General features: G+C 39.9%; 2 protein-coding genes and 1 pseudogene across 2 annotated transcripts; all 3 read left to right on the top strand.

The window, feature by feature from the left end:
- Positions 1–2,205: 2,205 nt before the first annotated feature.
- On the top strand, positions 2,206–3,945 carry LOC129777054 (suppressor of fused homolog). Its single transcript, XM_055783107.1, has 3 exons — positions 2,206–2,240; positions 2,314–2,490; positions 2,546–3,945. Exons 2-3 carry the CDS (start codon positions 2,348–2,350, stop codon positions 3,759–3,761), a joined length of 1,359 nt encoding a protein of 452 aa, XP_055639082.1. The 5' UTR covers positions 2,206–2,240; positions 2,314–2,347; the 3' UTR covers positions 3,762–3,945.
- Positions 3,946–26,242: 22,297 nt separating this feature from the next.
- Positions 26,243–34,787, top strand: LOC129779158 (histone-lysine N-methyltransferase SETMAR-like; annotated as a pseudogene).
- An 82-nt stretch (positions 34,788–34,869) lies between these two features.
- On the top strand, positions 34,870–47,605 carry LOC129774240 (uncharacterized). Its single transcript, XM_055777948.1, has 4 exons — positions 34,870–34,924; positions 46,837–46,905; positions 46,976–47,189; positions 47,269–47,605. The coding sequence occupies exons 1-4, from the start codon at positions 34,870–34,872 to the stop codon at positions 47,603–47,605; spliced, it is 675 nt and encodes a 224-aa protein (XP_055633923.1).
- Positions 47,606–72,089: the final 24,484 nt, after the last annotated feature.

The following is a 72,089-nucleotide window of genomic DNA, read 5'->3' as shown; positions in this document are numbered from 1 at the left end:
ATCGTACTGAAGATGTGTTCCAGTAGCCTCTCGCTACCGTTGAGTATTTTGTTCCGTCGCTCCATCCTGAGTGGGACTTTCCCAACTGCTTGGAAAAATTCTTTTGTTTTCCCTGTCTTCAAAAAAGGCTCTAGGAACGATGTAACTAATTATAGAGGAATCGCGTGCCTTTGTGCCATCTCCAAGCTATTCGAAATCATCGTATTGGATTTTATCACCCATGCTTGCAACAATTACATCGTCGAGGAACAACATGGTTTCGTGTCTAAACGGTCGACTTCCACGAATCTTCTTCTGTACACATCATACATCGCTCGTTCACTTGAGCTGCGGCAGCAAATCGATGCGGTATATACCGATTTCTCCGCAGCATTCGACAAAATCAACCACAACATCGCTGTAGCTAAGCTTCAACCACTTGGTTTATTGGTCCTTCCTTATTCTGGCTACGGTCTTATATCACTGATCGTATTATGTCGGTGAAAATTGGAGACACTATATCTTCTCCTTTTCGTGTAACGTCTGGTGTTCCGCAAGGGAGCCACCTCGGCCCATATATTTTTCTGCTATATCTTAATGACCTTACTTTTCGTCTGAAGTGCTTGAAGCTCTCCCTCGCCGATGACTTCAAGTTGTTTTTCCGTGTGAATTCCACTGGAGATGCGGAGTTTCTGCAAGAGCAGCTGAATATTTTTGCTGGATGGTGCGCAACGAATAGAATGATTTTAAATCCATCCAAATGTTCGGTTATTTCGTTTTCTCTAAAGCGCACATTGATGAGCTTTGAATATAGACTGCACGGTGAAATTTTGAGACGTGTGGACATTATCAAAGACCTTGGAGTTATGTTCGACTCTAAACTTACCTTTTGTGATCATATAGCTTACATTACTTCTAAAGCATCCAAAGTCCTCGGCTTTATTTTCCGTGTCACGAAGCAATTCACAGATGTACTTTGTTTCAAGGCCCTATATTGTGCATTGGTTCGATCCGCTAATAAAGAATATGCTGCGTTGTATGGTCACCATATTACCAAAATAGTGTACAGCGTCGATTTGAGTCGATTCAGCGAAAATTTGTTCGATTTTCCTTGCGTAATCTGCCATGAGGATCGCTGTAGTCTCATAGGATTGGATTCATTGGGCTCTCGAAGGAATGTTACCAAAGCGCTTTTTGTATCTGATATTATTTTATCAAATATCGATTGCCCGAATTGCTATACATAATTAATTTTAACATTAGTCGTCGCAATTTGCGTACCCGTAACCAGTATGTGTCGTGTGTTCAATCTTTGTAGTTCGTCTTTTGATTATCACCTTTCCCGTTCGTCCCTCAAAGCGCTCTATTCTGCTGTTCTTAAGTAGTTATAATTGTTATAGGTTTAATATTTAGTTTTATAGTTTTATTATTTAATAATTAATTCTCGGTCATTAGGGCAAACATGTTAAGCCTGTTGATGTTTGGTTTGTAAAATAAAATAAAAATAAAATAGACTGTGATATTATCGAAACGTCAGAAAAATGCGCAATCTAAAGTGCGCTAAACATACAGACTCACCGTCACCGTCCCGTCAACTATTCTCTTGGACTTATTTTGCCGACGTCAAAGTTGCCCGTGATTGTGTATGTGAATGCTACCATACGATTCCCATGGAAGAATATTTGACATTTCATTCCTTCACGATGACTTCACGGCGACGGGATGGTGTATGTGTATCGCACTTAAAGCGATCAGTATGTTATAGCCAGGGGTTAGACATGAATTGAATATAGGCTACCCAAAATCAAAACCAATATGGCGTCATTTGTTTGCCAACATATCATTTGCGAGGATTGAAATCGTTGAAATCACGGAGATAGTAAAAATAAAGAAAAATGCGCTGCTTTATTTCTAACTACATATTTTGGTTTCACATGGAGGTGTTCACATTTAACATGGAGTTTAAAGTTAGCCACTATTCGGCTATATAACCGGACCGAGTTGTAAAGAACAGTAATTGACAGAACCAAAATGCCAGTGAACCGCAACAATATTGGGTACATTGGAAATATGAGGGGTTTGACGTTTTAGTCATACCCCTGGTTATAGCACGCGAATAGCCTTGCTTCCGTCCAATTCATCGCATCGCGTTTACTGTCCTCGGCCTGAACTTACACCCTGTATTTGACAAAATCATCTGACATCCCTAGGTGTACTGTCAAAACAAAAAGCTTGGCTTCTCCGTTGTTTACGTTTCGTCGGTTGTTCAATTCTCCATCTTAAAGAAGAAGCCTTCTCATAATTAGAACTCTATTTTGTTTGTTGTGTTTTCAGTGAAACGAAATTGCTGTGATTTCGGGTCAACATCATGTCGTCGATCAGAAACGATGAGGATGATCTACTAAAACGGCGAATGGTACCACGAGGACTGCAGAAGCTTATAGAACAATGTCTAAAAATTTATCCCGACCAGACCAATCCGCTTCAAGTTACAACCGTGCTCAAATATTGGTTAGTTTGTGAAGTTTTTTTATTGAACCTATACATGTAAAAACTACTTTATTAGGCTCGGCGGACAGGATCCGTTGGATTACATCAGTATGTATAACAATCCTGGAGATCCAGATCAAAATATTCCACCGCATTGGCATTACATTAGTTTCGGTCTCTCGGATTTACATGGCGATGGGAGGGTACATTTACCCGACACAATTGGTGGAATGGAACCGCGCTCTGGAATGGGATTCGAGTTAACGTTCCGATTAGTGAAATCAGCGGAAAATGCAGAAGAAAGGCCACCAACCTGGCCAGCAAATCTGCTGCAAGCTTTGGCTAAATATGTGTTCCAATCGGGAAATAGGCTCTGCTTCGGGGATAATATCCCCTGGCGCAGGCCATTAGATGGTAAATCATCTAGCATACAGCATATGTTGATTGCTGAGGATCCGCAAATGTCCCGAACTGAGACTCCTTTTGGTTGGGTTGATTTTCTCCAAATCGTGGGTGTTACTAACGAGGAACTAGAGCAAGCTTCGCGTTGGAATGGAAAGGGTCTTCTAAATTTACTCCAGAATGATGTGATTACTGGAGGTTCATGGCTAATTACTGATATGACCAGATCGAAGAGTGTGTTTGAGCTATTCCCCGAGACTCTTCGACAGTTGGAGTGTGACCTGGAGAGAGAAGGTTCCGATCTTGCCGGCGTTAACGCGGATTTCACGTTTAAAGAGCTGCCCAAAATGGTAACCGTGAAAAAAGAAGTTTTCGATACAGAGGATGAAATATCCAAAAGTATTTCCTCGTGCAACATCGAAATAAAGAAAGAATTCAACGATGGACTGGAACATTCCGGATCATCCGACATGGTCAATCCATTTCATCATTCACAGATTCCTTCTCGAGTATCACCACTCAATGGGATTGAGCTTACGTTGGCACCATATGCTGCAAAGTTTCTTATTCTTGCCATCAAAGATAGAATACGACACGGTCGACATTTCACATTCAAAGCGCAGAATATGGCCGTTACTTTCGTAGCAGAATCGGTTACCGGTGCCATTGTAAACAAGGATGCACCCTACGGCGTTTTGGGGTATTGGGTCCAAATCCTAATCCGAAACTCGCTTATTCCCAAGATGCTGGATGCATTAATCGATCTGAACAAAAGCTCGGATAATTTGAAGATACCTTTGGTTTACGAATGGCCCGAGTACAATCTTAAATTCATCATCGATAATCCACCGCCGGAGCTGCTCAATCAACAGGGACCTATCTTAGCCTAAGATGCCTCGAGTAACTGCGAACTGCTATAGATCAATTAGGTTAGTTACAGTAGGGATAATGTTCTTCCGATTCTATAGTATTTTATAAAATAAGTTTTTGGAATAGTAGGATCTTTACTTTTAATGTGCCTTGAATCGAAACAAATTTTAAAATATATTTTGATAGTATATTGTTTAAAACTCATTTGCTGTTTTTCATAAGATTTCGGTCACGCGTCTTAAAATATGCATGTTCTTTTTTTGTTAGTAGGAAAAGCCTAACCAACATAGAAGCCGTTATTTTGGATTCTGAAGCCCGAATATGTTTGCTTCGATATTAACAAAAAAGGTGGTCCATTTGATCATTAATGTTTCGGCGTCAACATTCTTCAACTTGAGGATTTTCGTAGCCTAACCGGTTGGGTCTCCGCTACTAAGGGTGCTCATACACTGTTTGACCGAAGCCAAATATTTGACTCTTTTTGACAGATAAAATTTGGTCACCGTGTACTGATCAAATATTTTCTACACAAAACACGACAAGCAAATATTCAATTATTGGATGCATAGAATATTTTTTCAGTCTGTTCTTCGAACCTATCGGTACATGGTTAGGTTACCTTGAATATTTCAGTTGATATTTTCCATGTTCGGTGTTTGATATTGTTTACTACTGTTGAAAATTGAAGAGTGGCAAACTAGTGTTTGTACAAATATCAAATCAAACCTTATCTGTCAAAAAATATCAAATATTTGACCTCCGGGCAAACAGTGTACGGCCACCTTAAGCGAACGATTGTGAGCTCAGGCTCCACAATCGACTATCTTTGTGTGTTATTCTAGAGGAAACTGAACGTCTTAGTTCGAGACTTTCGTGCAGAATACCAAAATTCGAGCTGGACTACGTACGTAGAGGGTTCAAAAGTCTTGTGAATTGGTCAGAGCCGTAGAACAAACTACTCCCATTGACAGTTGGAACAGTAATGAAAAATTTATTGAGCTAACATTTACATAAGGCTACTCCGTTATTTGCTTCACATCTACACCTACTGTGATTATATTGTCGCAACGTATCAACAAAAAGTTTCCAAACCGAGAAACAAAATACGGTCGAAAAAACCGTGCCCGGAAGTTGTACGACCAGAAGATAACGAAACCACACTGCTGCGTCATGGATGACGAAACATATGTGGATGTAGACTTCAATCAGATTTCATGAAACTTGTATGTGACTGCCAAGAATAAGTTGGATGTTCCTGAGAGCCACCGGATACAGAAGATGTCGAAGTTTACCAAGAAGTTCTTAATTTGGTAAGCGATTTGTACTTGCGGGAAATGAAGTTCAACTTTCGTCACCGTAAGCACCATAAATGGACAGGTGTATTTGGAAGAGTGTTTCCAAAAGCGGCTTCTCTCTCTTCTGAAGGCTCAAGACGGTTCGACGACCTTCTGTCCAGATTTGGCATCACGCCACTACACGAAGGACGTGCCAGAGTGGTAAAAAGCGAATGATGTCGATCTGAACCCCCAAAACACTCCGGAACTGCGCCCAATAGAAAAATCTTGGGCCATTATGAAGGGACACCTATTAAAACGACCTAAAGTGGTGAAGAATATGGAAGAAATGAAGCAAGCATGGGTTAATATGCAAAAAGCTGTCGATTCTGAGGTCGTGCAGAACCTTATGGCTGAGGTTAAGGCCAAGGTTCGCCCATTCGGATATGAAGGCGAAATAAATTAAATGAATGCTGTCGAAACTAAATTTAATTGCTACTTTTTACTCCCTGAAAATTTGGTGATAATCGGATAAAAACTCGAATTTATAGAATGAATTTTGTGCGTGCGGATTTTAAACGATACACCCTTAAGGCGAAGGTGGAAGTAAGCCTTTGTAGTAGTATAAGTAAAACCAAAACCACGTGTAAAAATGGGGAAATAGTGTTTATGAGAGAAGAGCAATTTGTTTCGTTTGTTTTGATCTTTGTATGTAAATAGATCAATTCACTTATCAGACTGTGTGGCGCTTCACTGACACGAGTCTTAGAATACATTTGAGAAAAAATAACAATTCAATACTGAAGTAAAATGTATGAACGATGTGTTCCGATGAACAATTGCAAATATAAATATATATAGAAGGTGTATTTGCATATGAAGTAAAATTATGATTATACGCGAGCGTGACATGAACAAATTTAAAACACATGCGAATTGGTGCTCATTCCCCCCTCATTCAAGTCTGGACAGCGCAAGCAATCAGTCGTTTACTTTCGCGTTCCCGTAATCGTGATCGAGTGCTGTAAGCTGTTATTAACCTTACTCGCCCTGGTGTTTTTATTATCACGCGTTTACCGTGGTCTTGTGGACATTGTGTTCAACCTCGCAATCAGCGAGTGGAGAAGCCGCAACAAGGCCTGCCAAAGTGGCTGGCTTTCATTTCTCGCCAATTCATCGCCATCGCAAATTGGAGTCGGACACGGTGGTCAGTCGCACGCACACAATATCAGTGTGGAAGAACGCGCTTAGTGGTGTGATACACCATTTCATTTGTGCCGAGCGCCCAACACGCGATCAGCCGATCGCTAAGTTCAATTGTACTGGTGCATCTCGTGTGAATCGCTGTGAGTGAGAACGTGAGAACGAGCACCGGACTGAAAAGTGCACAATCGCAGCGGCGTCTGCAATCATCCGATCGAGCAGCAGCCGTTACCGCAATCATCGCACTGGTGTGCGTTAGCAAGTAGTTTTATTATTTTTTGTTTTTCTTTGTTTTTTTTTATTAGGTTATAGGAATCATTCAAACTATTGCAATTATCAGTCACATAAATGATGGATGAAGGTGGGGGGTCTTTTAATATGGAGATCTCCTTCGATGACTCCTTTTCCGTTGCACAAAAATGTGCCGGAAAATCGCTTAAGCGCGTTCCGTGTGATACAGAAGAGTCGTCGATTAAAAAGCCCCCCTCTAAGAAATCCACAAACCTCGCCACTCATCCCCCGAACCCACCCGTTTTAACTCAACCATCGACCTCGCATTCCTCATCTGTTGCTCCTGATCCCTCTCAACCATCCACCTCATCTCCCCCCTCTACCGTCCCCGTTCCCGCCCAAACCTCGTCCTCGTCTTCTTCTTCTGTTTTGTCCTCTCCCCGTGTCAAGGTTTATCCAGAGGATGCACCTGGAACTGGTCCATGGGTTGTTTTCTTCCGGCCCAAACCCAACGGGAAATCGCTGAACGTCATTCAGATTATGAAAGATCTGACAAAAAATTATTCCTCCGTGGTCGAAATGAGAAAGGTTAGACCGAACAAACTGCGTGTTGTCGTGGCTGATCGGAAGCAAGCTAACGAGATTGTTGTCGACAATAGATTCATCCTAAAATATCGCGCCTATGTGCCCTGCCATAACGTAGAAATTTCGGGGGTGATTACAGAAACGGGTCTGACGAGCGAATTTATAAAAAAGGGAGATGGCAGATTTAAAAAGCTTCCTCGGTCGATAGTTAAAATTTTGGACTGCCAACAGTTAGGAAAAGTGTCCCAGGAAGAGGGAAAAACAAAATTCACGCCGTCCGACTCGTTTCGAGTAACTTTTGCTGGTTCCGCCCTCCCTGACTACGTTATGGTAGACAAATTGAGGCTACCACTGCGACTCTTCGTGCCAAAGCCCATGACTTGCAACAAATGCAAGTCAGTTGGTCACACAGCAGATTATTGTGCCAACAAGGAGCGCTGTGCCACTTGCGGAGAGCAACATGTGGGGAAATCCTGCAGTGCGACTGAGCATAAGTGTCCATATTGCGGAGGATCCCCACACGTGCTCTCAGCTTGTGAAACTTACAAGAGTCGCTGGGAGAAGCAGAAGCGCTCTTTAAAGGAACGCTCGAAACGTACTTTTGCGGAAATTTTAAAGGGCGCTTCTCTACTGGCTCAACAACAACAACCAATCTCAACACACAATACCTTTTCCGCGTTGCCAGTTGATGAAATGGAAGCGGACACAGCTAGCGAGGGCACACCGTTTATTTTCAAAGGGAATCCCCGGCGCAAAAATGTGACCACTCCTAAAGTTCAAGAACAAGTCCCCACGGTTATATCCTCTGTTAGCTTGCCTAAAAAATCGAGTGCAGCGGACAAGCAAAATCAGGTTCCTCCTGGCTTCCGTGGGAATATTTCATCTTCGAACGACCCAGCACTCGAAGGGACATCGAAAACCCCAACTGTCCCTATTTTTCCGTCCAGTTCAACTTCCCAATCGGGATTTATAAAGTTGTCTGACCTTTTGGATCAAATCTTCAAGTGTTTTAATGTTTCCGACTCCATCAGAACCATTGTCATCTCAATGCTTCCAGTATTAAAGACAATTTTGCAACAATTGATGCAAACATGGCCCCTCCTTGCAATGATTATCTCTCTTGATGTCTAATTCAAATAGAGAGGTCGGAGATATCACTGTTTTACAGTGGAATTGTCGTAGTCTTATCCCTAAATTGGATACATTCAAATTTTTAATTCATAACTTCAATTGTGATGTTTTTGCTCTGTCCGAAACTTGGCTTTCTTCGCGAGATGATATCTCTTTCCACGATTTTAATATTATACGCTTGGACCGTGATGATAGATACGGAGGGGTACTATTGGGGATCAATAAGTGCCACTCATTTTTTAGAATTGACCTTCCAACTATTGGAGGGATCGAAGCTGTTGCTTGTCATGCAAACATCAGAGGCAAAGACCTCTGTATTGTCAGCTTGTATTGGCCTCCGAGAGCTGCGGTTAGCCGCAAACAACTTGATGACATGTGCTCACTCCTTCCTGAGCCACGATTGATCTTGGGAGACTTCAACTCTCACGGAACTGCCTGGGGGGAACAGTACGACGACAATCGTTCATTGTTGATATATGAACTTTGTAACAGCTTCAATATGACCATTTTGAACACTGGGGAAACAACACGTGTACCTAAACCTCCTGCTAACCCTAGTGCTCTTGACCTCTCGCTTTGCTCGAATTCACTATCGTTAAATTGCAAGTGGAATGTAATCCAGAACCCCAACGGTAGTGATCACTTGCCAATCAAAATTTCCATCACCATTGGGTCGAATTCTTCTGAATCTATAAACATGGCATATGACCTCACAAGACACATTGACTGGAAAAAATATGCGGACGCGATTGCTCTAGCCATCAATTCCAGAGATGGTTTACCTCCATTGGAGGAGTATAACTTCCTTTCTCGTTTGATATATGACAGCGCGGTTCGCGCTCAAACGAAACCCATCCCAGGTTCCACCATTCGCCGAAGGCCTCCCAATCCATGGTGGGATAGCCAATGTTCCAAGCTTTATGTAGAAAAATCGAATGCATTTAAAGCTTTTCGGAAACGTGGAACCCCTGAAAATTTTCAAATGTATTTAGCCCTTGAGAATCAGTTCAAAAATTTGATCAAAGGGAAAAAACGTGCTTATTGGCGAAATTTCGTGGGAGGTTTGTCACGAGAAACGTCAATGAAAAAATTATGGAAAGTGGCTCGAAACATGCGAAATCGCTCATCAACGAATGAAAGCGAAGAATATTCACATCGATGGATTTTTAATTTTGCACGGAAGGTTTGTCCTGATTCCGCTCCTGTGCAAAAAATTGTTCAAGACATACCACAAGATAGGTGCGATCTTGATTCCGAGTTTTCGATGGTAGAATTCTCTCTTGCTCTCCTTTCTTGTAACAATTCGGCTCCAGGATCGGATAGAATTAAGTTCAACTTGTTGAAAAACCTCCCTGGTGTGGCGAAACATCGCTTGTTGAATTTATTCAATCGGTTTCTGGAACATAATATTGTTCCAGATGATTGGAGACAAGTACGAGTTATAGCTATTCAAAAACCCGGAAAACCCGCGTCCGACTTCAATTCGTACCGCCCAATAGCAATGCTGTCTTGTATACGGAAATTGTTGGAGAAAATGATCTTGTTTCGCCTTGATCGATGGGTTGAAACGAATGGCCTACTCTCAGATACACAATATGGGTTCCGCAGGGGCAAGGGGACGAATGATTGTCTTGCGTTGCTTTCTTCAGAAATTCAAATGGCTTACGCCGAAAAAAAAACAAATGGCTTCAGTATTCTTGGACATAAAGGGGGCGTTTGATTCAGTTTCAATAGAGGTCCTGTCAGACAAATTACACTCTCGGGGTCTGCCGCCTCTATTGAATAATATGTTATATAACTTGCTTTGTGAGAAACATTTTAATTTTTCTCATGGAGATTCGGCAGTGAGTCGGATCTCTTACATGGGCCTCCCTCAGGGCTCATGTTTAAGCCCCCTTTTGTACAACTTCTATGTAAGCGACATCGACAATTGCCTTACACAAAATTGCAACCTAAGACAACTTGCAGATGATGGAGTGGTGTCTGTCGTAGGATCAAACGAATTCGACCTGCAAGGACCCTTACAAGCTACTTTGAACAATTTTTCAACCTGGGCCATTGGGCTAGGGATCGAATTCTCCACGGAGAAAACAGAGATGGTGGTTTTTTCTAGGAAGCATAGACCAGCAAAACCAAAGTTTCAACTTTTGGGTAAACCGATCACTCATGCTATGTCATTCAAGTATCTTGGGGTCTGGTTCGACTCCAAATGTACTTGGGGGGCCCATATTAGGTATCTGAGTAAAAAATGTCAACAAAGAATAAACTTTCTCCGTACAATTACCGGCACCTGGTGGGGAGCCCATCCTGAAGATCTTATAATGTTGTATCGAACAACTATTCTCTCAGTGATGGAGTATGGCAGTTTCTGTTTTCAATCAGCTGCCAAAACACACCTCATTAAACTCGAGCGAATTCAGTATCTTTGTCTCCGTATTGCGTTGGGATGTATGCCCTCAACGCATACCATGAGTCTCGAGGTTTTGGCAGGCCTACTCCCACTAAAAGATCGCTTCAATTTATTATCTCTTCGGTTCCTCATCCGGTGTAAGGTTATGAACCCATTGGTGATCGGAAATTTTGAGCAGCTTATCGAGCTAAATTTTCATTCAGGATTCATGAGCTCATATCATGAATTCATCTCCATGCAGGTTGATCCTTCTTCGTATACTCCCAACCGTGTTTGTTTTCCTGACTACATCAATTCCTCTGTACATTTTGATCTGTTCATGAAGGAGAAAATCCATGAAATTCCAGATTATCTTCGATCGAGGATCGCTCCTACGATCTTCAAAGCAAAGTATGGGCGTGTCAATTGTGATAATATGTACTTTACTGATGGGTCCTCTATGAATGAGTCCATAGGATTTGGAGTGTTCAACGTATTTTTTAGCACCTCACACAGTCTTCAGTATCCTTGCTCAGTATATATTGCTGAATTGGCAGCAATACACTGGGCGCTGGACAGCGTCGCCTCACGACCTGTTGAACACTATTACATTGTAACGGATAGTCTTAGCTCTGTCGAAGCTATCCGTTCAGTGAGGCCGGAAAAGCACTCGCCGTACTTCCTTGAGAGAATACGAGAAATTTTGAGTGCTTTATCCAGACGCTGTTATGTCATTACCTTTGTCTGGGTCCCTTCACATTGCTCCATTTCGGGTAATGAGAGGGCTGACTCATTAGCAAAGGTAGGTGCAATTGAAGGCGATATTTATCAGCGTCAAATCGCCTTCAATGAATTTTATTCTTTAGTTCGTAAAAATACCATCGCTAACTGGCAACGCAAGTGGAACGAAGATGAATTGGGCCGGTGGTTCCACTCGATTATCCCTAAGGTTAGCCTCAAACCATGGTTCAAAAGTCTGAACTTGAGTCGGGACTTTATTCGGACCTTCTCCCGACTCATGTCCAATCACTGTTCTTTAGATGCGCTGCTTTTTCGTTTCAAGCTTGCCGACAGCAATCTCTGCGTTTGTGGCCATGGTTACCACGACATCGAACACGTTGTTTGGTCGTGCGAGCTATATTTTGTCGCCAGATCGAATTTAGAAAACTCCCTTCGGGCTCGAGGAAGGCAGCCCAATGTGCCGGTGAGAGATGTGTTGGCTCGGTTAGACCTTGATTACATGTCCCAAATATATGTTTTCCTTAAAGATATCGATCTTCGAGTGTGATTGTTCTTACATCCTTTCCCCCCCATTTTCTCCTCCTTTTCGTCCTTCGCGAGCTATCGGTTCCCTAACATTAGAATAAGTTAAATTGTTAATACATATTAGATGTGAGGATAGTTTAAGAATTCAGTGTGATGTGTGAGTATGAATGTGAAAGTGAGTGTGAGCGTGAGTGTGAACATGGTTACAATCTCCTTACATCCCATCCTTTTCCTAAAGAAAATGTGTCACCCTTCTAAACTCGAGTCGACCGCGAGTAATCGGTTTCCTATTTCATTAACCGTAGAATTAAGAAAACATGTTAATAGTAAAAGTATAGTTGAGAGTTTGGCTTCTTTAAACCTATGTAACTGAGCCTGTACAAATAAACGAATTATAAAAAAAAAAAAAAATTGGTGCTCTTTTGGTAGCAACAAGTTATTCCGCACAATAACTCGATGTTGATAATTCCTTAATATTTTCGTTCGTTGATCGTATTGTTTTCACTTATTCACGTTGGAAAGCCTTAACACTTCTCTTCGTTGGCCGAGTCATTTTGATTGAATGTAATTCTTTTCCGTTTACTATTTTTGAAAGCATAGGCAGCAGTGTTCCGAGCTTTGCAATACAATTTTCTTAACCAATGTTAAAGTTGTTAAAACTTACATTATAGACCCATTAAACGTAAAAATAATAATTGTATTGATATCAACACAGTTTTATTTTATTAATTTTCATGACATGAAACGCTATGACTCAGAAATAACATTTTTTGAATGGTTTCTATAGCTGTTTGATGATGTTGTCTGGCATCAGTGTGGAAAAAGTAACGATGTTTTCACCAGTACAAACAAAACCATTGCGGAAAATAGAAAAATGAAAAGTTTACATTCAGAGCACTAGCTCGAGGTTTACGACGTTTTCCACTATACATTGCGGCGGCAGATGAAAATTTAATATTTGGTGAGTAATCGATTAGATTTTGGTTAATATTACTTGGTGGGAAGTGTGTGCAAACGATCATTTTCTTCACACTGTTTCGCAAAATTATCGATTTTCGAGCGAGGGGTAAGGGAGGAAGATGAAAGAAATGAGCGCCATTGTGGCTAGCTTCCATCTTCACCTTAATTGACCTTTAATAAAATTTACCAGATGGGATAAAAAATTCGAGCGGTTGTGTCCGAGACACGACCGCTTAGGACGTAGGACTACGCAATCTTTCTTTTCTTTGTTGGTTTATCATTTCGGATATTATTTGCGAATACGTCGAAATTTCATAAATAACTCTTTAGTAAAAAGTCCCGGGGACCTGAAAAGGTTTAATGGCTTGTGTGGTTTCGTAGAATCATTTCGAAAAGCAACGATTCTTTCTTGCCTTTGCGAGAACAATACACTAATTGGTCATATGTCGCAATTTGTTTCTTTATATCAATGCACATATTGCACTGAGTATTTAACGAGAGGCATCTTCCGTGCATCGCCATTCAACAAGCATCAAACACGCGTTTAACATATGCACACAGTTGCAGCAATAAAAATGAAAGATCGCAAGAATGACCGTTTATGAAAAATCGTTTCTCGACTCTCGATCAAAACCACCAACAAAGCTAGATGCTTGTTGCATCAGAACAGATCCGATGCGCAGGAGAGCAAATACGAATGACAACTTATCGTATCGTTATCGTAAGTATCGAAGGAGTGCTATTCACATGTACAGGAAATGAACAAGTTCTAAGTTTCGCTCAACGAAAACAAGCAACACACACAAAGCCAAACACTGATGGTTAGAACTTCTAACCAAGCCGAGAAGCGACCTATAATCATATGCACTACCTATATCCCCCTTCATTGTTTCTATTCTAGCGGCTAAGTTACCCGTTTTTGACAGCTCTGTTCTGGAAAGCACACGAATGGACAGAAAAAAGTATGGGGAAATGGGGATGCTTCCAATTTTCATCAATTTAATCCATATACAGACTATGGGATTGGAATGTATAGCATATAAAACAAATCTTAGAAAGTTTCCGATTCGATTGGTATGTAAATCGTTAAAATCCGTTCGCAGCAAAAATAGTTGTTTACGATAACTTTATTTCATAAAAAACGTGACCTGTTTTTTGATTTGGCACCCTTAAGGGGAACGGGGAAGGCGGTCTGGAAAATCGAATTTTTTTTTCATTTTTGGGAAGTTTATGTCCTCAGAAATGTTGTCCTAAAAGGATTTCTCGATATTTCATATAATAAATAAAATTAAAAATTGCGTCATCATTCGTTCATCATTTGCGGAGAGCAGTGAATGGGAAAAGAGCTTAAACGAGAGAGTTTTTGTTTCATACTGGAGCGGTGTTGCTAGTAAAACTATGCGGTCTATATGAATATATATATTTCAAGGGAAAGCAGCGTTAAAAATGAAAAATATAATCTCACTACCCTTCCCTAAGCCTCTATTGAGCTAAATAATCATATAGTTTGCACTCCCTGAGACTTGAGAATCAGGATCTGCTACATTAGTTGGATATGAATCATTCACTTTGCGTAGTCCGCATGATCCTGCTGTTTTATGATGCATGGAGAGGTACGATATGTATATGTTAGAGGCAAAGAAGAAAATAAACTTTCTGCACCGAAAGCGTACATGAAGGTTTTGCTTGCGTGCTGGTGTTTCATGAAGTGCGAATCGATGCAGAGTTGTCTCGGGGGAAATGATTTCTGTAAGATCATATTTGAAGTAACGAAAGCGATTCTTTCAGTGAATTAATCATTTGGCAAACACTGCGCTTTAGATATTGTCCTAAAGTTTCCAAATATTCATTGGAATTCGTTCTGCGACACCCCGTTGCTTCAGAACCGATACCACCTGCAAGGTACCGATTTTCAGACAGCATCTACGGATCTAGCTGTCAACAGAGTAAAAATCATAATTTGTGCACTAGAAAAATGGAAGATACATCTTCAAATATATCTTAAACAATAACCAATATACCCAAACACTTCAATTTATTCCTAACATCCATTCCTTAACAGATCGGAAAGATGTTTGCATCAATTGATAGGAAATATTTCTACGCGTCTATCACAATGAATAAAATATTATTTTTCATGAGACGAACAATTGAATAATTGTAAAATGTCAAGCGTTATCCAAACGCCCTAATTGCCAAGTTTTCATTGGCCCGGTTTACGGTTTCATTAACACAGGCTTGAAAATCGATGTACCTGTGGAACGCTCTGCAAGTATACATGCAACATGGGGGTATTTTCGTTCCTACCGAGCTGTCTTTCCCTAACACGGATATCAAAATGTGCCTGGGGGAATCCGATTTGTCAAAACATGCAAGTCAGGAGTATTTTCTCCCAGTGAGCGGTGTTTCTCTAACACGGACTTAAAAAATAATGTGCCTGGGGGAATCCGCTTTGCAAATACATCGTTGTGCAGACCGGAATATGTTTCCCTAAAACGTACTTTTAAACTGAGAAGTCTGGGAAAATCGTCATTTCAGATACTAGAGGCGAATGAACTTTCGCGGTTCGAGAACTACGTAAACATGAAATGTGCAATGATTTCAGAGGGGAATGTAAAATACAATGATCGTTTGACAATTCTTCCGTTCCCACATTTTGGTAGTCCTAGGCATCATATCAAATGAAAAAGGACGTTTATCAAATTTATTTGTAACGTAGAACATAATCTATTACAAAAATTTCGATGCGTTCTGAAATAATATTCGAAGTGTAGTAAACAAGTGGATTGCATAATATAATTGCGTAGTTCTACGTCGAAAATATGCGGCCGTATCCTAGATACAACCCCTTACAATTTTTTATAATATAAAGTTGACGTTAATAACTATTTTTGCTGCGAATGGATTGCGACGATTTACAAACCAAACGAATCGGTTTTACAATCTGCCTCTTGATTAGTTTTTCCAAAGCATTAGATAATCCACACAGAATACTTAAAGGACGCAAATTATCAATTGCGCTGATGTGGTTTTCCTTACGAGGTGGTTACCTCATGAGTAAGAATGAGTTGGAATTCAAATTAAGCTCCGCACCCTTCACGGGCTGCACTCCGATCTCTCACACCGACGCAATACGATATCGCTATCGCCTTTGTTGAGCAACATATATCGCTAGCAGAACGAAATGTTGGTTGAAAGGCAACTATATCGTCCATAATTTGGCAAGTTTCGTTTATTAAGCAGATTGTTTGCATAATGCCAGGTGTTTTTATAGCTTTGATATGCGAAGTACAACAAAATATGTTGCCTGTTGCATATTACGTAATGATGCTTGCTAGTTGCTTATTGCTCCGGTGTGCGAGCCGCCTAAAGCTAAACGTACAAAGCGCAATGCTCAATGCTAAATGCTCTCCGCTCAACGGTCAACGCGCATAAACTGGCACCCACACAGGACAAAAACAAAGGGTCGGTTTAGGACCATCATGACTTTTTTTTTTCAATTAATGGCATGCCGTGTACTACAGGTAACAGTAAAATTCAATTAATATAGCTTATTTTGATGAGCAGACCATAAGCAATCGAAATTGCCTAGTTTTGTAATTTTTTGACATCTACAAGAACATTTAACTCGTTTTCCGTACAGGTTAAAAATCTATCTTCCATAGCATTGAAAACACAAACATCCAGAGAACAGTCGTATTCTTAATCCTCGGAAATAGCAGAATTTTCAATGAAATGTTGCTTAATTGTAAAATATGTTTCTCAAATCACATACACCGATACTGGGAGCCTTCAAAATATCATCATATCATAGCGAAAATAGCGAAAATTTGTTTGTTCTTATGAAGGTGAGAGAGTGGAAATGACACACACGAATATCACTTTTATCCATTTTTTCCGACATTATTTCACAAATATCCACTGCACACCTTCATATTTTACGCATATTCAGCAGGAACTCCACGTAAAGATCTGTTTTTAATTGATAAGAAATTTGCAAAAAAAAAGCATTTTCACATGGATGTGGAAGACAAATGAAAGTGAACACAAATATTGACGTCACAATGTGAAAAGTAGCTATGGCAGCGCATGCTATCACGTCTACTACGCTCGCAAATTCTGCCATCTGCTCCACCTAATAATCCTGCTCATGGGGTAGCGCCATTCCCGAGATGCAAGGGGTGGTCGATTCGGGCCATCGGTCTGATTTGGGCAATCTTCCCCTATATCTTTTTTTAATGAAAAAAAAAACTCCAGAAAATATTTTTTTCTTCAGCTTCATTCAGTTTAAATAAAATAAAATTTTAAACTATTTTTATTAAATATATATTAAAAAATGGTCAATTTTACAAGTTTAAGTATAATAAAATAAAACTCAGCCTCCTCAAACCAAAACTATTGATTCTCGGTTTGTGAGACCTATGCGCGGGTATAGGAGGGTTAACAACCACGATAAGAAAGAATTAAGATAGATCAAATGTAAGGTAATTGACAAATGCTTGAAATGTTGTATTCCGAAGAATAGAATGAACTTACCGGGTCATGAACGCTAAACATTAACGCAAACAAAACTTCTAAACATTCAACCCAAAAAAGAACTCTAGATGTCGGCCGCAATAATACCCTAAATATAATAATAATAATATGCTGCCCAGTCCACCAAATAGAAAACGGGCTGTTTTACAGGAAGCCAACGGAATGTTTTTGATCTACTTTTCACCGATCCGTAAAATATTTCCATCCCGTTAATACGGCTCGGTGTATTTCTGCGCGCCTCTATTTTGGCTTTTTTTCTGTTATTGAATCCAGTTTTACATTAATGCGGTAGCGGAAGTTCTGGTAATGGTTGCCTTTTTGTACTCACATCCATACAGAGCGGAAACTGCGCCACTCGTTGTTGGTGGCGGTGGATATTGAAAAATGGTAACGGCAAACTTTTACTCCGCTCTATTCTTACCACCCCGGGAATGAAGGGGGGATGTGTAATAATCGCAAAAATATGTTATAATAATATTTTCATTTTTCATGTGGCCACCCAAAGTTCTGAACCGTTCTAGCTTTTGTTCATTATGCTTTATTTTAATTGTTTTAGGATATTTGCGCCGGGCTATGGAATGCTTTGTATGTGGGATTTTCTTTTCTCTGTTCCCTTTTCCCTAGTTGGATAGTATAGGTAATCGAGGTAGCAATATTGTGAGACTTAGGTGTTCTGATGTTCTAGTTATTCCTGACAAGAGCGATATGTCTATTGAGCAATTCCATTACAAATTTACCGGCCGTTTCATCAAATACAGACTCTCTGATTACTTTAAAACTTTGTACATATCGTGGTAGTTACCTAGAATTACAATTTTCATTATCATGTAACTCATTTAAATTGCGATTAGTTTTTCAGAATGGCATACGAAAAATCATTGATTTTTTTTTCAAAAAAATTTTGGCTGGAAAACCAGCTGCATTTCATCCCACAGTGCGGTTTCATTGCTGAATATGATTTATGACATTAAATGAGCTAAATCACAATAATTCGAACAGCCCTTGAAATTCAAAGATGACAAAATACTTTAATAATGGTACCATCCGAATTCCACGTGCACCCTCCACTGGCAACTGGTACGATCCCGCCAATGCTGCCGAAGCAGCCTGCCACCCTAATACAGATTGTTGAATGCTGTTATGGCTTTCATTTGAGCAGCACTCGCCCTTGTAAACACCCGATGCTGAAGAGGGATGAGAATCAGAAACATATTGTTGTCATCTTTTCCCGTACCAGTGTTCATCTCTTACCCCATCCCAGTATACTGTTTTGCGACTGGTTTATTTAAGATTTATTTGACGTCTTCGGGGCAGGGGGAGGACTATTTGCTTTCAAATTATTCTCGGTTATTTTATTAGCTTTTATTTGATTTTTGCTATCGGGGTTGTTAAAACATTGGTATGAATGTCCGGAGAAGAGCGTACCATTGAAATTTTCATACAAACTATAAAACGTTGTGCTTTTTTTTTGGACACGTTGTCGTATTACTCTCTCTCTCAGAGATGCAATTAAGTTCAATTTCTTATCGATGTTTGTTTGCATCCCTTCTCAATGTTACTAGAAAAAATCCTACAATAGTACAAGAAACTGACGGTCGGAGTGATTTATGTCTGTTAATAAGAAATAAATGTAGAGCAATTGTCTCTTTCTTATTTGGAATTTGTTCTTCCTCCTTCTTCCGGGTTTCAACGCCGTCGTATTGAAACAATCCAAGCTTTATTTTTCCTGGAATCGTTCCGCCACGAGTCACTTGAGAAGCACTTGACGCTTACATTGCCTTCGCTGCTGCTGCTGTAGGGGTTGCGAACGACGGACGGTGCTCTGTGATTTGACCGTGATGATGTGGTAGGATATTGCGACTCTCTGAATCCAGTGAACGGGGAGGGAACGATGGTAGATTTGTATCGCAGCATGTCTAATGAAATTCGTCCTGGGTTAGAGAGATTCGATGTGGGATTCCTATGACATGTTATGCAATATTGAAATGATAAACTTTCGTGGGAACCAATTTTTGTTATTGATTACTTTAGATCAGTTCTAGTGAAAATCGGAAATATTTGTCAAAAATGTCGTATTGAAATCGTTGAGCAAAAATTTCGACTCAAATACCGTTACGGTTCGTTAACGAAACCAAAACAAAATAAAGAAATTTATTTGGAATGAGGATTGAATCTGTAAGTTTAAATAAAAATACACAAATATTTACCACTTTTGTCATCCATGCCTACCTGTGAGACGAAGCATGCTGTCAATAGAAAAAAAAACAAGGAACTAACTGTAAAACTAACAAAAGCTGTACTAAACCTTGTCAACTGGTCAGCCAATTTCCGGCCCAGAGAATAAAAAAGAAAGAGGTACAGGAAAGCTAGAGAGGGGAAGTACTGTGAGAAGAGAGATGAAAGGAAATAGAGCCTTGGAAAGAGAAAAGGAAAGTCGTAAAGGAGCTTCTTAGCTACCGGACCATCGAAGATAACCCAACGAAAATTTAAAACGGAATCGATCCTTTTAAAGAAGTTTTTTTTGTAAATGATCTGTGCGAGAGACAATAAGGGTGGTAAACATCGCATTTCTGGAAACTGCAACAGCCGGGCGAAGATCTGATTTATTGAGATTAAATATACATTGTTCATTGTTGAGAAACAATTAGTGAACAATTGAGAACACAGAGATGTCATCATTCCACCAATCAACTATTCACAATTCGTGGTTGCCCTATTATTTTTGCATACCAAGGAGCACAAAGTCCCGAAGAAATCTTCGATTTGGATATTCAGGAACGATTTTTTTTGCGTAATGCGATAACGCTTTATCCGGCCAAAAGACGTATTGTCCATCTGCAAAAAAAAGCGGTATCAAGATATTCTTCAAACATTCGTTCTGGTACACATCTTGTTTGATAGCCAAATCAGAGGGCTTGAACCATGGAACAGTATCGATCGTTTTTGGGAATGTGCGCCTTCGAAAGAGGGAAGTAACTTTCGTCGTCCAATACAAAACATCTTCCGGAATATATTTTTATCAATCAGCGGCATTGGGATTCTAGCGTCGAAATCTGTTTCTCAGTGTACTTCGGGGCTCTTGACCTTTTTCGACACTTTATTCTGACACTTTTCAATGTTTTGCAGGTGAGAAAAGTAGATCTTGTTGTTGAAGGCACGTGAAAGTCCATTTGCGTTAATATTTTTGGCTGGTCTTCCACTACCTTGCCTGCGAGTAGTTGTTGGGGAGCTTAGGATATTTTTTTTTTATCCCTTTTGTTTAATTTAGGCTCATTAGCATTTTAGCTGTAACAGAGCCGAATTTGAATCGTGTACATGTCACATATTTATCATATCTATAATTAGCACATTACACAGTTGCCATTTTTCGGCGTTAGAGTATTCCCTTCTATACCATTGCAAATGGTACAAATTTACACAGTAGCCATTTAGGCGTAAGAGTTTTCTATCCTGTTCTTCCATTATCCAGTTAAGACTGGACAGCGGAGACAGTCGTTGATCCATTGTTGAGTTATTTATAGAACAGCAGCCCGATGTGTCTTGCAGAGCAGAGCAGTTGTATGGATGAATCGATCTTATTTCGACCGTGGATCGATCTCCATCGCTGATGATTGTTGCGTGGACGTAGTTATTCTGTAACAACACAAAGATGGTCAATGGGGGCCCTGAGTTTTGAACTCACGATCGATCGCTTACCAAGCGAACGCGCAACCAATGTGGCTACGGAGACCCCCCTGCTTACTTAGGATATTGTAAACAGTCGAAATCGCAACATGTTCGCTTTTAAAAAGTTGTACTTCACATTTTGAGCAAAAATGAGCAAGCATAAACAAAACAAAAAAATACTACCAGAAAAAGTAGAGAGAGAGCTAACACATACACACTCTCATTCCTCTCTGAGCTCGTTTGTTGTCGAGCATAGAGCCCTCGAAAGTTCATCAAGCTCGGGAAGGAAAAATACACATTTCAAAGCTTTCCCAATTCAAAAATCCACCCGGGAACATAAATGCAATTGATAATGCGCCTCAACTAGACGGTCACCTAATTTCCCATGCTATTCCCGCTAACATTAAATTTCACTTCGCTTCTTTTGATCTACAAACTTGATGCTACCACCCCTCCTGTTAAACTGCTACCGATGTTCTGATAACGGCTCACAGCTTGTTGTTTGCACGTGGTTCCGGAAAGGGAAACACCCGGCGGGTGCTGATCGGAAGATACCCTCTTATTAGGTATCTGAGCATGTAAATTTAATCTAAATCTATTTAATAATGATGACGACAAATTTTGCGAGGGGATGAGAGCAGGTTCTTTGTTGATGTTTTGAAAGAGTGAGTGACTTTTCGAATCTAAAAGATCGCATTTGCCCAGAGCTGTATACTGGTCTGGTGGGGTAACATCGCACCGAGCTGAATTTTGTCACATCAAGAGAGAACACGTGCTGGCGCTTGTCGAATATCTATTATACGCGGCAATAAAAATCAAATTTGTTATGCCCTTTAGATGGTTCGGTGTCAGGATAACATGAGATTTATTGTGATGATTGCTTACTTACAAGTGTTCGAAACGTGTCGCCGATTATCTGTTGACGCAGGACGGTCTGAATTGGAGAATTCACTTTGTTAGGTAAATGAAATGAAAAATCATTTTTTGTACTCCGATACTCTGTGATTTCCCAGGATCACTCACTTATCGTCAAAAAAGAGCCAAACGTTTGATGTGATTATCCCTGTCTTCAAGAACGAAGATAGTTTGTTCAGTTCGTGCTTTTATACGTATACACGTAAACCCTACATATACAGTAATTGTCACCTTTTAACTAATGAGCCGTAACTCATGGAAACCGTATTCTCTCATACTGTTGCATAGTGTCCTGCCCTGCTAGAGAATCATTGACAAGATTTTAATCCAGTAATCTCTTTTAAACCATTGTGTCCATCATCATGAGAATAATGAATGTAAATACAAATGGTCAGACTCGAGACATGCTAATTTTGCTTGATTCCAATTAAGCGGATTGTTCGTCGGATTCAACTTTTGATGATTGCGAGGTTCAATCTTGGACGCTGCCTGCAAAAATAATCATAATTGGATAGAATGCCCATCTCGTTTTTCCTCCTCTGGAATGCCCAGTGGAAGAGTAAAAACAAATGCTACCATACCCTGCAACTTTATACGCTCGGCAGCAGACATATTTCGATTGCATATTTCATATCTGAATTAATTGAAACAATGGGCGCTTCGCATACTTTTGCATTTTGGATTGTAACCAATTAAAATCCGGTAGAGTGCATACAAAATATGGGAGTTGCTTCGATGTGCTGCGCGTATTTACCAATATGAATTTTCTGCCTTGCATGAGTTGCATGGGTTCTGGAGTGGATTCATTCCGAGAGCACATCAAAAAGACCTGTCCAGCTGGGTTTAGCGAATGGACCTCAAAGTAAAAGAATGTTCGACAGCATCTCTCTGCTGTTGGCGAATGGCGCGTAGTATTCGTTTACTAAAAATTTGCTACGGTTCCGTACCCCAACATATACAAATTGTTTGATAATTGTTGGTGATGATTTCGGCTACACTGACTGTCAAACGATTTTTTCTGTGCGACATTGATTCGAATTCTTTTTATTCATTTTTATTTTTATTGGACCCCTATTTTTTTGAGTTTCCAGAGATAGATATAATAGGTTGCTTTATAACACTATCTTCATAACCTAAACCCTTTATGAGGTCGTGGAAACTAGGCAAGGAATCGAGTCAAACTTCAGTAAACATAATCCGCACACGGGGAAGAACACATATTTTCCTTTGTTGAATAAAACTATGAAATCATATGAAAAATTGGGCAATATAGTTACCCCCCAGTTAACTTCGAAAACGATAGTGGCAATATTTTTGCCGCTGCCGCTGGAAGCATCCATAAATTTTTTCAGATTTTTTATCGCATTCTTATGGCGGGTTTACATTAGGAAGATCTATAGCTATGGATTTATTTACCTGAAAATAGATGTAAACGGGTGCGAATATACACTCTGTCCAACTTCTATAAGACCACCGTGATTCTATTTCGTTGCAACACAAACAGTTAGAATTTCAACAAGATACATTCATACATTGTTGAATGGTTAGAATAAAGTATATTCAATATCAATTGCGTTCAAAAGAGTTGTTTGTTTATTTATTGTGCTAAAATATGATAATTTCAGCTGTTCAGTTTCTATAAGACCACTTCAAAATTCATAAGTGTTATCAATGAAAAATTCAAAACGATCGGCTGATTTACATGTCAATAATTAGTAACCTTGCCAGTTAGACTAATAACCTTGAAAATTCGTGTTGGAACACTATTTACCAAATTCTGCTGAACGGGTTTCTCGATATTTTTCCATTTTTCCGAAATTGCGACCTTGAATTCTATAATCGTGATGTACCGTTTTCCCTCAGTGTAGATTCTGTGCCAATAAAAAAAAAAGAGTGGGTTATATCTATGATATAACCGCAAGGTTCACGTGGAACTACCTTAGCTTAGCAATCATTCGTTTGTATTGATTAAATTCTTGATTGAATGAAACAGTTTCCAAATTCAATTGAGTTCAATATATTTGCTCTGTGAGTGAAAAAAATGAACAAATGCCGTGTAAAGTCAATTCATTCATTGTGATTGATTGTTCTTCGTTACAAGTAAATTTAATGACGGACCTTTTACGTTTTGTATGATGACTAGAACAAAATATATGTACGGAAGAATTATCAAACGTTTGATGAACCAGCCTAAGGCTGAAAATCTTTCCAATAAAGACAAAAAAAAATTATCAAACGATTATTTTATTTTACATTTCCCTCTGAAGTTTACATCCCAAAAGTGTACATACTTCTCGAATCTCGAATTTGCTTGAAACTGGGAAGTTCATTCGCTTCTAGTGGCTGCACGATTTTCCCAGGTTCCTAAGTTTAGAAGATCATGTTAGGACAGACATATTCCACTCTGCACAAAGGCAAGCGAGGACAAAAGTACTCGCAGTTTGCATTTATTTGCAGAGCCGATTTCCCCAGAAACCTCGGTTTTGAAGTCTGTGTTAGGGAAACACATTTCAATCGGAACAAAAATACCCCCGATTTGTATGAATTCGCAATGCCGATTTCCCCACGCTTCATGGATTTGAAGTCTGTGTTAGGGAAACACTTTCCAGTCGGAACAAAAATACCCCCGACTTGCATGAATTTGAAATACCGATTTCTCCAGGCACCTTGGTTTAGAAATCTCTATTAGGGAACACATTTCGGTGGGAACAAAAGCTCCCCCTACTTTCGTGTGTTCTTTTTCTTCTTTTTGGCTTTAAGAGGGTTTACACTTTTCAGTTCACTCGCCTCTAGGCTCTTTCGTGTGTTTGCAATGCCGATTTCGCTGCTTGGTTTTAAAGTCTGTGTTAGGGAACATTTTTCGATGAGAACAAAAGTCCCCCTACTTTCATGTATTTGCAATGCCGATTTCCCCAAGGCTGCTTGGTTTTGTTGGCTGTGTCAGGGAAACCGTAAATCGGGCCAATCAAAACGATGCAGTTAGGGCGTTTAGATAACGCCTAATATTTTACAGTTATTCAATTGTTTATGTAATGAAAAACAACATTTTGTTAGTTGCGATAGATGCGTAGAAATATTCCCTATCAAGTGATGCAAACATCTCTCCTATCCAGTACGAAATGTTTGAGCTATAAGCATTCGAAATCTTTCATTTTTTCCTGCATTTTCTGTGTTTAGGTTTTCATTTTACCCTCCACATATTCCGGTTAGACGTAGTCCCACGTCAAAATAAGTTTTTGGTCCTTAATACATTGCTTAGTTCACTTGCTGGTATGAATAGTAGCATTGTGAATGTGAATTTGTTGTGACTATATCTACGCAAAAACGGTAGGAGAGTGTATATGTGTGTAATCCTTGAATGATATGAGAGCTATCTTGAGCTTTCCGGTTGCGCAGAGTCCCGCCCAAACCATGCAAACGAGTCTCCACCAAAATTCCTGGTTGAAAAATACTGTTCCTTCTTCCGTAAATCACGCCAGTACCCGTTAAAATCTTGAGAACCAACCAAATTGAACTCGTCAGTCGTCAGTGAAGATAACCTATACATTGAAGAACTTTTCGTTATGGTATATAACAAAATGTATTCTTCTGGAAACATTTTTTGTCACAACATACCATGTCCCACTGTCGGTTCATGTGGTTCATTGGTCAAAACTCAGACGTCTTCCTATGTGAGATGGTGTAAGATGAAGAGTTTTAACTTTCTAAACCCTCTTTATGTGAAGATTTTTAACCGAAATTTAACGAATTGTCACCCGAGCAGTTGAGTAGTTGAAATATTGCTTTATTTGCACATGCGATTCTGAGGTATTCGAACCCGTTCTAGCTATTTCCCGCTTATCCCGGTCAGAGAGCTTCGGTTTACGTGGAGCTCTCTCCTTTTTACCGTATCCTTGAGTATTCGCCAAATAATTGAGCACTACTTGATGGGATCGTCCAATCCGACGAAAAATTTCTCTGATACCAACATTTTCTTTGTTAAATCTCTGTGAGGACTTTGACCTTCGGCATTTGCCAGATTTAATTGATCAAAACAACTAAAACAACGGAAAATGTAACTGGTCTTATGGAAACTTGACAGTTGAAAATACGAAAACATTCGTTTACGCTCAGCGCTTGCACACACACATATGAAAATCATGAAGTGTATGGTAGTCACCACTACCTACACACTAGAATATAAATTTACAATGTTTACAATGACACAAAGCAGCATGATCATACACTGGTCTTATAGAAGTTGGACAGAGTGTATATGACACACTTCTTCGAGGTATATATGTATAGAATGTAGAGAATAAATTCATGTAAACGCTGGTGAATTTCCACTTTTTTTCAGGACTTCAAACAGCATGGAGAAAAGGCAAATCCGCATGATTTTCTTGTACCAGTTCAAGCTAGGCCGAACAGCAGCGGAGACAGCTCGCGATATCAACGACGCGTTTGGCCCAGGGACCACTAACGAACGTACGGCACAATGGTGGTTCAAGAAATTCCGCAGCGATGAGGAGAGACTTGAAGATGGCGAGCATATTGGTCGCCCATCCGATGTTGACAACGACCAACTGAGAGCTTTAGTCAACGCCAATACACGCATAACTGTTCGAGAGCTTGCTGCAGAATTGGATGTAACGCCTATGACAATTTACAACCAATTGAAAGAGATAGGGAAGTCAAAAAAACTCACAGGAGGGTTAGTTGACGTAGGATTCCGTTAGTCTATCTGCTACATGCTGATTTTGGATATGTTTGAAGAATTACATCTTTTTTTTTTATTAAATCGTTTATTTTTACAGGCTCAGTTACATAAGTTTAAAGGAGCCAAACTCCTATCTGTATAGTTACAAGTATACATAAACATTTTTTATTAATTCTAATGTTAATGAAGTAGAGAACCGATTACTCGCGGCTTGCTCGAGTTTAGAAGGGTGACATTTTGTTTCAGGAAAAGGATGGGATATAAGGATATGTTGACAATGTTCACACTCACATTCGCACTCACATTCATCGTACTCAATTCTTAAGCCTATCTTATATCTAACATGTATTTACATTTCACCTTATTCTATTGTTAGTAAGAAGGGATTTGATTTCTCGCGAAGGAAAAGGAGAATATAAGGATATAAGGACAATCACACACGAAGATCGATAGCTTTTAGGAAGACATATATTTGGGACATGTAATCAAGGTCTAACCGAGCCAACACATCTCTCACCGGCACATTGGGCTGCCTTCCTCTAGCCCGAAGAGAGTTTTCTAAATTCGATCTGGCAACAAGATACTCCTCGCACGACCAAACAACGTGTTCGATGTCGTGGTAACCTTGGCCACAAGCACAGATATCGCCATCGGCAAGATTAAAACGAAAGAGTAGCGCGTCTAACGAACAGTGATTGGACATGAGTCGAGAGAAGGTGCGAATAAAGTCCCGACTCAAGTCCAGACTTTTGAACCATGGTTTGAGGCTAACCTTAGGGATAATCGAGTGAAGCCACCGACCCAATTCATCTTCGTTCCACTTACGTTGCCAGTTAGCGATGGTATTTTTACGGACTAAAGAATAAAATTCATTGAAAGCGATTTGACGCTGATAAATATCGCCTTCAATTGCACCTACCTTTGCTAATGAGTCAGCCCTCTCATTACCCGGAATTGAGCAATGTGAAGGGACCCAGACAAAGGTAATGACATAACAGCGTCTGGTTAAAGCACTAAAATTTTCTCGCATTCTCTCAAGGAAGTACGGCGAGTGCTTTTCCGGCCTCACTGAACGGATAGCTTCGACAGAGCTAAGACTATCCGTTACAATGTAATAGTGTTCAACAGGTCGTGAGGCGACGCTGTCCAGCGCCCAATGTATTGCTGCCAATTCAGCAATATACACAGAGCAAGGATTCTGAAGACTGTGGGAGGTGCTAAAAATTTCGTTGAACACTCCAAATCCTGTGGACTCATTCATAGAGGACCCATCAGTAAAGTACATATTATCACAATTGACACGCCCATACTTTGCATTGAAGATCGTAGGAACGATCCCCGATCGATGATAATCTGGAATTCCATGGATTTTCTCCTTCATGAACAGATCAAAATGTACAGAGGAATTGATGTAGTCAGGAAAACAAACACGGTTGGGAGTATACGAAAAAGGATCAACCTGCATGGAGATGAATTCATGATATGAGCTCATGAATCCTGAATGAAAATTTAGCTCGATAAGCTGCTCAAAATTTCCGATCACCAATGGGTTCATAACCTTACACCGGATGAGGAACCTAAGAGATAATAAATTGAAGCGATCTTTTAGTGAGAGTACGCCTGCCAAAACCTCGAGACTCATGGTATGCGTTGAGGGCATACATCCCAACGCAATACGGAGACAAAGATACTGAATTCGCTCGAGTTTAATGAGATGTGTTTTGGCAGCTGATTGAAAACAGAAACTGCCATACTCCATCACTGAGAGAATAGTTGTTCGATACAACATTATAAGATCTTCGGGATGGGCTCCCCACCAGGTGCCGGTAATTGTACGGAGAAAGTTTATTCTTTGTTGGCATTTTTTACTCAGATACCTAATATGGGCCCCCCAAGTACATTTGGAGTCCAACCAGACCCCAAGATACTTGAATGACATAGCATGAGTGATCGGTTTACCCAAAAGTTGAAGCTTTGGTTTTGCTGGTCTATGCTTCCTAGAAAAAACCACCATCTCTGTTTTCTCCGTGGAGAATTCGATCCCTAGCCCAATGGCCCAGGTTGAAAAATTGTTCAAAGTATCTTGTAAGGGTCCTTGCAGGTCGGATTCGTTTGATCCTACGACAGACACCACTCCGTCATCTGCAAGTTGTCTTAGGCTGCAATTTTGTGTAAGACAATTGTCGATGTCGCTTACATAGAAGTTGTACAAAAGGGGGCTTAAACATGAGCCTTGGGGGAGGCCCATGTAGGAGACCCGATTTACTGTCGAATCCCCGTGAGAAAAGTTCAACTGTTTCTCACAAAGCAAGTTATATAACATATTATTCAACAGAGGCGGCAGACCCCGAGAGTGTAATTTGTCTGACAAAACCTCTATTGAAACAGAATCAAAGGCCCCCTTTATGTCCAAGAATACTGAAGCCATTTGTTTTTTTTCGGCGTAAGCCATTTGAATTTCTGAAGAAAGCAACGCAAGACAATCATTCGTCCCCTTGCCCCTGCGGAACCCATATTGTGTATCTGAGAGTAGGCCATTCGTTTCAACCCATCGATCAAGGCGAAACAAGATCATTTTCTCCAACAATTTCCGTATACACAGCATTGCTATTGGGCGGTACGAATTGAAGTCGGACGCGGGCTTTCCGGGTTTTTGAATAGCTATAATTCGCACTTGTCTCCAATCATCTGGAACAATATTATGCTCCAGAAACCGATTGAATAAATTCAACAAGCGATGTTTCGCCACATCAGGGAGGTTTTTTAACAAGTTGAACTTAATTCTATCCGTTCCTGGAGCCGAATTGTTACAAGAAAGGAGAGCAAGAGAGAATTCTACCATCGAAAACTCGGAATCAAGATCGCACCTATCTTGTGGTATATCTCGAACAATTTTTTGCACAGGAACGGAATCGGGACAAACCTTCCGTGCAAAATTAAAAATCCATCGATGTGAATATTCTTCGCTTTCATTCGATGAAGAGCGATTTCTCATGTTTCGAGCCACTTTCCATAATTTTTTCATTGACGTTTCTCGTGACAAACCTCCCACGAAATTTCGCCAATAAGCACGTTTTTTTCCCTTTGATCAAGTTTTTAAATTGATTTTCAAGGTCCAAATACGTTTGAAAATTCTCAATGGTTCCACGTTTCCGAAAAGCTTTAAATGCGTTCGATTTATCCTGATAAAGCTTGGAACATTGGCTATCCCACCATGGATTGGGAGGCCTTCGACGAATAGTGGAACCTGGGATGGGTTTCGTTTGAGCGCGAACCGCGCTGTCATATATCAAACGAGAAAGGAAGTTATACTCCTCCAATGGAGGCAAACCATCTCTGGAATTGATGACTAGAACAATTGCGTCCGCATATTTTTTCCAGTCAATGTGTCTTGTGAGGTCATATGCCATGTTTATAGATTCAGAAGAATTCGAACCAATGGTGATCGAAATTTTGATTGGCAAGTGATCACTACCGTTGGGGTCCTGGATTACATTCCACTTGCAATCTAACGATAGTGAATTCGAGCAAAGCGAGAGGTCAAGAGCACTTGGGTTAGCAGGAGGTTTAGGAACACGTGTTGTTTCCCCAGTATTCAAAACGGTCATATTGAAGCTGTTACAAAGGTCATATATCATCGATGAACGATTGTCGTCGTACTGTTCCCCCCAGGCAGTTCCGTGAGAGTTGAAGTCTCCCAAGATCAATCGTGGCTCAGGAAGGAGTGAGCACATGTCAACAAATTGCTTGCGGCTAACCGCAGCTCTCGGAGGCCAATATAAGCTGACAATACAAAGGTCTTTGCCTCTGATGTTTGCATGACAAGCAACAGCTTCGATCCCCCCAATAGGTGGAAGGTCAATTCTAAAAAATGAGTGGCACTTATTGATCCCCAATAGCACCCCTCCGTATCTGTCAACACGGTCCAAGCGTATAATATTAAAATCGTGGAAAGAGATATCATCTCGCGAAGAAAGCCAAGTTTCGGACAGAGCAAAAACGTCACAATTGAAGTTATGAATTAAACATTTGAATGTATCAAATTTAGGGATAAGACTACGACAATTCCACTGTAAAACAGTGATATCTCCGACCTCTCTATTAAAATTAGACATCAAGAGAGATAATCATTGCAAGGAGGGGCCATGTTTGCATCAATTGTTGCAAAATTGTCTTTAATACTGGAAGCATTGAAATGACAATGGTTCTGATGGAGTCGGAAACATTAAAACACTTGAAGATTTGGTCCAAAAGGTCAGACAACTTTATAAATCCCGATTGGGGAGTTGAGCTGGACGGAAAAATAGGGACATTTGGGGTTTTTGATGTCCCCTCGAGTGCTGGGTCGTTCGAAGGTGAACTATTCCCACGGAAGCCAGGAGGAACCTGATTTTGCTTGTCCGCTGCACTCGATTTTTTAGGCATGCTAACAGGAGGTATAACCGGAGGGGCTTATCCTTGAACTTTGGGAGTGGTCACATTTTTGCGCCGGGGATTCCCTTGGAAAATGAACGGTGTGCCCCCGTTAGCTGTATCCGCTTCCATTTCGTCAACGGGCAACGTGGCGAAGACATTTTGTGTGATGATTGGTTGTTGTTGTTGGGCCAGTGGAGAAGCGCCCTTTAAAATATCCGCAAAAGTGCGTTTCGAGCGTTCCTTCAAAGAGCGCTTCTGTTTCTCCCAGCGACTCTTGTAAGTTTCACAAACTGAGAGCTCGTGTGGGGATCCCCCACAATATGGACATTTATGCTCAGTCGCACTGCAGGATTTCCCCTCATGTTGCTCTCCGCAAGTGGCACAGCGCTCCTTGTTGGCACAATAATCTGAAGTGTGACCAACTGACTTGCATTTTTGGCAAGTCATGGGCTTTGGCACGAAGAGTCGCACAGGCAGTCTTAATTTGCCCACCATGACGTAGTCAGGGAGAGCGGAACCAGCAAAAGTTACTCGAAACGAGTCTGACGGCGTGAATTTAGTTTTTCCCTTTTCTTGGGATACTTTCCCTAGTTGGCGGCTGTCTAAAATTTTAACGCCCACCAACGGGAGTCTTTTAAATTTACCAACTCCTTCCTTTATCATTTCACACGTCAGACCCGTTTCAGTTATCACCCCCGAGATTTCTACGTCATGGGACGGCACGTAGAAACGATACTCTAGGGAGAATCTATCGTCGATCACAACTGCATTTGCGTGTTTCCGATCACTCACGACAACACGCAGTTTGTTCGGTCTAACCTTAGAGATTTCGACCACGGAGGAATAATATCTTGCCAGATCTTTCGAAACCTGAATGACATTGATGGATTTTCCGTTCGGTTTGGGCCGGAAAAAAACAACCCATGGGCCAGCTCCAGGTGAATCTTCTGGATAGACCTTGACACGAGGAGAGGAAGCAACTGAGGGGGAAGTCGAGGTCGATTGTTGGGCGGGAGCGGGATCAGTAGGGCTGGGAGGCAAGTTCGGGAGTTGAGCGGAAGCGTGAGCGGGAGATTGAGGGGATGAAGAGGAAAGGTTTGTAAATTTTCTTGAGGGAGGCTCGTTGAGGTGAGTTATCTCTTCCTGTGAAGAGATATTTTCTGAGGGGGTAACGCGTTTAAGCGACTTCCCAGCACCCGTAGCTGGGGAGGGGGAGACAGTGGATTCGATATCCATGTCAACGCTTTCTTCCCCTTCTGCCATTTAAAATGGCAGATGTACACTTTCTTATAATTTTTGCAATTTTTTTTTATAATTCCTTAACCTAATAACCTCAACCTATTAATTTCAGTATACTTATTATGCACACCAGTGCGGATTATTTATAACGGTGCTGCGTGTTGATCGTTCGGTACAGCTGAGCCCGTGTATCGCACCACGCGGTGATGATGTCGAAGACGGTGCTACGGCGATAACACACCAGCACACAGCGCTCGCGTGCAGGGTTTCTTCCTCTCGCTTGTTGTGTCTGCTTCAATGAATTCACAGGGAATCCCGTTAGTGTCCAACACTCACTTCACCAGCCACGAAAATAACGGTATCACTTCAACGATGGACGATAACGATATAAAACCGTCCGGCGGCTTCGAGCTTAGGAAGACGAATGGAAGAATTACATCTTAAGAAGAATTAATTTATCTGTATTATAGTGACTTTCAACTCATTTGGCTGGTTCGTCACTTTTACTTCCATTTTTGGAAGAATGTCGGGAGTGCGAATTGAACTCGTGACCTTTAGCGTGAGAGGCATGGATGTTACCACTACGCCAGATCGCCTCCCCTCCTGGACGAGATGGCTCCTGTGTTATGTATGGATGAAATAAAGAAAAAAAGCTCATCAAAGTAATATAAGATAATTATCATTATCGTAAATAAAATATCATTCAAGATTTCTCACCACAAAAAAGTATTACTAGTAGAAAATATATTTGAAATGGAAAAGGTAATTTCATTCATAATTTTTTATTTTCTTAGTGTTTATTCAACCCATTTCCTTTTCGCTTTAAACCCAACGGAACACGATGCTACATGCCTTAATGCGAATTTCAATTGGGCTAACAGCACCCAATACGGTATGTAGAGCATATGTGAAATCACTTTTTCGAATATTCCTTCATTTTTCCAATTTTGCTCGTCGCATGAACTTTCCCTGAGAAAAAAAATCGTTTCATATTTCAAGTCATTTTAACACAATATCTACCATATACAATTTTACACTTACAGTTGTGCTAAAAGTTTCACAATACATGATCGGTTATTGATATTAAATTTCACGAAGCAACCAACATAAAAGTTCCATATATCTATCAAGCATAAGTTCTATTCAGTTCATTGAAAGATCACTCTTCAATCAACCCATCGAAAAATTCTTATTGGAACGAAAAAACACTTATTCATCGCTCCCAACTTATTCGCCAGCACGTATGCAATCAGCAATACCCACGCTAGTTACAATGAGCACTATCCATTTGTGCGCGTCGTTAGTTAAAGTATCGACCACGAGGGTATTTACATGCTGATTTCCCCCAGACACCTTGGATTTGAAATCTCTGTTAGGGTGGGAAAAAAGCTCCCCCTACTTTCATGTGTTTGCAATGCCGATTTTTCCCAAGCAGCTTGGTTTTGATATCTCTGTTAGGGAACACATTTCGGTAGGAACAAAAGTTCCCCCTACTTTCATGTGCTTGCAATGCCGATTTCCCCAGGCAGCTTGGTTTTGATGTCTCTGTTAGAGACCCGCCGCATGTGTCGTCAATTTCGACCAATCAGAAGTGCGTATTTCCGTTAGGATAGGGGTTGAGATTTTTCAATTGTTCGATAGTTAGTTTCATGATATATATTATTTTATTCAATGTAAAAAATTGTTATGGAGTGCCGAAATTGATTGACGCAAAAATCTCATCAATCCATCATGAAATGACTGAGCAATAAGAATTTGAAATTGGACAATTTTCACGGTGCGCTCGATTTTCGATTTTCAATTTGTACCCCAATATGTTCCCGAAAGACGTAATCCTACGTCAAAAAACTCGATGAATGGGTGCTTCAGGAACTGAACGAAAATAAAAATCGTCGTTTTGAGGTGTCTTCTGCGTTCCTTCTGCACCACAATAACGATCCATTTCTCGATCGAATTGTAACGTGTTATGAGAAATGGATCCTCTACGACAATCGACTATGTTCGGCTCAGTGGTTGGACCGCGACCAAGCTCCACAACATTTTCCGAAGCCAGCACTTTACTAAATGAAGGTTATCGTGACTGTTTGGTGGTCCGTAGCCGGTGTCATCCATCACAGCTTTTTGAATCCGGGCGAAAAGATTACGGTGGAGAAGTACTGCCAACAAATCGATGAAATGATCCGAAAAACTCCGACGTATGTGCCCGAGATTGGTCAATATGAAGGGACCAATTCTTCTCCACGACAACGCCCGGCCGCACGTTGCACAACCGACCCTGCAGAAGTTGAACGAATTGGGCTACGAGACTCTGCTTCATCCAACATACTCACCAGGCCTCTGGCCCACCGACTACCACTTTTTCAAGCATCTCGACAACTTCCTCCGCAAGAAATGCTTCAAAAACCAAGACGATGCCAAGAACGCCTTCAACGCTTTCGTGACCTCCAAAGATCCGGACTTCTACTCAAGCGGCATAAATAAACTCATTTCACGTTGGTAGAAATGTGTTGATTGTAATGGTACTTATTTCGATTAATAAAGTTTATTCTAGGCAGAGTTATGTTTGTTTGAAGTAATTGGTTAAAAACCGCAAGAACTTTCTTTGCGACCTAATAATAATGGGAGGAACAGCATCCCAGGCTCTAGGAGAACATCGACTTAAACGACGAGGCAGTATCTCACCTGTCAGGGTTAAATATTTTTGCCTGGCCGTAACCCCGTATGGGGTATCAAGCGATAGGTTGGCTGAGTGCTCCTCCCACCTGACTAATGCATGAACCATCCTCTGCACATCTCAAATGGCGGTTCACATATTTCAGCTAGTAGCTTAATAGGACTACTACAACACGCACCCGTGGTTATGCGAATTCCAGCATCCTAAAATATTTATCCGCTTTACGGACGATACCATACACCATACACTAGTCGGGGGATTATCCAACTTTTGAAAATATTCAAAAGGAAGTCCCGTTGGCTGCCTTTCAGCCTTCCTTCAATCGCTTCTAGAACGTTCAAGTGATCCGCAATCTTCCTCTTGACCAGTTTTGCACTGAGCTTGAAATTCAAGTTTCTATCAATCAAGTCTTTTAGGAGTTTAGAGCTGTATCCCTCGGGGAAAGCTTTGCCATTCAGAAAAATAGGAGCTCTTTGAGCACCCCTGGCCCGTCGTCTTTTTGCTAAAATACTTGATTTCTCACTAGAACTTCCCACGCCTGCCCACATCGATACATTCTTAACTGCGCTTAACTTTAGGAAACTTCGTTTTCAGCAATTTTCTCACTGGAGAGGCAATCGCCAACTGCTACTTTGAAAATTCTGTCGGTTAGAAAGCTAGCAAGGTATGCCATCATTCTTCCCGCAAAACTCCAGTTCACAAGCGTTTCCAGAATATGGCGCCGCCAAACCTGGTCGTAAGCTTCAGTAATGTCTAAGAGAGCACAGGTACCAACATGTGAGGGCTTGAAATGCTTATGGAGGCATACTTCAAGTTCTGCCAGGTAGCTTTAGACTCCTCTACCAGAGCGGAATCCAAACTGCCGTTCGTCCAAGAGCGTCTCTCTTTCCAGCACCTCAGTCAGTCTTCTGTTAACAAATTTTTCCATTTTTAACCATTTTTTCCAGCTGAGTAAGTAGCGTTATGGGTCTATAGCACTGACACAAGATGTTTTCTCTTTGGACTTGGGTAAAGGTATTACGATCCCAGTCCCAGCCACACACTAGGGATGGTGCACGCATCCATATGTCATTAAATACTTGCAACATACTTTTCGCCGCGATTGGAAGGTGCTTTAGCATGAGATAGCCTATATCATCTACACCACATGCTTGATCTTTCACTCTGCTGAGTGCCCAATCAAGGTCGAATGAGTTATACACCTCGTTATACTTGTCCGAGTTGTGTGTAGGGATTGGATTACCGAGCTAAAATTTCAATAACCGGTTATTCGGTAATGAAAAATTCATTACCGAAAAAACCGGTAAATTACTGGTAAAAACATACTTTAAAATAAACCATTTTCTTGTAGAAACAGCTTTTATTTATAATGATTGGTTTACAAAAAAACATTTTGCAAGTTTTTGCTGGTTAAAGTAATATACTTAAGGACACAGTGAATGTTAATTTTGTCGTAGATCAGATCTCATTAACAAAATTTCCAGAAGAGGAAAACGCCCGTTCAGAGTCCAATTATGTTGGGTAGAAGAGTATCGAATACCATTGTCATGTATTTGCCTCTGATGCCCTCTGTACGAAAACTCTTGTCTGATGGTTTTCATCAATCCGTTTATAGACGTTGAGCTTGGGCTGGACGTTGATACCTTTGACTGTTGCAATCGTCGTTCAAGTTTGATGCTCTTTGATGCTCAACTGTTCTGCAGGTTTCCCATCGTCCAGTGGATTTTTTCCTCCTGTTGTCCTCCTACTGAATCAATATCATCATCGTCAAAGTTGATCAAGTCAGGAACAATTTCAAATGCCTGCTTGATCAATACAGTCCGCGACGTTTGATAGAAAACGTTAAAGTCTCCATAATTGTGTCACGACCACGAGCCGAATGATTATTCATATACGGGAACAAATCTGCATGTACGAAACGACCTTCTGCAATCCTTCTAATCAGGGCTTCAAGCAGCAGATTCGAAATTTTTGATGGTTACTCCGATGGCTGTTCCAGCATAAATTACAATCTGACGTCAGCTTCCAAAAGGGTGCATTTCTTCCGCAATGCCAGTTCAACAGCGACCAAATCTGGTTCGAGGGAATCAACCAATTCCTTTATCGCTGCCGCACTGCTAGTTATGGTTTTTCGATCTTATTTGATTTTCGAGCAATATTTCAAAGCGGCATGAAGGCAAATATTATTTATGGTGTAAAAATAAAATTTATCGAAATTACCGGTTTTTTTTTATTAAATCGTTTATTTTTACAGGCTCAGTTACATAAGTTTAAAGGAGCCAAACTCCTATCTGTATTGTTACAAGTATATATAAACATTTTTCATTAATTCTAGTGTTAATGAAGTAGAGAACCGATTACTCGCGGTTTGCTCGAGTTTAGAAGGGTGACATTTTGTCAGGAAAAGGAAGGGATATGAGGATATGTTGACAATGTTCACACTCACATTCATCATACTCAATTCTTAAGCCTATCTTATATCTAATACGTATTTACATTTCACCTTATTCTATTGTTAGTAAGAAGGGATTTGCTTTCTCGCGAAGGAAAAGGAAAAGGAGAATAAGGATATAAGGACAATCACACACGAAGATCGATAACTTTTAGGAAGACATATATTTGGGACATGTAATCAAGGTCTAACCGAGCCAACACATCTCTCACCGGCACTTTGGGCTGTCTTCCTCTAGCCCGAAGAGAGTTTTCTAAATTCGATCTGGCAACAAGATACATCTCGCACGACCAAACAACGTGTTCGATGTCGTGGTAACCTTGGCCACAAGCACAGATATTGCCATCGGCAAGATTAAAACGAAAGAGTAGCGCGTCTAACGAACAGTGATTGGACATGAGTCGAGAGAAGGTGCGAATAAAGTCCCGACTCAAGTCCAGACTTTTGAACCATGGTTTGAGGCTAACCTTAGGGATAATCGAGTGAAGCCACCGACCCAATTCATTTTCGTTCCACTTACGTTGCCAGTTAGCGATGGTATTTTTACGGACTAAAGAATAAAATTCATTGAAGGCGATTTGACGCTGATAAATATCGCCTTCAATTGCACCTACCTTTGCCAATGAGTCAGCCCTCTCATTACCCGGAATTGAGCAATGTGAAGGGACCCAGACAAAGGTAATGACATAACAGCGTCTGGTTAAAGCACTCAAAATTTCACGTATTCTCTCAAGGAAGTACGGCGAGTGCTTTTCCGGCCTCACTGAACGGATAGCTTCGACAGAGCTAAGACTATCCGTTACAATGTAATAGTGTTCAACAGGTCGTGAGGCGACGCTGTCCAGCGCCCAGTGTATTGCTGCCAATTCAGCAATATACACTGAGCAAGGATTCTGAAGACTGTGGGAGGTGCTAAAAAATTCGTTGAACACTCCAAATCCTGTGGACTCATTCATAGAGGACCCATCAGTAAAGTACATATTATCACAATTGATACGCCCATACTTTGCATTGAAGGTCGTAGAAACGATCCCCGACCGATGATAATCTGGAATTCCATGGATTTTCTCCTTCATGAACAGATCAAAATGTACAGAGGAATTGATGTAGTCAGGAAAACAAACACGGTTGGGAATATACGAAGAAGGATCAACTTGCATGGAGATGAATTCATGATATGAAGTCATGAATCCAGAATGAAAATTTAGCCCGATCAGCTGCTCAAAATTTCCGATCACCAATGGGTTCATAACCTTACACCGAATGAAGAACCGAAGAGATAATAAATTGAAGCGATCTTTTAGTGGGAGTACGCCTGCCAAAACCTCGAGACTCATGGTATGCGTTGAGGGCATACATCCCAACGCAATACGGAGACAAAGATACTGAATTCGCTCGAGTTTAATGAGATGTGTTTTGGCAGCTGATTGAAAACAGAAACTGCCATACTCCATCACTGAGAGAATAGTTGTTCGATACAACATTATAAGATCTTCGGGATGGGCTCCCCACCAGGTGCCGGTAATTGTACGGAGAAAGTTTATTCTTTGTTGGCATTTTTTACTCAGATACCTAATATGGGCCCCCCAAGTACATTTGGAGTCGAACCAGACCCCAAGATACTTGAATGACATAGCATGAGTGATCGGTTTACCCAAAAGTTGAAGCTTTGGTTTTGCTGGTCTATGCTTCCTAGAAAAAACCACCATCTCTGTTTTCTCCGTGGAGAATTCGATCCCTAGCCTAATGGCCCAGGTTGAAAAATTGTTCAAAGTATCTTGTAAGGGTCCTTGCAGGTCGGATTCATTTGATCCTACCACAGACACCACTCCATCATGTGCAAGTTGTCTTAGGCTGAAATTTCGTGTAAGGCAATTGTCGATGTCGCTTACATAGAAGTTGTACAAAAGGGGGCTTAAACATGAGCCCTGGGGGAGGCCCATGTAGGAGACCCGATTTACTGTCGAATCCCCGTGAGAAAAGTTCAACTGTTTCTCACAAAGCAAGTTATATAACATATTATTCAACAGAGGCGGCAGACCCCGAGAGTGTAATTTGTCTGACAAAACCTCTATTGAAACCGAATCAAAGGCCCCCTTTATGTCCAAGAATACTGAAGCCATTTGTTTTTTTTCGGCGTAAGCCATTTGAATTTCTGAAGAAAGCAACGCAAGACAATCATTCGTCCCCTTGCCCCTGCGGAACCAATATTGTGTATCTGAGAGTAGGCCATTCGTTTCAACCCATCGATCAAGGCGAAACAAGATCATTTTCTCCAACAATTTCCGTATACAAGACAGCATTGCTATTGGGCGGTACGAATTGAAGTCGGACGCGGGCTTTCCGGGTTTTTGAATAGCTATAATTCGCACTTGTCTCCAATCATCTGGAACAATATTATGCTCCAGAAACCGATTGAATAAATTCAACAAGCGATGTTTCGCCACATCAGGGAGGTGTTTCAACAAGTTGAACTTAATTCTATCCGTTCCTGGAGCCGAATTGTTACAAGAAAGGAGAGCAAGAGAGAATTCTACCATCGAAAACTCGGAATCAAGATCACACCTATCTTGTGGTATATCTCGAACAATTTTTTGCACAGGAACGGAATCGGGACAAACCTTCCGTGCAAAATTAAAAATCCATCGATGTGAATATTCTTCGCTTTCATTCGATGAAGAGCGATTTCTCATGTTTCGAGCCACTTTCCATAATTTTTTCATTGACGTTTCTCGTGACAAACTTCCCACGAAAGTTCGCCAATAAGCACGTTTTTTCCCTTTGATCAAGTTTTTAAATTGATTTTCAAGGTCCAAATACGTTTGAAAATTCTCAATGGTTCCTCGTTTTCGAAAAGCTTTAAATGCGTTCGATTTATCCTGATAAAGCTTGGAACATTGGCTATCCCACCATGGATTGGGAGGCCTTCGACGAATAGTGGAACCTGGGATGGGTTTCGTTTGAGCGCGAACCGCGCTTTCATAGATCAAACGAGAAATGAAGTTATACTCCTCCAATGGAGGCAAACCATCTCTGGAATTGATGGCTAGAGCAATCGCGGCCGCATATTTTTTCCAGTCAATGTGTCTTGTGAGGTCATATGCCATGTTTATAGATTCAGAAGAATTCGACCCAATGGTGATGGAAATTTTGATTGGCAAGTGATCACTACCGTTGGGGTCCTGGATTACATTCCACTTGCAATCTAACGATAGTGAATTCGAGCAAAGCGAGAGTTCAAGAGCACTTGGGTTAGCAGGAGGTTTAGGTACACGTGTTGTTTCCCCAGTATTCAAAACGGTCATATTGAAGCTGTTACAAAGGTCATATATCAACGATGAACGATTGTCGTCGTACTGTTCCCCCCAGGCAGTTCCGTGAGAGTTGAAGTCTCCCAAGATCAATCGTGGCTCAGGAAGAAGTGAGCACATGCCAACAAGTTGTTTGTGGCTAACCGCAGCTCTCGGAGGCCAATACAAGCTGACAATACAGAGGTCTTTGCCTCTGATGGTTGCATGACAATCAACAGCTTCGATCCCTCCAATAGGTGGAAGTTCAATTCTAAAAAATGGGTGGCACTTATTAATCCCCAATAGTACCCCTCCGTATCTGTCATCGCGGTCCAAGCGTATTATATTAAAATCGTGGAAAGAGAGATCATTTTGAGAAGAGAGCCAGGTTTCGGACAGAGCAAAAACATCACAATTGAATTTATGAATTAGAAATTTGAAAGTATCCAATTTAGGGATAAGACTACGACAATTCCACTGTAAAACAGTGATATCTCCGACCTCTCTATTAAAATTAGACATCAAGAGAGATAATCATTGCAAGGAGGGGCCATGTTTGCATCAATTGCTGCAAAATTGTCTTTAACACTGGAAGCATTGAGATGACAATGGTTCTGATGGAGTCGGAAACGTTAAAACACGTGAAGATTTGATCCACAAGGTCAGTCAACTTTATAAATCCCGATTGGGAAGTTGAACTGGACGGAAAAACAGGGACAGTTGGGGTTTTTGATGTCCCCTCGAGTGCTGGGCCGTTCAAAGGTGAATCATTCCCACGGAAACCAGGAGGAACCTGATTTTGCTTGTCCGCTGCACTCAATTTTTTAGACATGCTAACAGGGGGTATAACCGGTGGGGCTTGTCCTTGAACTTTGGGAGTGGTCACGTTTTTGCGCCGGGGATTCCCTTGGAAAATGAACGGTGTGCCCCGTTAGCTGTGTCCGCTTCCATTTCGTCAACGGGCAACGTGGCGAAGACATTTTGAGTGTTGATTGATTGTTGTTGGTGGAGAAGCGCCCTTTAAAATATCCGCAAAAGTGCGTTTTGAGCGTTCCTTCAAAGAGCGCTTCTGTTTCTCCCAGCGACTCTTGTAAGTTTCACAAGCTGAGAGCACGTGTGGGGATCCTCCGCAGTATGGACACTTATGCTCAGTCGCACTACAGGATTCCCCTACATGTTGCTCTCCGCAAGTTGCACAGCGCTCCTTGTTGGCACAATAATCTGAAGTGTGACCAACTGACTTGCATTTGTTGTAAGTCATGGGCTTTGGCACGAAGAGTCGCACAGGCAGTCTCAATTTGTCCACCATGACGTAGTCAGGGAGGGCCGAACCAGCAAAAGTTACATGAAACGAGTCTGACGGCGTGAATTTCGTTTTTCCCTCTTCTTGGGACACTTTACCTAGTTGGCGACTGTCCAAAATTTTAACGCCCACCAAAAGGAGTCTTTTGAATTTACCAACTCCTTCTTTTATCAATTGGCACGTCAGACCCGTTTCAGTTACCACCCCTGAGATTTCTACGTCATGGGAGGGCACGTAGACACGATACTCTAGGGTGAACCTCTCGTCGATCACAATTGCATTTGCGTGTTTCCGATCACTCACGACAACACGCAGTTTGTTCGGCCTAACCTTAGAGATTTCGACCACGGAGGAATAATATCTTGCCAGATCTTTCGAAACCTGAATGACATTAATAGACTTTCCTTTTGGTTTGGGCCGGAAAAAAACAACCCATGGACCAGCTCCAGATGCGCCGTCTGGATAGACCTTGACACGAGGAGAGGAAACAACTGAGGGGGAGGACGAGGTCGATTGTTGAGCAGGAGCGGGATCAGTAGGACTGGGAGGCAAGTTCGGGAGTTGAGCGGAAGCGGGAGCGGGAGATTGAGGGGGCGAAGAGGAAAAGTTTGCCAATTTTCTTGAGGGGGGCTTGTTGAGGTTAATCAACTCTTTCTCTGAAGAAACATCTTCTGAGGGGGGAACGCGTTTGAGCGACTTCCCAGCCCCCGTTGTAGCTAGTGAGGAGGAAACAGTAGTTTCAATCTCCATTTCAACATGACCTTCTGCCATTACGGCAGATATAAAATAATACAATTTTGAAATCTTCTATCTTCCTAAACCTAATATATATATATATATATATATATATATATATATATATATATATATACATATATATATATATATATATATATATATATATATATATATATATATATATATATATATATATATATATATCGGGAGTTGAGCGGAAGCGGGAGCGGGAGATTGAGGGGGCGAAGAGGCAACACGCAGTTTGTTCGGCCTAACCTTAGAGATTTCGACCACGGAGGAATAATATCTTGCCAGATCTTTCGAAACCTGAATGACATTAATAGACTTTCCTTTTGGTTTGGGCCGGAAAAAAACAACCCATGGACCAGCTCCAGATGCGCCGTCTGGATAGACCTTGACACGAGGAGAGGAAACAACTGAGGGGGAGGACGAGGTCGATTGTTGAGCAGGAGCGGGATCAGTAGGACTGGGAGGCAAGTTCGGGAGTTGAGCGGAAGCGGGAGCGGGAGATTGAGGGGGCGAAGAGGAAAAGTTTGCCAATTTTCTTGAGGGGGGCTTGTTGAGGTTAATCAACTCTTTCTCTGAAGAAACATCTTCTGAGGGGGGAACGCGTTTGAGCGACTTCCCAGCCCCCGTTGTAGCTAGTGAGGAGGAAACAGTAGTTTCAAAAATAATACAATTTTGAAATCTTCTATCTTCCTAAACCTAATATATATATATATATATATATATATATATATATATATATATATATATATATATATATATATATATATATATATATATATATATATATATATATATATATATATATATATATATATATATATATATATATATATATATATATATATATATATATATATATATATATATATATATATATATATATATATTATACCTAAATCGCACACCAATGCGAATGAAATAAAACGGTGTCCCAATCGAACCGCGTGGCAATCGCTCGGTACAGCTGCAACGGTAAATCGCACCACGACACGATGATGGAATCGATGACGATGATAAAGCACACACTGCGATGATACGGCACACGCACCGCGCCCGCTGTGGAGGACTTCTTCCTCACGCTGGTTGTGATTGCTCTTCTCACTCGCGCAATAAAGAGAACCCCGTTAGGGCAAAATAACTTCACCAGCCACGAACTGATAACGGTATAATCTCCACTATATGATAGACGCGAACAAATTTGCGACCGATGTCTTCGGACTGCGCGAGCTGAAATTACCGGTTATTGATTGTAAAATTACCGGTAATTCGGTAATGGAAAATGGCCCGGTATTACCGGTAAAACCGATAACGGTAGAACCGGTTAACAATCCCTAGTTGTGTGTTGAGAAGTCGAGGGGGAACCTTTCACATTCCTCCTTTAGCTCTTTGAATTGCGTAGAATAAACGTTCGAAGCCGACATTTCCGCAAAGTAATCGGCAAGAATTTCACTAGTGCAAGCGGGATCATCGGTATTAGCACTACCGTATACTAGCCTGATGGACTCCTGAAAAGTCCTACCACTAAGTGAATTGATTCTCTGCCATAACTTTTTAGCTGGAAGTTCTGAATTTATTTCACTTATGGACCTCACCAAGTTATCCTTCTTAGATTTCCATACACACATTCTAGCAACTCGCTGAGCTGTAAGGAAAGAACTTAAAGCTTCCCCCTTCTGGGATCGTCGTCTCTCAACCTCCTAAGTGCTCTAAGAGTTTTCCGTCTAAGACGTATTGCCTCTTCAATTTCTACGTTCAACCAAGGGACCCTCTTTTTACCGGGCAACCCGCTCATGCGAGGAATGTGCTTGCAGCAGCATTCAACATAAGCTCAGTCAATTGGTCAAGATCGAGATGCGCGAAATCACGCACTGAGCGATCTATATCGTCTCGATACCCCACCCAGTCAGCTCTACTGAACTTCCACCTTTCACGGTATCTGATCAATCGTTTGTTCCTATTAAGGGTGATATTAATAGGAAAATGGTCACTGCTGAAAGCGTCATCAGAAGTAGATCATTGAAGCTTACTGGGTAATGTCAAGTCAATCGCAGTGGTTTGACCTGACATATGGTCTATTCTGGTGTGATTCCATCATTTAAAAAGGTAAGGCCAAGATTATTGTCCAGCTCGAACATCGCCAAACCTCTACAGTTTGATTTACTTGATCCCCAGAGATGATCGTGCGCGCTTATAAGAATTTACTCGATCTCTCGCACCACCGCCCTATGTTTGATAGTGGTGGGTTTCGTCTAGTCCTCCATCAGAAAAGAAGACATGGACTGGCTTGACCTCCCTTTCCTTTCACTTTTTGCGCGAGTACTGGAAGATTAATTCAGCTTATATAGCATTTTTCTTTCATCATCCGTCAGCATACTTTTGACATAGGACTATGTCTTTGATTTCTATATAGGGGGGTCAATCTACGAAAAATGTAACAATTCATTAAGAGTTTTCAAACGCATATTACTCAAAATCGTTATTGCTACATATGTTGTGTTATATACCATTAGACAGAAAATTTATCCAGAAATTTTTTGCTTGAAACACGAACAGAAGATATAGTAAAAATGATAAACAACTTGACGATTGAAATGGGTATTTTTTTTCGATTGCACTAACCACTAGCTTTCCTCCCCGACGCAAAGAGCAATTTGTTGCCTACATACGGGCGCAAGCTCGCATTGTGAGTTGATGCGTGTTATGAATTATTTTCCATTTGCCGATAATAGGCATTAATCAGTTGACAGAATCAATGGAGGGATGATCACGGAAGATGATTTTACTCTACTATTCCCAAAGTTCAATCAATTTGGGTTTATTCACGTCTTTATCGTGTCGGTCTTGTTATTAACAATTTATGTAATTGTGCTCCAGGATTATTGTGGCATCCTGGAGCACAATTACATTAAGCATGTTGTTTGATTATGTAAAAATGAAATTAATTAACTTAACTGGCTGCTGATTTAGAAGTTCGAAATTGTGTACTCACGCATATTAGATTATGATAGCTCGAGTAGTCGCGATCTCAATATAATGTTCCCCATACATGTCTTCCTTAAAATGCCTGCTCCACTTCCTCGAATGCACTTGCACTTGCGAATGCATTTTCCTTTCCCTTTCCTACACATAAGCAGAACTTAGCACCCAATGAGATCAATTCACTACAGCAGCTACTCGAACTACCCAAGAGAGCACTCATGGCCATACGATACTCAATATACATCAAAGCTTTAATTGTATTTTTGTGTACAGCTTTTAACAGAATGTGGTTCCGGGTTCTAACACGTTATCTCATCTAACCCGTTCAAAGGACACAAGTTCATATAGGAAACGGTTTTTTCAGTGCTTCCAATTACATCGAAATAAAAATACAAATTTTGAACAATGAAAAAACTCAATTCAAATGCAATTACTACACACAATCACAGTCCTATGTCAAGATCCCGTCCGTACCCCTAGGCTCAGACCCATCAACTTTTTTCCCTTGTTCCGATCTGCAGCAACAACTCTTGATTTATGTCTGCGATTCGCTCTTGCGTAGGAGCTTGGCTTTTCGGTGCAATCAAAAACAAAATCGAGGGTTTGCGTAGGACATTCATGTACCTCGTTTCGGCGATTTGTGCCGACTCTTTTATTATCTTCTCAAATTTGTCCGGATTAGATTTGATCTTAGGCGTGGTGCAAAAAAAAGTAACGTTAAAAATCCGGATCTTGGACCACCACATGAATAAGTCACCTTTCCAACGACCATAAATCTGGAACTGGTTGATCGTTATTTTACGAACAATCGATCACTACAACTATCTACCAAAAAAAATAATTTCTTTTTCCTCATCCTTATATTTCAGCTCTCGTTGTTTTACGGTGGTCTGAATATGAATCCGTTCATTTTTACTGGAGTTCTGGAGATCCCCTTTCTAGACGGCTACAAAATGTCATATCTGTGGCATCATGACATCATTTATTGACGCGACATTCACAGCATCTCATCGACGAGTTCAAAAACAATACGGCAATTATTTTCCCTATCCCAATTGTATTGCACACTGTTCTTTGTACCTAAAAACTGAAATTCTAATAAAGAAACAATAATCTTAGTTCGCAACTCGTTCGGAACACATCATACCATTCCGGAGGTGCCACAAACCCTGCTCCAATGGTCAGCAGGTATGTTCCAATTTGCAATGACATCACGTTTCCAATTCTGTGGTGAAAATAGGCGAACTTTCCAACACAGCAACAACCTGTCGAATGAAAATCACAGACTCCACCACCTGTATGCAATTCTTCATCGACACTGGTGCCGACGTGTCCGTAGTACCGAGAGGATTGAGTGCTGACAACATTAAACCAACAACCGTGAAATTGTTCGCCGCGAATGGAACGCCAACTGAAGTGTACGGAGAGGTGTTACTTAAGGTGAATCTCGGTCTCCATCGCGAGTTTTTGTGGTTCTTTCTCATCGCTGACGTAGCATCTGGTATAATCGGTGCATTTAAAACGAAACCACCTTATCGGCAACACAACAAGTCTTGAGTCAGCCGGATCCCTAACCGTTAATAATCAAGTCACGATCAAGCTTTTCAATATGATGTCACCGTACGCTGAAATACTGGCAGAATTCCCCAGCATCACCCGGCTTGCGCCTCCAGGTTCAGTCAGCAAATCGTCGATCGAAACAACTAGTCAACCTGTGTATGCCACGCCCCACCGTGTTGCGCCGGACAAACTCGAAGCAGCCTGCGCAGAATTTGAGCACCTTATGAAACTTGGAATCTGCCAGCCGTCCAGCAGTAACTGGGCAAGCCCGCTCCATATGGTAAAAAAGGCAGTTCCTGGCGTCCATGTGGAGACTATCGTGCTTTGAATGCCCAGACCGTAACAGATCGCTATCCCCTACCGTACCTACAGGACTTCACGACCATTTTGCAAGGTAAAACTATATTTTCCAAAGTTGACTTGCAGGAGGCGTTTCATCAAGTTCCAATCACGACGCCTTTTGGACTATTTGAATTTTCCTTAATGACGTTTGGATTACGGAACGCAGCCCCAAACTTTCCAGAGGCACATCCACGAGGTCGTTCGTGGACTAAAATTTTATATTCCCCTACATTGACGACTTGTTTATCGCCTCGTCATCATCCGAAGAACACCGAGTGCAGTTACGCCAGCAATTCCAAAGGCTCAAGGATCACAATTTGTCTATAAACGTTGTCAAATGTGAATTCAGTCGTGACAAGCTTTTCTGGGACATTCCGTTTCCGCAGAAGGAATGCGTTCATTGCCAGAGCGCGTTGAAGCTGTCCAGAATTTACAGCTACCAGTCACAGTGAAGGAACTGAAAAGTTTTTTGGTCATGATAAACTTCTATCGATGGTTTATTCCAAATGCCATTGCTGCAAATGAGTCCTGGCAAGAAACGAAATCAGGGGCAAGGGGACGAATGATTGTCTTGCGTTGCTTTCTTCAGAAATTCAAATGGCTTACGCCGAAAAAAAAAATGGCTTCAGTATTCTTGGACATAATGGGGGCGTTTGATTCAGTTTCAATAGAGGTCCTGTCAGACAAATTACACTCTCGGGGTCTGCCGCATCTATTGAATAATATGTTATATAACTTGCTTTGTGAGAAACATTTGAATTTTTCTCATGGAGATTCGGCAGTGAGTCGGATCTCTTACATGGGCCTCTCTCAGGGCTCATGTTTAAGCCCCCTTTTGTACAACTTCTATGTAAGCGACATCGACAATTGCCTTACACGAAATTTCAGCCTAAGACAACTTGCACATGATGGAGTGGTGTCTGTGGTAGGATCAAATGAATCCGACCTGCAAGAACCCTTACAAGATACTTTGAACAATTTTTCAACCTGGGCCATTGGGCTAGGGATCGAATTCTCCACGGAGAAAACAGAGATGGTGGTTTTTTCTAGGAAGCATAGACCAGCAAGACCAAAGCTTCAACTTTTGGGTAAACCGATCACTCATGCTATGTCATTCAAGTATCTCGGGGTCTGGTTCGACTCCAAATGTACTTGGGGGGCCCATATTAGGTATCTGAGTAAAAAAATGCCAAAAAAGAATAAACTTTCTCCGTACAATTACCGGCACCTGTTGGGGAGCCCATCCCGAAGATCTTATAATGTTGTATCGAACAACTATTCTCTCAGTGATGGAGTATGGCAGTTTCTGTTTTCAATTTGCTGCCAAAACACACCTCATTAAACTCGAGCGAATTCAGTATCTTTGTCTCCGTATTGCGTTGGGATGTATGCCCTCAACGCATACCATGAGTCTCGAGGTTTTGGCAGGCGTACTCCCACTAAAAGATCGCTTCAATTTATTATCTCTTCGGTTCTCCGGTATAAGGTTATGAACCCATTGGTGATCGGAAATTTTGCTAAATTTTTATATCATGAATTCATCACCATGCAGGTTGATCCTTCTTCGTATATTCCCAACCGTGTTTGTTTTCCTGGCTACATCAATTCCTCTGTACATTTTGATCTTTTCATGAAGAATTCCAGATTATCTTCGATCGAGGATCGCTCCTACGATCTTCAATGCAAAGTATGGGCGTATCAATTGTGATAATATGTACTATACAGATGGGTCCTCTATGAATGAGTCCACAGGATTTGGAGTGTTCAACGAAATTTTCAGCACCTCCCACAGTCTTCATAATCCTTGCTCAGTGTATATTGCTGAATTGGCAGCAATTCACTGGGCGCTGGACAGCGTCGCCTCACGACCTGTTGAACACTATTACATTGTCGGATAGTCGGATAGTCTTAGCTCTGTCGAAGCTATCCGTTCAGTGAGGCCGGAAAAGCACTCGCCGTACTTCCTTGAGAGAATACGAGAAATTTTGAGTGCTTTATCCAGACGCTGTTATGTCATTACCTTTATCTGGGTCCCTTCACATTGCTCCATTCCGGGTAATGAGAGGGCTGACTCATTAGCAAAGGTAGGTGCAATTGAAGGCGATATTTATCAGCGTCAAATCGCCTTCAATGAATTTTATTCTTTAGTTCGTAAAAATACCTTCGCTAACTGGCAACGAAAGTGGAACGAAGATTAATTGGGCCGGTGGTTCCACTCGATGATCCCTAAGGTTAGCCTCAAACCATGGTTCAAAAGTCTGGACTTGAGTCGGGACTTTATTCGGACCTTCTCCCGACTCATGTCCAATCACTGTTCTTTAGATGCGCTACTTTTTCGTTTCAAGCCGACAGCAATCTCTGCGTTTGTGGCCATGGTTACCACGACATCGAACACGTTGTTTGGTCGTGCGAGCTATGTTTGTTTTCCTTAAAGATATCGATCTTCGAGTGTGATTGTTCTTACATGCTTTCCCCCCATTTTCCCCTCCTTTTCGTCCTTCGCGAGCTGTCGGTTTCCTAACATTAGAATAAGTTAAATTGTTAATACATATTAGATGTGAGGATAGTTTAAGAATTCAGTGTGATGTGTGAGTATGAATGTGAAAGTGAGTATGAGTGTGAGTGTGAACATTGTTACAATCTCCTTACATCCCATCCTTTTCCTAAGGAAAATGTGTCACCCTTCTAAACTCGAGTCGACCGCGAAAAATCGGTTTCCTATCTCATTAACCGTAGAATTAAGAAAACATGTTAATTGTAAAAATATAGTAGAGAGTTTGGCTTCTTTAAAGCTATGTAACTGAGCCTGTAAAAATAAACGAATTAAAAAAAAAAGGGACGAAATGGTTGTTCACCATTAATTTGGAGTGAGGAAACTTCAGCAGCTTTCGAGCGATGCAAGCAGCAGTTCGCTTAAGCGGCACTACTAGCGCATCCCGCCAAATCTGCTGAGTTGTCTATCGGGGTCGACGTCTCCGATATCACAGCAGGTGCGGTGCTGCACCAGATCGTCCGTGGAGAAGTTCAACCGCTAAGATTTTTCTCCGAAAAATTCGACAAATACAAATTCACTACAGCACTTACGATCGTGAACCTACTGCGATCTACCTCGCAATGCGGCACTTTAGGTTCATGTTAGAAGGATGAAGTTGCCACATCTATACCGACCACAAGCCGATCGTCTATGCTTTTCATCAGAAGTCAGATAAAGCTTCCAATCGTCAAGATTGCCAGCTGGACTTCATTGGACAAATTACGACGGATATTCGGCACATAGTAGGGAGTGAAAACATCGTTGCTGATTTACTCTCCCGCATCGATCCCATCCAAATCCTGCTTTCACTAAATTTTGACGCGCTAGCTGATGACCAGAAAATCGAAATATTTTGGAAGGTAAAACGAAACATTATTTAACGTTAAAACTATTTACCGTTCCAGGCAGCTCAAAAGAACTGTTTTGTGATTACTCTGGCGATCGCATTCGACCTTTTGTTTCGAAACGTTTTCGAAATGTCGCGCTACAAGCAACGCACAATCTGTCTCACGCTGGTACACGTGCAACCGCTAAATTGATGTCGGAAAGATACGTTTGGCCAAGCATTCGGCAGGACAGCATTTCTTTCGCCAGGGGTTGCTTGCAATGCCAGCGTTCAAAGGTGACGCGCCACAAACAATTATCTGTAATCCGATATTCAACTTTAGACTGTCCAATTCCCATATCAATATCGACAGCGTTGGACCTTTCCCGCTGAGTAGAGGGCATCGCAACTGCCTCACTGTCATCGACAGATTTACACTCTGGCCAGGGGCGTTCCCTATTCCGGATATGACAGCACCAACAATCGCAGAGGCCCTAGTTACCGGGTGGATTGCGCGCTTTGGCGTACCAACCACGTCACGACCGACCAAGGAGGACAATTCGAATCGTCGTTGTTCTCTGAGCTAACTCGCATTCTTGGAACTACGCACCTGCACCTGCAAAATCGCATACCATTCTCAATCGAATGAAATCATCGAAAGGTGGCTCAGAACTTTTAAATCAGCGATCTTGTGTCACGATCCCGATCATTGGAGCGAACACCTTGCAGTTATTTCACTTGTTTTGAGGGCGGCTTACAAGCAGGACATCAAAGTCCTCTTAAAATACCTTCCGAGTTTTTTGTCGATGATTCGAAAAAACAAACGAAGCTGAATTTGTCGCCAACCTACGTAAAGTAATGCGGAATCTCCGTCCGAAAGAGACTGCATGGCACGGTAGCCGTAATGTTTCCTTCAATAAGGACCTATAGTCCTGCAAGAACGTTTTCGTGCGCAACGATTCTGTGCGACCATCGTTATCGTCTCCATACGAAGGACCATTCGATGTAGTAAGCCGAAAATACAAGTTTTTCAAGGTCCATATTAGAGGACGGACAGTGAACAGGCCATTGCATCCGCCAAAAGTCACTGTTTGGTGCGCATTATGGTCTGGTGGAGTCATCGGGCCGTATTTCTTTGAAAATGAGGACGGCGAGACGGTAACTGTGAATGGTGAGCGCTATGACCGCATGTTAATCGATTTTTTTTTTGCCACAAATTGAAGATATGGATACGGATGACATGTGGTTTCAGCAGGACGGCGCCACGTGCTACACAACACGACCGAAAATGGCCATATTGCGAACGAAATTTGAGGGACGCATAATTTCGCGTTTTGGTGATGTCAATTGGCCGTCCAGATCATGCGATTTGAACCCGCTGGACTTTTTTTGTGGGGTTATGCGAAATACCGTGTCTAGGCCAACTCTCCGCAAACTCTTGAACATTTGAAAGACAACATTCGTGAAGTTATGACCGAGATACCGCCCCATATGTGCCGAAAAGTTATCGAAAATTACCTGTTCCGGATCAAGGTGTGCGAGGAAGCCCTAGGTGGACATTTGAATGATGTTGTATTTCTCACATAATGGCATAAACCAAACTTTAATTTGAAATAAAAGTTTCATCGAAATTCGAATTCTAAGTGTGTTTTATTTCAATTTACTTTCGGAATTTTTTTTTTTGGAAAACCCTGTAGTTTGCATGCTAAATATCTAAGGCCGAAGGGGGCAAATCTTGAAATTATAACCGGTCAAAAAAAAAATCTAAAAACTTTCAATGTTCAGATATTCTAAAATAAAAATACCTATCCTCATGCCTCCGGCCGGCGCTTTGTAATAAAAGGAAAGTGTACCACTTCCGTTAATTGCATCATAACGAGGGCCACTGAATATTCCTCCGCACGAAAACAAACAGACGAGTATTTTTAAATTTGATTTGCGCAAATTATAATTGTTGCAAAAATTAATGGCAAAATAGCAATATCTGAACCGGTTTCCATTTCGCCAGCGACCATGCAAGGATAGAGCGAGATATGAAACAGTGAAAATTTGGTTTAATATCCTTTCATGTTTTTTTCATTCCGCTCTCTGGAAATAGGTTTTTGCTGAACCTTCTGTCTGATTCCAACACAGTGGGAAGTGAAGTGGATTCGAGTAATAATCATAATTCTGCCCAATGCGCTTTGTGGTTCCCATCTCACAAGGGCTCGGTTCGCTTGTTGCCGACAGAGGATGTCCGACCTCGTTGGGTTTTGGGGGAGTTTACCTTACATTGGCTGCAACAAACGCATGCTGGAATGTTGGAATGCTGGATGGATGTCTAGAAACGCGAACGAACGTAGAGAATCCTCTCGACATAGATCAACAAAAAAAACATGAGCCAAGAGGATGGGAGCCTACGTAGCCCATTCATTAGCCGGACGGTTCGGTTCTTTGATTGTCGTTTAACGAAGCGATGCGGTTTTGTGGTTTTCATTAGACCTTGAGTATGAAGCGAAAGAATGGTTTCCGAGTGGTGAAAAACAGAAACCGATTGTTGACTGAAACGAAATATGCTGGAAAATACAATAAATTAGTTGTGAAAAATTAATAAACTTTTCTGCGAATTGTGTTTATTTTCAAATGCTTCATTTTTCTGAGTTTCCGTAGTTAATACGCATACGTGAACGGAGATGACTCAAAGATTCTCTAGACATAACCGTCTCTGGAAACGATTAGAACATCCGCGGCCATCAGCAACACCGACCCGTTTACCATAAATCTAAGGACAATCTGCCACCTCTTCTGCTCGAAAAAGACCAAGGGACCATGAATGTGTATTTAGTTTCTGGTGTGTTTCATAGACATTTCAAAACTATCGAAGAAACTCTAATGATTATTTTAACGTACTTTTTTCGATAACTTGATTTTTTAAATTTGAATTTTGTTTAATCATTCCCCCGTAGAATGTAAGAATGGACAGTTAACATCTATTTAAAAAAACACCAGAAGCGTTAAATCTCATTCAAGTTGATGAGATCGCACGTTTTGCTAATTACCTGTCCGCATTCGCTCGTTAATAAATGGTTGATGTCGTCAAATTACGAAAGCTGTGGGGGAAATGAAGATTCATGCTAATGACAATATGGCTACATTTTATTAGCTGCAATTAAGTTGGGTGGTGATGATAAACGATGGTCGAGTGGAGCCTCTAGATAATTTCGTTCCTTATCGGCAGTGGAATGTAGCGAATAATTGCTCTAGAAGTATCAAAGGGTTCGTGGTTTATAGAACATTTCCCGTCGAAAATAATAAATTCCCAGAATTTATAGTTAAGTTATGGATCATTATCCCGCCATAGGGATTCCGCGTTTGTAACAAGCTCAACATCCAATAATGTTAAAAGAAGTAAAAGTTTTCTTCCTCTAACGAAACTCATATTGCTTCTCCCTTGGCATCTCCCGTCTATATTCCTCCAGAAATATTTACTCAGTCATTCCATGGTCGAAATTTTATTACTTTTATGCTCGTTCTGGCGCTTCATCCGCGTTTTGATCCTGTAGTCTACCAAGATTTTCTTTCATGTCCACAGAGGAAAATAACCAAAAAAACCACCGCCATAGCCCTACTCGCGGCGGTAGAATTCAATTGATTCGCCATTTTTATCCGCCCACTATGGCCCGCAGCATCATCATCGCATCATTATTATGTTATGTAATAATATTTTGCGCCCAACCATGGAAGCTTATTATGCCAGCGAGCGAAATGGCCCAAGTTATAAATTATCTCATTTGGTACGTCAGGCGGGGGAGGCGCTGTGTCGCTCGGTATTATAAACGATACGTAATTAATTAAATCATTAATTAAAATTTGGAAAAAGCTTGGCGGGATTTTGGTGGGACCCTGCAAGCGAGAGAAATTACGTCGACAATTTCGTTATCGGGTCGTGAAGGAAGATTTAACGCAGAGCGGTCTCTGGATCGTTAGCACTCGTGGGATGACAAATTTGGTGTCTTTATCAACAACTGGCTGCTACTTGTATACTGATCACGACCTACGGCTCGCAAGCCATCATAATGATTATAACATAATTAATATTAAAATTTAATTAAATTGTGCGGATAATTGAATAATCGCAAATTTTGCTGCGTGGTAACGACAAGCAAGTGACTCATCTATCGAGAAGCTTCTTTGTTATCCGGGGACAAAATTCTATCTCTCTTTGTACCATTTTAAACGGTTTTCGTTATCCTATATTATTTCAATACAATGTGTCTTACACAAGAAAAACAGGAAGTGGGTTATATCTATGGTATAACCGCAAGGGTGACGTAGGACTATCGTTGATTTAGAGATCATTTGTTTGAAGTTGAATCTAAATTCATTCAATGAATGAATATTTGGGGGACTTCGAAAACGAGAGCGTTACGTTGGAGGCATAAGGTTCTATGCATCCAATATTGGATACGGAAATATCCTACTGATGGGGAAGAATAATCTTCAGAAGCTATCCTGTTAATTGCGATTGATTGAAAATCACAAAACCAAATGTATTTGGTCACAGTGTTACATGGATAGAAAACATTCAAATAAACTTTTTCACATGAATGTGATTTTAAATTCCCAGAGGAACTGGCAGATTATTTTCAGTAACGATTAGATATTTCCACATTTTCCTCGATACTGGAAGCCCACCAGTGGTTAATGCTAACTCGATAACCATCAGTTAATAGCACTTGATTGAGACATATTTGGTCACAGTGTTACATGGATAGAAAACATTCAAATAAACTCTTTCACATGAATGTATTTTTAAATTCCCAGAGGAACTGGCAGATTATTTTCCGGATCTTTCTCGATGCTGAATGGCATCCAAACGGAAAGAATTCCGTGCGTGTATGTGTGTATGTAGCGGCTACTTCGATGGTCACCTTCTCTTCTATATATATATATATATATATATATATATATATATATATATATATATATATATATATATATATATATATATATATATATATATATATATATATATATATATATATAAGTTAAAGATCCGATCCGGGCTTTCGGATTTAAAGAGTACTCTACTCTACGACATTAGGACTAAGACTAATTTATTTACAGATTTGCTACAACGTTCAACCTTTTCTTCTCTTGCCACGCCAACATGCTTATCTCCGTCTCCTCCGTTGTTGTGGTATTGCGCTTCTGTTTGTGTTCCTCCAGTTTCCATCTTCATCGGTTTGTTTAGGATTCCTGCATTCTCGCTTTCGTCGTGGGAGTCCTTATCGCTGCTGCTTAGATTGTTGTTGGCTATTTGCAATCTTTGGCCTATCTCATGATCCTTGTCATGAATGCGTTGAGAGCATGCATCTTCTAATGTTCCCATTCTTTGTTAACAGCCAGTTGCACAGATGTTTCCTTAACTTCTCCCTTCTCCGAGTCTGAAACGTCCCGTTTCAGTAGGGTTTTGACTGCGTTTTCATCATTTTTTGACTGCGAAGTGTTATGCCTCTTTAATACAAACAAGTTCAAGTCGGACTCAATATAAATCCATGGCAGAATGTCCGGTACAATCATCAGCTCGTGTAGAGTAGTCCTGAGCGGTACAATCATCGGCTCTAGTTGATGAGTTAGGGAAACACTCGTTCTTGGTGAAATCTTCAAGACGGTTCTTATCGGATATGCGGCTACACTTCTTAGTGGGAAAATTCGTCCGGTTTTGTTGATGATGGCGATGGTGGCGGGCATTTTTAGTGTTGTGTTTCTCACTTGTAAAGGTTTAACAAAAAAATATAATAACTCGTACTAATTGTAGAATCGATACAATGCGAAAAATTTCCATACGATCGTGAAATGCTGATGGATTTAGATTTGAGAACTCATAGATTTGATCTAAATTTGTTAGAAAAAAAATTTTTTTTTTACTTTACTTGTTACGAAATTCAGTTTTTTTATGGGAAAAATTGTCAGGTAAATCGAAGTTTAACTAATTATATGTTTGGAAGATATGCTGTACGACTCTAGGAATACTCAATTGAAAATAATTTAAATAATTCAGTCAAATTTAATAATTCAAATTCGGCAAAAAAATCAGCCCTTTTTCTGCTTCTTTTTGTTTCATGCTTATAGGAATAATTTTAAACCTAACTTACTCATTGTTTTTCAGAAGACTACTTTCAGTCTGTTAGACTATTTATGATTTCGCTAAAATTATTGTTATCTAGATGTTTTATTATTTCTTCAGTTTATGATCTTATACAATTCGGTGATTTTGATCTTGTTCTATTTTTGGCAATAGAATGTGAATTGAAACATGAATGTTTTTTTTAAATTTGCCGTTCTATTTTTATTTTATAAGGTACTAGAAGAGTTTTTTTAGTCGATTTTAGGGCACATTTTATTGACTTATATCGCTGGGGCTTTTTTATGATTAGTAGACCAGAATTTCTACTAGAATCATTGGATTGTATGGATATAGTTGATAGAAGCGGGCAGAAAGAATTTTAGAATTTCCTGGAAAGGGAAAGAATATGATTATTGTTATGGTAGAAGTAATGTTTGGTTCATTTAACATTTTAGATGTGTTCGGTTCGCATTTATTGTGATGGTTGTTTTACTTTGAGATTTGTCTTATTTTACCACAACATTCATATCGCATTCGTTTCGATATCAAAATAATTTTGCCAAGTTGAATGATTTTTCTTCACTATCCTTGATATCGTAAGGAGCTTCTAGACGCTTGAAATCTGGGGGAGATAATATTGTATTATTATGTAATATAGATGATTTTAAAAACATTTCATTAGTTGTCAAGTTTCCGAATTTGAGTCTGTAGCAACGAGATATTTCGTTGCTTGTTGAGCGGAACCTTTCAACGGTTCCATCGCTTCCGTTGTTTTTATCAAGTTTATGTGAGGGTTGCTGAGTTCTGGATTTCGTATAAGTAAAATTTTCGATAATTTCTGCGTGATTTTGATTGATTCCCGTTTGTACTGTTCTATTTATTCGCTCTTTCCTATAATTATGATCTTGTTTGTTTTGGAGATTGCTTGAATACATTTTGTTGTGTAAGTCAGTTTCTAGAATAACTGGATTACTACTCGGGTTGAATAATGAAACATTTTTCGTATTAATTATGCTTGGATCGATTTGAACATTGTGATCAGTATAAGAATTTTGTGTTTTGTTCGATATTAGTGTTTTTCCGCCAATATTATTGATCTGAAAGTTCGTTTCAGTTCCGTTAAAAGTTTTTCTGTTCATAGGAATTCTCAAACTTCCTATTAGTAGCTCGTTGGATACGGTATCGATGATAGCGCCCAATGATTTTAAAGATTCGTATCCGATTAGACCATCAAAAAATTTATGAAATCGAAATAAAAGAAATTTCTGCCTTGGTAGTGATTTATAGTTGAAGAAAATATTGAGCTCACTAAATTTGTCTATATTATGCGATCCGGAAATGTTTTTAATTAGATGAGGTACGCAATTAATTTTCATTGTGGGGTGAATATGCTCTGGTGAAATATAATTTTTATTAGAGCCAGTGTCGACAAGAAATTTTAGATTTCCAATTTGTGTTTTAATATTCAGATATGGGAGAAAACTGTTTTCTTTATCATATGAAAGAGGTCTGAATCCCTCTGAAAATTTTAGATTTTGCTCTGAGAAATTATGGTTTTGTTTGAGGCCAGATGAAATATATTTGTGGTTGGGGTATGAATCCCACTGAAAATTTAGGTTATCCCTTAATTCAGGAGTGTTTTGAGTAATAGCGGATTTATTTAATGAATACTCGTTATAGTTAATGGCATTACTGTCAGGAGATACTTTACCTACGTGTTCCCTATTCTGGATCTCTTCTTGGTAATGAATTCGATTGTTTTGAAAAGGTTGGAAATTGGGGGTAGAACGTTGATTATAATTTGTTTTTGTGGGTTGTTTTTGATTAATGAATCGCGAAGAACCTAACTGATTAGTATTAATCAATGAAGGCCGATTTTGTTTGTGATCTGTTCTGAAAGGTTTTTTGTGCATGAAATATGATTGCTGCTGTGATTGTTCTCTAAATGAATTGTTTTTCGTAAAAGGGACCATTCTTTGTGGAAAACTTTCACGTCGTCTTTGTATGGCGTTGTATTGATCTAAAGCACTTTCGTAGGCTTTTAAAAGACTATCAGGTCGATAAATGCGAGTTAATGACGATAAATTCGCATGTAAGCCATCTATGAAAGCATTTGTAATCATGCTCTCGTATGTTTTTATAAGAACTACAGCGCATACTTTTGTCTCGTCGTTCAACAAAATTTTCGCCTTTATATCAGCTAATAAGTTTCGGCACTCTTCATAATACGAAGTTAAATCTTTTGAACCTAGTTTCAAGTAAGGGATACTTGTACAAAGTGTGGAAAGATCTCTTTTGTCGCCAAAAGAATCTTTTAAAGCAGATTTAATTGCCGACCAGTCTAATTTTGTATGACTATTTACAAGAGCGTCATTAGCTTTATCTATAATTTTGTCTCTGATGATGCTCACCCACAAAGGCATTACATCATTAATCAATTGTTCATTGTTAATTATGTTCTTGATGAATTGTATTTTTTGATCCACCGATTCTAGCCATGAAACTAGCATTTTCGGCTCTCCCGCGAAATTTGGGATCATTTTAATAGGATCAGGGATCCTTAATTTATCAAAGTTATTAACCGCGTTCTGGGAGTGATTACCCACTAATGGTAATTCCAAATTCGAAAGTCGCATATGCTGTTTTTCAAGCAAAAGGATTATTTCCTTTATTTGTTTTTGGATTGATTCCGCCATTTTGCGAGTAATCATCCGTTTATTAAGCTAGTTCTATTTGTATAAAAAAAAGCATAAAACTTTAAGACTGAATACGCAATAAATGCGGTAAGTTGGATCACGTTTTTATTGGTCTTAGTAGTAAATAGTAGAAATATATAAAATATTACTTACTTGGTGCTCCGGCGAAGGCGAAAGATGTGTTTTCCTCACTATATCACACTCGTTTTACACGTTTAATGTTTAACACACACCACAGTTCAATCAGTTCTTAAAGTTCATCGGTATTCCCCCGATAAAAAAAAAACACTTAAACGTTTCGCGGCCGGAACTACCGACTGCGCCAGTTAAAGATCCGATCCGGGCTTTCGGATTTAAAGAGTACTCTACTCTACGACATTAGGACTAAGACTAATTTATTTACAGATTTGCTACAACGTTCAACCTTTTCTTCTCTTGCCACGCCAACATGCTTATCTCCGTCTCCTCCGTTGTTGTGGTATTGCGCTTCTGTTTGTGTTCCTCCAGTTTCCATCTTCATCGGTTTGTTTAGCATTCCTGCATTCTCGCTTTCGCCGTGGGAGTCCTTATCGCTGCTGCTTAGATTGTTGTTGGCTATTTGCAATCTTTGGCCTATCTTTGTTAACAGCCAGTTGCACAGATGTTTCCTTAATATATATATATATATATATATATATATATATATATATATATATATATATATATATATATATATATATATATATATATATATATATATATATATATATATATATGTATATATATATATATATATATATATATATATATATATATATATATATATGAATATTCAAAAAAAATTCATTCCTAGCCGCCGTTTGCTTGATAATATTGGGCCTGATTTTCGAATACACTTCACGGTTGAAACAAAACAAACGGCACGCCATTGAACTACGTTTTACGTGTTAGTGAAGTGTCGAAGTGAAGTGAGAAGTGAGTTTTCAGGCAGAATGAGAACTTTTCAAATAAAAAATCATTAATGAAAATTAACTTGTTCGTATCAAACAGGTATTCAATGTGAGTGGAAAACTTTGTTTTCTTCATGTGATATAATAATCTCATACAAAAATTTCATCTGAAGATAATTTGATATTATAATGATAAGTTTAGTGGGAAACTAATCTCGTATCCAGATGTCGACACCGTACCGTTGTCATCGCGGATACGTTACATTCCGTTTCCACCGTGAAGTGTATTCGTAGTGTATTCGACAGCCGGGTGACGTCTTTAGAGAACCCCCATTGAACTGACAGGAGCCAACATATCGGGTATCCCACTGACATTTTCCCTTTGTTTTCTTATGAATTGGGTATCCCACTGACAGTTCTGTTTGAGATTTGGCTAACGATCCTAGCATCAATCATAGCACCCGACTGGTATTCGAGAATCAGGCCCATTGTACCAGTCACAAACGGTTTGAGTCCTGGGTAACAATGCCCACAGCGATTCATTATCCAGTGTACCTACCGTCAACGAAGGGGGTTGCCAACTGATCAGAGAAAAATATTTGGTTCCCCACACACACAAAAAAAAATACAGAAAGCTCGGTAAAAAGGCAGTGCCGGCAAACGACTTCAAAACATTAAGGAAGTAAGAAGTGCGCGCCGGAACAAACTAAATTGAAAAATTTGAAAAGTATAGAGATTTGTGAATAGCGGTGGTAGAATAATAGGAAAATAACAGGTTAGTCGCAAATAAAAAAAAGAAAGATTTTGTTATTTATAAGCATATTTTACAGAAATCAAGAAAAAGAAAAGGTTTATAAAGGAAAAGAAAGGTCAGACAAAAGAGAGAGGTGAAAAAAAGAAGAAACAGAAAAAGGTAACGTGTGGCTTTATCTCCCGGTTGAACCTAGCCCGTACATCAATACGCTGGACAGGTCCGTCCAGCGGGCCTTTTTTATACCTTGTGGTTTTCCCACAGCTTAGCAAGCTGTTCAGCAGCATCATTTGGACACGATAGTATGGGAGGAATCGGCCATCTTGATTGGGCTGTGCACCGACAGCAACCGCCATTGCGAACCAACGTGGATACAGTTCTGCAAAGGGTGAACTTTGCGTGACCCGTTCACGAGACAGCCGCATCGTCCAATTTGGGAACCATTGCCCTAGTGACGGAAGGAAAGAGAAACAGAAAAGCTCACACAACCTTTACCGCAAGTATAGTACATGCATGCATACTCGTCCTCAATCGGTCGGAAGTGTGTGTGTAGGCACGGCACGACCTTTGAGCGTGTTCAGAAGGGGGGCTTAGCAGGTGGTCCCTATAGGTGCGTGAGGTTCTCCGGAGGTGCACAAAAAATACAGAAGTGCTCCTGTTTGCGAAAGAGAAGGTATTTGAAGGTTACTGGCTAAGGAATAAGCGACCCTGAGTACCCTATCGCCGAATCCTAAGAGCTACAAACTTTTGTACTTTTTGTGGAGCCAGGGGAAACTGGCATTGCAAATTAGATGCAAATAGCGGGTACTTTTGTACTCGTTTGCGTTTTTGCAACTTGGAATGTTTCCCTAACACGGATTTCAAAACCATGGGGCGTGGGAAATTGGCATTGCAAATGAGATGCAATCTGCAAGTACTTTTGTACTCGCTTGCATTTTTGCAAACCGAAATGTGTTTTCCCAACACCAATAAGTTGGGAAAATCGGCATTGCAGATGTTGGCAGTACTTTTAAATTCCCATGTATTTTTACACTCCGGAATTCGTGTTGCTAGCATGGTTTGATGACTAGGCAAAATGTTGATAACTATTTGCTGCGATAGCCACTACCATAATGCATGAATTAACCTAAATTGGGATTTGTTCGCAATTGAATTCGTAAATTGTTTCATTCATTCACTAGTTTAATCAATAATTTAATCAATACATTCAAAAGATAGCTCTGCACAGCAGCGTACCCAATGAAGAACATCCGAGGTACGATTATTGCTAATTGAAAAAACACAAATGATTACTAAGCCAACGGCAGTCCTACGTCAACCTTGCGGTTATATCATAGGTATAACCCATCCAAGGATTTTACAAAATTTTTTTACTCGAAAATAGTAAGTTCTACAAAAAAGCGATCTATGGAAGAGTTATAAGAAAATAATGGAGTTTTCAGAAAAAAATACTGAAAAAATATTTTTTGAAATTCTAACTGAAAAAAATCGATTTCAAAAACTAAAAGTCGATTTTCTCAAACTGGTCATCTCAGATTTTGATGAAATTGTAGATAAAAATGTGCCCTACAACTCTTACATACATCGCAACTTTTACATATTTAAGGCAAAAACGTTTTTCTAACAAAAACTTTTTCAAGATTTTTTCTCGAAAATTTTTTATTTTTTTTTCCGGGTGTACAATAGGGTGCCATTGAAAATGGTCATCTCTAATTTCAAAAAGTTACCCCATAAAAATGTTCACCACCTCAAAAAAACAGACTATGCAAAATCGGACTTAAGGGAGAGGGGTGCAAAGCGGTCAAAGTTTGAGTTTTTTGAAAATCGAAAAATGACCCTTCGCCCTTGGGGGGAGACATTTGGCATCAAATTTTTTTTTTGAAAACCCCGATTTCCGGTGATTTTTCGGTTTTCAAAAAACTCAAATTTTAACGTCTGCAACACTAATAAATGAAGTTCGAATGAGCTAATATTTTGTATAGAAATTATTATAGTGCAAATCAACATTTCGCAACAAGTTCCGAATGAAAATAATTATTTTTATTGGCACATAAAACCATACGTTTCGTCTCGTACTCCGAAAAAAAATGCCCCAGAGTATCGATTCTTGACAAATTATTTTTTTCGAGATGACACTAGATCTCGACGTTTCATGCAATTTTAAGACATTTGGCATCAATTTTTTTTCGAAAACCCCGATTTTCTTCGATTTTCAAAAAACTCAAACTTTGACCGCTATGCGACACTAGTAAATGAAGTCCGATTGAGCTGATATTTGGCATAGGGTGTTTTTTCGAGGTGGTAAACATTTTGTATAGGGTAACTTTTTGAAATTTTAGGGTCGATTTTTCCCATACATTCATTGGCACCCTTGGTGTACAGTTATAGAAAAATTCAATAACAGGTAGAAGTGGATTTATGGTGACCGTTGGATACTAAAGTTTTCAGTTTTCAGCTTGTTTTGTAGTCAAATACAATATGTTTCAATTCAGAGAGCAACGACAGATGTCAATCGGTCGGTCAGGTATCGAATAGTTTTTGTGAATTTAGGTATCTATTAATAGTCACTGTAGATATGATAATAATAAATGGATTGTATAGACACATGAAGGATGAATAAAATGGCTCTGCAGTTGTTTGAAAATTACCAGTCGTGACCGGCAGCAAATGTAAAGTGGCGGAAAAGAAATAGCATTATTTTGTTTCTGCGTAATCATCAGAATTCAACAAAAAAAGTGTGACATTATTTAGCAACGTAAGTCAAGACGTTATCTCCAGGATTTGCAAGGATTGTAGATGCAGTGTTGGTATTAACCCTTTTCCGTATTATTTGATACGTCACACATCAAGTGATTTCACTACTCTGCTGAGCGTTCTAGCACCCTATGTTATGCAAGTACACTACGAGTGAGACTCGATGTTGTACGGGAAAGGGTTAGCAACCCCAAGTGTAACCGTAATAAACTACGTCGGTTAACATCAACAGTAATACGTTTACAGTAGATACGTTTACCGGGATATTGAGTAATGCGGGGCAAAGGTGCGCACCTAACTGTTGCGTCCAATAACTCTTGAAATAAAAGCAAATAAAATTCCGTTTGCTTACCAAATTATAACTATATATATAACCTTCAAAACGTAGTACAAACGTTTCTGGAGTTGTGTTTGTAATTGGACAAATACATATTTTAATACAAAAAGACAAATGCGCACCTTCAAATCAGTTTTCTTCTTGTGGCTCCCCGTAAAAATTTGGTTGAAAACATTTTATAATTTTTTTTTGAGAGCAAAATGGTGGTGCGAACTTTTTCCCCACAGCCACTGCGCGCCTTTGCCCCACAAACAATTTTTGAACTAATCGAATTTTTCAAAAAAGCTCTTGAACTTATTCACAAAAACGAATACGCACTATCATCTACTATAGAATGAAGGTTTCTCTGATAGTGGTTCGAAAGTTTCGAAAGTTTGAGTTCCAGTTATTTTAGGTAAGTAAACCGTCATCCCCAAAATTAAAAAAAATAGATCAAAACATCGCAAAACTCTTTTTACCTCATAACTATTTGCCACTTTCATGAAATGTATCTTATTTATATGTGTGAGCTGTTCGTGTAATAATGTACCAAACGAATACACTGTTGCCGAATTTTTATGTTCGTTTGCTTCAAAAAGGCCAATGCGCACTTTTGCCCCGCATTACTCTGATATAATGCGAATTTGTTAAACTTGTTTGGCAGTGATTTAGAACAATAGATGTGTTTCAAAGAAAAAACGACGTATAGATGAGGATAAAACTAACCAAAATATTGACGATTCACAAGCTCCATCAAATGGTCTGGGGTTTGGTAATGCATACGTGTGGTAGTGTTGGCAATAGTTAGAAAATTGTACTTATTGTACATTTGTACTTATGAGAATGGTGCTAATGCTGATGCACTTTCCAATACTACCGCACCTATTCTATATTGATTTTACTTTCTAGCAGTAGCCGTACAACTCAATATAACTTACTTATCATTTAATGTTATATTTCAGAAGTGGTATTGTCTAAGCAAAGTCTCCAAAACCCTCAACCATCGACAAGTAACCGTGTAAATACACAGAACATTTGATGAAGCTTGTGAATCTTCAATATTTTGGTTAGTGTTATCCTCATCTATACGTCGTTTTTTCTTTGGAACACACCTATTGTGCCGGATCACTGCCAAACAAGATTCACAAATTCGCATTGTATCATCCAACGGATGGGTATATCCCAGTAAACGTATTCTCTCTATTACTGTTGATGTTAACCGACATTGTTTAATATAGTTACACTTGGGGTTGTTAATACCAGCACTGCATTTGTAATCCTTGCAAATCCTGGAGATCACGACTCATGTTGCTAAACAAAATCACACTTTTCTTTGTTGAATTCTGATGATATCACAGAAACAAAATAATACTATTTTTTCCACCACTTAACATTTGCTGCCGGTCACGACTGGTAATTTTCAAACAACTGCAGAGCTATTTTTTGTATCCTTTAGGTATCTATACAATCCACCTATTATTATCATATCTACAGTGACTCTTAATAGATACCTATACTTACAACAACTTTTCAAGAGATTTTTAGCAATTGACAATTGTTTGAGAGCTGTCGTTGCTCTCTGAATTGCAATATGTATTGTATTTGACTACAAAAACAAGCTGAAAACTGAAAACTTTAGCATCCAAGAAACACCATAAGTCCATTTCTACCTGTTATTGATTTTTTCTATTTGTACACCCCAAAAAAATAGGAAATTTTCGAGAAAAAATCTTGAAAAAGGCTTTGTTAGAAAAACTTTTTTGTCTTAAATATGCACAAGTTGCGATGTATGGAAGAGTTGTAGGGCACATATTTATCCATTTAATCGAAATCTGAAATGACCATTTTGAGAAATTCGACTTTTAGTTTTTAAAATCGATTTTTTTCAGTGTAGGATTTCAAAAAATATTTTTTCAGAAATTCAATTGTTTCTCTATAACTCTTCGACAGATCACTTTTTTGTAGAACTTACTATTTTCGAGTAAAAACATTTTATAAAAAATGATCAAAAATATTTATGCTTTTCCATATGTTAGTCTAGATAAATTTTCGGAAAACTAAGTATGCCAAGTTGCTTAATTAGGTAAGGTCTTCACGCACAGAAAGTTTCATTAATTTCTGAGAGGGTCATGCCAATCCCATAGACGAGTTGGTGCGAAATCTGTCTATATTAGCTCACTTGCAAAAAAAATCTTAGCCCTTGCGACCGGCCTTCCGGCAGTTCACCGGAACATTCGTCATGGCGGACAAAAACGTGCGTGTAGGCATGTTTTTGAGTTCTTTCTACGATTTATTTATCAATTCCTTCTCAGTTTTCGCGACGAAATTGTTGGAGTAAATCTTACGCTTCAGGTTTGCCCAGAAATTCTCAATGGGACGCAGCTGGGGGACGTCGAGCGGGTTCGCCGACTTGGGTACCACATCGATATTCAGCCGCTCCATCTCCTCTAACGATCGCTTCGAGCAGTGGACCGACGCCCGATCCGGCCAGAACACCGTGTCTTCGCTCTTATGGTAATTCTTGATGGACGCAACTTAATGAACGCAACTTCCACAGGCACTTCGTACTATAAATTTCCCAGTTCACGGCCAGTCCGCCGTTATATCTCAAAAACGAAAAAAAATAATAACTCTGATATCGAGATATGGTATGTGAATAATCCTCAGCTTTCAAGAAAAAATATTAAAAAATTATAACACTCTCTAGTTCAGAACCATGAAAACAACATAAAAAGACTACAATCAATAATTAAGAAAGCAAAATTCATTTTTCTTGTTGGTTCAATATTTTTTAATAAAAAATATGCTTTTTAGTTTCAATTAGAGAAATATCAATAACACATTATGATTTAATTTCTTAAAAAGTTGTGATTTTTTGCACAACTCATTAATAGGGTTATTAATAAGTTGTACAAAAAGTCACAACTTTTTAAAAAATTGTGTCACAATTATTTTTCTAATTGAAATTGAAAAGCAGTTGAATACCAACATTCCAAGAACAACACTCATACGGCACCTACATAAATCCTAACTTTTCACCACAGCTGATACCACTTTCGACAGTTTTCAGTCAGTAGTTGGAATAAGAGCTAGCGACTTCCCCTCGGCCTTAATTCTGTGGGAATTCCATGACGGAAGTCGGATAATTGACTTTCGAACTGTTGAAAAAAAACCAAATGAAACATCCGTTCAATAAACCAACTGTGATGGCTCAGATGGCCGAAATAAGCTAACTCCGATGGCTGGCTTAGCAGTTCAAGACGTAATCCGAATCAGTCAATCCGACTTTTCCGACTCATTCTTATTTTTTCCAAAAATGCCGAAAACATTCATTTTGCAAAACTTTACTACAAAAAGAGCCTTTTTTCTATTATAGTGACTTTTTACACATTTCGGCTGGTCCGTCACTTTGAAAAAAGATACTTAGATTATCAATTTGTGGTGAGATAGCTATATATTTTTTGTGAAATTCGCGAGAAAAATCAACTTTTACTTGAGGTGTCTGTCTTTACCACCCTTCCCCTATACCACTAGATAGGTAAATCATCAAGTATTTTTTACTCAAAACACAAACAGTGACGATATTAAAACAAGTAAACAATTTTAAGAATAAATTGTTTTGTTTCTTCCATTTCACTCGCCACTCGTCTTCTCCCACATCACAACAAGCAACATGATTACATCCAATTCGGGCGTCAACTTACATGGAATGGTTTTATTCTCCGTTTTTACAAGTTTCTTTCATGGCGGACAATTATTCTTTGGTCATTCAAAAAAAAAAACATCAAAAATATTAATATAAAAAAATGGCGAAAAATCTAGAGAAAATATTGCGCAAGGGAATATTGCACATTCACTATTGCTTTGAAGATGCCAATGATTAGCCAAAATTGCCACAAAAACTTTATTGGATACGCTAAGATCGCAAGATCCTCGGCAAACATTTCCAAATCTGGATTGTAATGTTCAATTGAACAACTTCACAATGTTTGAAAGACTTTCGTCAGTGAATGAAGATGGAACAGTACAGAAGACCATAAAAAAGGAAATTGTATAGCATTTGTCAAGACTTTTTACAACAAGTTAAACTTAAACATATTTTCCTTATATCAAAGTACAAATTTGGACATGGTTTGAATTGCTTTCCGACTGACAGTGACGACAGTTTCGGATCAATTTCAGAACTGCGGATTATCTTGATATGCGGAATAAGCGTTACGAATGTCTTTTGCGTAGACTTTTGCGTAGAATTTATGTGAATCTAGATTTCCTACAATGCTGTTGATGGGAACAAAACACCGTAATAGAGTGTCTATCGAAGACATGAGGTGTGCTTTCCGACAACGTTCTCAAGAATAACGATTTTGGCGGAAATAGTTCAGGCGCAAGTGTCATACTGACTTGCCAAACTTTATATATCTTTCTCGTAATCAGATACAAGTATAAATCAAATTTGTTGTGAATATAACTTGAAAGCCGTCAGTTTTCTTACATTACTTTCCTGATATGCTACAGACTGTTTCACAAAATACTGATAGGGGTGAAGCACTGGGATTAAGTTTCGTAACGGGGGGAATTGAGCAAAAAAGGTTGAAAACCACTGGTCTAGGTCTTCTACAACATTTAGGTCAAAAAAGAAAATGTAGGAAATTGTTGAAATTTTCATCCAAGAAGGTAAAACAATTTTTTTTATTGGCGCTATTGGTACGATCCCCAAGGTGTGGAAGACTAGGGTCGTAATACCTATTCCTCATTCCGAAGAACAAACATTTAGTCTCAGTACTTATAGACCCATAATGCAACTCAGCTGCATAGGAAAAGTCATGGAAAAGATGGCCATCAGAGGACTACCTGAGATGCTCTAAGAACCGAAGAGAAAACCGCTGAACTCCTCGGAGTATAGATATATAAGAACCCCATCATTCATGAAATTGAAAAGCAGTTGAGACTATTCTTTATTGGACTCCGAATCACATTGGGATCCCAGGAGACAAAGAAGCCGACTGGATTGCTAGCGAAGGGTAAGAAGATTCCATTACCGGCAGGAGTATACATGGCTAGGTCCTTATTATAAGAACGAACCATTCCATTCCCCTCACTTGGAATGCTGAGTGGAATCAGGATATGGATACGCAGCTTCGAATAATCGGTACATCCACGGTTAAGAGCTAGTACGCATGAACAAAAAATATGCCCCTGTCTTCGTTTTGGACATAGGTGGCTGACTCATAACTTCTTTACGAAAAACGCCCCTAGCTGTTGCGACACCTGTCTCACAGTGGGGCATATTCTCTTGGGATTTTCGTAAATTTAGTACTGTAATTAATTGATGAGCCGCTATGCCATGGTGCCAGGTACCAGAGTAATCAAAAGAGGGGCCTGCCCACCTCAAATGATTACTTACAAGCATAGCAACACTTAGTAGGTTTGGGACATGTAAGGACATGACTGCCCTACAGCTCAAAGCCTCTATAATCCAATACAATAACAACCAGTGAATAGATAATCCCTTTTTCTTTATTCTGTACGGAATTTCATTTGATACTTTGTCGAACATTATATTTCAATTTCAGTATTTTGCATTACTTTGTTATCACAGAATACCTACATTCAGGTAACAATCATCAGTAATGAGTAAGAGTGATGCACCAAGCTCTCTCTATCACACACTGAATGGTCCAAATACAATTAAATCCAGCTCTGTTATAGCTGAAAACGCAAGGCCGCCTAAATCAAAACCGTATAATGATCAGGAAGCCATCTTTTCGAACTACGAAAAAGTTCCTCAATATAATTAGTTGCAACTGAAATTGTTGGACAGCTGCCACAAGGACAAGGACAGTGCATACAAAATTTTGAGAAAAAAGTTCGGAGTGGGTCCAGACAGTGGTCATTCAATTTTGCGTGGAATTCCTCTATGAACCCTTCACAACAGCCGATCATTTTTCGTACAACGTTCCAAACCTGTTAAAACTCCTAATATTTGAACAAACAAAGAGCGTTTTCACGCAAATAGAACAACCGCGAAGTTGAGTTCATTGAGTTTACAAAAACACTAAATATGTTGAACCAACAGATTTTTGGAACCATAAAAAAGAACTATCTTGATGGGATCCAATATAGTGCGTAGCAATCAACAGAAACAATAGCCACGCGGACGTAAGTAACCACCGATACGATCAACGACAGCACACACACATAGTTGATAATGACGCCGAGATTTCTATGAATTTCCATCTTCATTATCATCTAAAAACGTGAGCCATACACTCCCAAGTCGGAGCAGCAGCAGCAGCAACAGTGCTCCCAATTGGGTGGCTGGTTCAGTTTGGAATCCTACATCCCCGCACCACCACTCCGCCTGTTGGCTGGTGGCATCAGCCTGATCATCATCAAATGCTGTGTGCAGCCAGTTAATGAAGCGGTACATTGGGGGCAAATGAGTTGCCCCCTTTCCCGTCCGTTCATTAGAGTAACGACGCCACGAAGTTTGTAAATATTGTTCCAAATAAATATTGCAATGCGCGCTCTCCCCCGACAGCAATAAAATCACTACTCTCCTTCATGCATAAACATGTTATCTTTTTCTGGCAAACACAGATGGTGGCGAGCTAATCTTTCCCTCTCACCCTTTTAATGGTTTTCAGGGGAAATGAGAGAAAAGTGTGCTCGGCCATATGGAAAAAGGGAAAGAAGGCGGAGCTAATGTGTGGTTATATATTCCCGAAAAAATATGTTCGTGCATGTCTCTCTGTGCAAGTCTGCAAGTAGAAAGTAGGGTTTTGTTATGACGCTTTTTTGTATGGAAGCATTGGTACAATACGGATAGAAATTGTAACAGCCGCGAGGATAACAAGCTTTGTTTGAGCACACTTTTTGAATCCAAGTACGATACCGCTAGCTCTGAATATTTTTTCCAATCTTATGACATTCTGAAAGACAGCTGTTCTGTTTACCTGAAGTGAGCACACTTACGTACTTATTTTCAGCAGTATGTATTATGATGACGGTGATTGTAAATTTAATAGTTTTTTCATTGGAACATATTATTTTCGATAACTCAATTACCAAAATTTTGCAAACACACATTTAAAGAAAAAAAATTAAATAACGAAAACCTGCCATAAGTATAGTTTAGTGAACACAAATTATTTTTAATATTTATTATTTCGCCGGAATGTTATAGAACTACAGCGCGGACTCGATTTTATACGGTTTTTGATTTCTTTTCATTGTATATAATCGAATCCTGTATATAATCGAGTCAAAAAAACATTTTTGTTTATTTGTTTTTTTTTTGCATGTTTTTTTCGATTTTTGAAAATAAAACAGGAATTTGATTTTTTATTTATCCCCTTAAAGTCAGAAAACACCTTTCTCACATGAAAAAAATAAATTTACCCAGATTATCCAAGTAGGTGATAGACGATCATATTTGATGACAAAAATCTGCCTACGCATATGTTCGAATTTCAACAATGACAGAGTTATAGAACTTTTATTTTTGTTTCGGACTCAAACTGGCTCTACATTAAAAAGTACGCTACGGAAGACAA

Source organism: Toxorhynchites rutilus, chromosome 3, assembly GCF_029784135.1.
Source record: "Toxorhynchites rutilus septentrionalis strain SRP chromosome 3, ASM2978413v1, whole genome shotgun sequence".
NCBI classification, from domain to species: Eukaryota; Metazoa; Arthropoda; class Insecta; order Diptera; family Culicidae; genus Toxorhynchites; species Toxorhynchites rutilus.
The sequence above is the reverse complement of the archived record's forward strand: the minus strand, read 5'-3'. Positions and strand labels throughout refer to the sequence as shown.

Bases quoted from the DNA above. Each gene is read 5' to 3' on its own strand.
- LOC129777054 (XM_055783107.1), top strand. From the start codon at position 2,348: ATGTCGTCGATCAGAAACGATGAGGATGATCTACTAAAACGGCGAATG. The intron at 2,491-2,545 runs GTTAGTTTGTGA...CTACTTTATTAG, and splicing joins ACAACCGTGCTCAAATATTG to GCTCGGCGGACAGGATCCGT.
- LOC129774240 (XM_055777948.1), top strand. From the start codon at position 34,870: ATGGGAGGAACAGCATCCCAGGCTCTAGGAGAACATCGACTTAAACGA. The intron at 46,906-46,975 runs GTATGTTCCAAT...TTTCCAACACAG, and splicing joins CCTGCTCCAATGGTCAGCAG to CAACAACCTGTCGAATGAAA. The intron at 47,190-47,268 runs GTTCTTTCTCAT...CAACACAACAAG, and splicing joins CTCCATCGCGAGTTTTTGTG to TCTTGAGTCAGCCGGATCCC.